At 39.2% G+C, this 60,948-nt stretch overlaps 4 protein-coding genes and 2 long non-coding RNA genes across 13 annotated transcripts; 3 read left to right on the forward strand and 3 right to left on the reverse strand.

Annotated features, from left to right (window-relative positions):
• Positions 1 to 2,852: 2,852 nt before the first annotated feature.
• zc3h12ab (zinc finger CCCH-type containing 12Ab) lies at positions 2,853 to 13,444 on the reverse strand. The gene is made up of 6 exons (XM_042436573.1): positions 13,222 to 13,444; positions 11,427 to 11,946; positions 6,508 to 6,647; positions 5,285 to 5,519; positions 5,023 to 5,123; positions 2,853 to 4,586 (listed from the first exon to the last, which is right to left on the reverse strand). Exons 2-6 carry the CDS (start codon positions 11,909 to 11,911, stop codon positions 3,685 to 3,687), a joined length of 1,863 nt encoding a protein of 620 aa, XP_042292507.1. The 5' UTR covers positions 11,912 to 11,946; positions 13,222 to 13,444; the 3' UTR covers positions 2,853 to 3,684.
• Positions 13,445 to 34,450: 21,006 nt separating this feature from the next.
• LOC121912404 lies at positions 34,451 to 42,428 on the reverse strand. Of its 5 annotated transcripts, none has more exons than XR_006100062.1 (7): positions 42,390 to 42,428; positions 38,955 to 39,075; positions 38,310 to 38,822; positions 37,858 to 37,921; positions 37,289 to 37,384; positions 36,803 to 36,950; positions 34,451 to 36,702 (listed from the first exon to the last, which is right to left on the reverse strand). It is a non-coding gene; the product is annotated as an uncharacterized LOC121912404 (long non-coding RNA). The 5 variants fall into 5 exon arrangements; XR_006100058.1 differs by lacking the exon at positions 42,390 to 42,428 and adding an exon at positions 39,147 to 40,794; XR_006100061.1 differs by lacking the exon at positions 42,390 to 42,428 and having other exon boundaries at positions 38,310 to 38,487; positions 38,658 to 38,822; positions 38,955 to 40,794.
• Positions 42,429 to 43,492: 1,064 nt separating this feature from the next.
• Positions 43,493 to 46,203, forward strand: LOC121912409. 2 transcript variants are annotated; one of them, XM_042434536.1, is made up of 2 exons: positions 43,493 to 46,012; positions 46,076 to 46,203. In XM_042434536.1, the coding sequence occupies exons 1-2, from the start codon at positions 43,580 to 43,582 to the stop codon at positions 46,115 to 46,117; spliced, it is 2,475 nt and encodes an 824-aa protein (XP_042290470.1). In that variant the 5' UTR covers positions 43,493 to 43,579; the 3' UTR covers positions 46,118 to 46,203. The 2 variants fall into 2 exon arrangements, with proteins under 2 accessions (XP_042290470.1, XP_042290471.1); XM_042434537.1 differs by having other exon boundaries at positions 43,493 to 45,214; positions 45,530 to 46,203.
• Positions 46,204 to 46,802: 599 nt separating this feature from the next.
• oscp1a (organic solute carrier partner 1a) lies at positions 46,803 to 57,007 on the forward strand. Of its 2 annotated transcripts, XM_042434538.1 has the most exons (12): positions 46,803 to 46,819; positions 49,834 to 49,945; positions 50,151 to 50,180; positions 50,942 to 51,096; positions 51,907 to 52,074; positions 52,291 to 52,371; positions 52,474 to 52,577; positions 53,509 to 53,637; positions 53,750 to 53,804; positions 55,293 to 55,441; positions 55,526 to 55,586; positions 56,173 to 57,007. In XM_042434538.1, exons 2-12 carry the CDS (start codon positions 49,834 to 49,836, stop codon positions 56,293 to 56,295), a joined length of 1,167 nt encoding a protein of 388 aa, XP_042290472.1. In that variant the 5' UTR covers positions 46,803 to 46,819; the 3' UTR covers positions 56,296 to 57,007. The 2 variants fall into 2 exon arrangements, with proteins under 2 accessions (XP_042290472.1, XP_042290473.1); XM_042434539.1 differs by lacking the exons at positions 46,803 to 46,819; positions 50,151 to 50,180 and having other exon boundaries at positions 49,629 to 49,945.
• On the reverse strand, positions 48,086 to 50,641 carry LOC121912412. Its single transcript, XR_006100065.1, has 3 exons — positions 50,140 to 50,641; positions 49,515 to 49,637; positions 48,086 to 48,256 (listed from the first exon to the last, which is right to left on the reverse strand). It is a non-coding gene; the product is annotated as an uncharacterized LOC121912412 (long non-coding RNA).
• Positions 57,008 to 57,458: 451 nt separating the features above from the next.
• Positions 57,459 to 60,720, forward strand: lsm10 (LSM10, U7 small nuclear RNA associated). 2 transcript variants are annotated; one of them, XM_042435668.1, is made up of 2 exons: positions 57,459 to 57,584; positions 59,262 to 60,720. In XM_042435668.1, exon 2 carries the CDS (start codon positions 59,300 to 59,302, stop codon positions 59,711 to 59,713), a length of 414 nt encoding a protein of 137 aa, XP_042291602.1. In that variant the 5' UTR covers positions 57,459 to 57,584; positions 59,262 to 59,299; the 3' UTR covers positions 59,714 to 60,720. The 2 variants fall into 2 exon arrangements, with proteins under 2 accessions (XP_042291602.1, XP_042291603.1); XM_042435669.1 differs by having other exon boundaries at positions 57,483 to 57,563.
• Positions 60,721 to 60,948: the final 228 nt, after the last annotated feature.

Raw genomic sequence — 60,948 nt, forward strand, 5'->3', positions numbered from 1 at the left:
CTGTATTTTCATTTGTTTCTTTCTTTATTTCCTGTGTGACTCTTTGTCACTTGAGGACCGGTCATGTTTTATTTTATCTCTGTATCTACAGTATGTTGAAACATTTCCTTGTTCCACAACTTCAGTCAGGTGTGTGTGTGTGTGTATTTGATTGTGCTGAATGTGTATTTAGTGCACCATAAGCAAGGAAAGATCAGCACATAAATGGAAAACTGTTTCCGTGAATGAGTCATAATTCTTTGGACCCACTGTGTGAGGGGTTTTTTTTCTCTTTTCCCCAACAGGTTGTTGCCTGTGTGGCTAAATATATCCACTGTGCAACAGTACAATATATAAAGCAATCACTGACCACACTGCTCTTTAACACCTGATTCATGCAAACTCAGTATGTGGTAACAGCGGCTGAGTTAATGGACAATAAATAGTGTGAAAATTAAAACCATGAAAAAGATAAAATTAGCATTTTGTCTGTCAGTCAGTAACCAACTCAAAATTCGATAATCTCATCCTCCTATAACACATCGACCTAATTTAATTAGGAGAACTCAGGCTGCTCCAGTTTCTCAGAACATTTTCTTCTTTGTATCTGTGGAGACGAGACTCGTGGTTTAGCTGCGGTTTATAGGCCATGTATTTCTACTGCAAAAGCAATAATGTGGTTGAGTGTTGAATGACAGGTTATGACGGCTCAAAATGTTTGTTTTAAGCTGCACCACTGAGAACCTATTGACTCTGTATGTTTTCAGACTGCATAGAAGAGATGTTTAAGAGCAACCCAACCTATTTGCATGTACTCTACAGTACTGCATATATACACTGTTCAGCTGATTTGCATATAGTCAGCGGTAGAATAGCACTACATTTACACAAGTACTGTATGGAAGATGTTGAGATACATGTGTTTTATTTGAGTTCTTCCACTTTATATTTCTACTCTACATTTCAGAGGGAAATACTGAACTTTTTACTCCACTATATTTATCTGACACTAGTTACAAATTCATATTTTACATAAAAAACATATAATGACCTTATAAAATGTGATGCACTGTTACAGACATAACTACCAAACAGTATATTTAAGTGTTAAAATTTGGTCCACCTTGCCTGTAAACAGTAAAATGTTACTAACACATTAGTGCATCAGCAATAAGAATCAATTTATATATATAATATACAATAGTTAAACACTCACAGAGGCCGTTTTTCTGCATTATTTTTAATTTCCCTATTTTTACTTATGTGACATTTTCCAGTGCAGGACTTGTAGTTGTAATAGATATATTGCAGTAATGAATACTTCCTCCAGTATTGTATATAGTACATTTTATTTGATTGTACATATTTTATTGTTTATTTTATTGTCAATTGTCCTGTTTTATGTTGTTTTTCTGGGCGCTGCGTGGTGAAACCAAAGATAATTTTCAACAGTGTGGAAAACAAAGTTCCTTTCTTCCTCATTTGAAAATTATTAATACACCTACTACATGCTACATGTTTTATGAACGAAACACTTAAATTACCAAAATATCTGCATCATCATGGCTACATTAGACTGGGCCTTAAGATACTTAATTCATTGTAAATAGTCTTTTTTAATGATACAAATGGAGCTGCAATGAATAGCTGATTGATTAGTCAATCAACAATAAAATAATGTGTTAATAATCAATAATTATTTTTTAAAAATTGATTACTTTTTGCCAAACATTCCCAAGTACCAGCTTCTCATTTGGGCTGATTTGAAGCTTTTCTCTCTTTTATATCGTTGTAAATTGAATATCTTTGGATTTTGAACTGTTGGTCAAACCTCAGGCTTCAGGGAATTGTGATGTGCATTTTTCACTATGATCTGACACTTTATAGCCAAAATAATTAATTAATTAATGGAAAATATAACTGGCAGATTAATCAATATTAAAAATGATCGTTAGTTCCCACCCTATATGCGAAACAAGCCTCTGGCATGGAAACTTACTGCAAGGGTGTGTTTTTCAAAAATAATATCGTTGGGAAGTTGAAGTTGTTGAAGGAAATCCTGCAGGATTTACTTGTCCAGACAAGACTGAGAATGACCCCCAAGTCACACATACACACACACACACACACACACACACACGTACAAAGTGTTTGAAAAAGTAGAGAATGGATCCTCAACTACTCATATATCAGAGTCAACCATGTGTTGTAACTCTCCATGACAGGCAATCACAAATGTTTATTTTATGCTGTAACAGTGACATTTATATCAGTTACTCAACATTGAAATAAAAATAATCCAGTATTGACATGCTCCATCCACCATCAGTCGACTTGCTCTGACGTAAATAATATAAAAGTGGCTATAAATTAAAACACTGACAACCTATTATGAAACTGTTCTCTGCAAGTCTAATGACAATCTTGGATCTGATCCCAAAAAGCTGAACAGTTACGAAACATGTCATTTCTCGTAATTTATGTCATAGAAAAATTACGTTAGACTCTACAAACAGTAAAGCATCCACAGCAAGTAAGTGCACTGGTAGGGCTGTGCAATATGGACAAAGTCAATATTATAATAATGTTAAGAACTTCTGATTGATACAGAAATAAAACAAATAAAAAATAAACAAATCCGGGAATATAAAGCATCATAAAGCTAGTTTTCAGTTTCAAATCTCATCTCTGAGAGATTAATTATTATTTACTATAAGTATTGCCTTTATTAATTGTTCATCACAATAACCTAACATAAATAATAACAATAATAATAATAAATTGAATTTGTACCACACTTTTCATTCATAGTGAATCTCAAAGTGCTACAGTATTAATAGGAGAACATAAAGAAAATAGTAATAAGAGTGAAGATGAAAAGGCCTTCCTGAATAGAAAGGTTTTTAGGCCTTTTTTATAAGAGTCTAGGGTCTGTGCTGCCCTCAGATGCTCAAGACGGCTGTTCCACAAGCGTGGTGCAGCAGAGCAGAAGGCTCCATGTTGCGGAGCTCAAAGCCCAGAGGACCAAGCTGCTGCCAGATCTGAGGGTGTGGGTGGAGGTTTGTGGTGTGATTAGTTCCTGTAGGTGGGGAGGCGCGTGTCCGTTGATGGATTTGTATACGACTAGCAGGAGTTTGTAGTCAATCCTGAAGGAGACAGGGAGCCAGTGCAATGAAAACGCAATTGGTGTTATATGTTGGGTGTTTTCCCCGTGAAGAGCGCATTGCAGTTGTCCAGTTTTGAGGAGATAAAGGAATAGACAAGCATCTGGCAGGGTTAGAGAGGGGCGGAGTTCAGAGATGTTTTGCATAGATTTATGGTTATATCGTTCATATATCATCATGACACAACTGTAGGGTGAACACCTGTGAATTATTGCCCAACCGTTTGCAATAGTTGGAATTTGAATTCATAAATGTAGACAGTGCCAATATGACACATTATATTTTATGGGTGTTAACCCTTTTAATCACATTAAATGTCATTAAAATCCACTTTTTACTGTTACATTTTAAATAAAGATACAATTTGTATCAACTGCATACTGCCTCTTATCTGGTTCACTGAGGCAACTTATAATATAACAGTTCCAAAGTATTAAATACAGTTTATAGCAAGGTGGATACCACAATACAAAAATACACAAACTCATGTTTATCATAGCAGTCTTTCCCTTGAAAGACGTGTTTCAGACTGGCACTGGACTCATCTCATCCTGTTCTGACTCTGCAGCATGAGAATCTCAGCGGCCAACATCTGCGGGTCCATCAGCTGAGGAAACCTGTCCATGGCCATGTCTACCAACTGGACACTGAAGATAGCCAGGAGCTTTTTCCGGACAACTTCTCTCTCCTCCCTGCTGGGTGGGTGCTCCCCCGGCAGGCTGCGAACCGCTGGAGAATGAGCACCAAACGGATCGGACCAGTACAACTGCTGCTGGCAGCTGTAGCTTCTGCTATGCTGGTAATTTGCCGGCTGGCTGTAAGCAGGCATGCTGACTGGGTATGCACCGAAGCTGGCGTAATGAGGCGGGCCGTAGCTGCGGCTGCCCACCGGCCTGATGCTGTGATGCTGGTTGTGATGCTGGAAAGCTGGTGTGGTCCCCAGAGAAGGGGGCCCGTGTGAGCAGCAGCTGCACGGTGCGCTTCTAGGTAGGTAGTACTGTTGCCGTAAACTGTGGGGCTGCTGGCTCCAAGGGGCCTCCTTTGGCTGGCTGTCTATGGAGCCCAACCCCGAGTCTAGCTGCTCCTGAGAGCCACCATGCCGCACAGAGCCCTGGTCAGAAGAAGAGTGTAGGCTGTTCTTCTCCTTTCTAGATGAGGCCCTCTTGCTGGGGCGGTGACTCACCTTCACATGAACTACATTTTCATTTTTATGATCTTTCTTCAAAGAGACGCTCTCGGGTCCCAGAGTCAGTTTCTTTGCCATATCCTCCACCAGCAAGAGGCTCTGGCCCGGTACAGGACTGATGCGAGCTGAAGACTGATTCTGAGCAGTCAAGGGGTGCTTAGCGTTCTCACGAAGCACATCAGCAAGCAAGCGATTGGACTGTTTGGCTCGTTCAGGATGGTGGAATTTACATTTGATCCCGTAGGTGCATTTCTTTCCTGAATAAAGAACAAAACATAAGAATTTAGAAGTGCTGATGATGTAAACATGATATCAGTGGTGCTTTTTGTCAACATGCTCACAATCACAATTCTGATGTTTTCTACTCAAAACCACCTCTGGGAACCATGAATTTCTGTACAAAACTAATGGCAATCCCATAAGCCTCAGCTAATAATTTGTGTTTAATGCTTATTAGCAAATATTAGCTTGCTAATTTGCTAAACTAAGATGGTGGACATGGTAAACATATTCCTGTTAAACATAAGCATCTTATCACTCTGACATTTGCATTTAGCTGAAAGCAGCACAGTGCCTACGTAGCCTCAGAGAGCCATTAATATGGCTTGTTAAGAAAAATAATAAAAGCATGTAATTTGTGTCTTATACCATTGAGAAAAAATACCAGGCAGGACCAGTAATGTGTTCTCTCACCATAAGGACATGGCTGTTTTTTCTGAGTCTTTGGAAACTTCCGCAGGAAGTTCTCCAGGGTTGGTCCATGTCGACCCAGAGGATCATCAGGAGGCATAAACCTGCGTCAGGGTGAAATTCAATTAGTCTGAAAGTGGAACGGACTTTTTCCTTTACAGCTTCACACTTCGTCTTCCCTGCTGACTCATTTGATGATTTATCTGTTTTACATTCCAGGATGAAAGCAGCCAAGGAAGCCCCGTATCAAGACGGCAGAACTCACTTGTCATTGACGAAGGAGTACATCAGCAGCCTCTCTTCGATGAAGCGCTTCCACTCGGGCTTCTCTCCCTGAATGTCGCGGTACATGTCGTTGGACACGATGATGCCGTCAGACTCGTAGCCCAGCTGGACAATGAACCAGTCGTCATTACAAACCACCCGTTTCCCTGCGACACGACGCGAAGGTGTGAACACCAGAATCTTCCTCTTTTCCAGATCTCGCAGGATGTGCTGATCTGTACACCAAACATAAAGTCACATTAGGTCATTGTTAAGTAAATCAAGTGTAGGTGCAATAAATGTCGCACACACCTTACATAATTATCATTTCATTCAGGAAGCTACAGTAACATTTTAATGAGGGTCTTTCCCAGCTGGCAGATTTAACCTAGTTAAACATTAAACAAGGGCTCTAAAAAGTACATCCAGTAACAAAACAGTTTATCTGCTTGAGCAATCTGTTCATCTACATAGAGCAAACACGATCTGGTTAGGGCTGCGCAGAGTGCAGGCCACCACAGTGATAGTTCAAATGGTTATCTTTGGGTATCAAAAACCACTGGAAAAACCCTTCATTTGTAGCTTTTGAATTATAGCTACATAGATGAAAGATGAAGCTCATTTACTTACCATTTGGAAAAAAGAACTGCGGGGGGTATTTCCCATTTTGAGTAATACAGTTCAGTCTGAGAATCAGCAGTTGCATCAGAGCAAACCGTTTTTTCAATGTTGGCTGTCTGTTAAGTCTATGCAAACTGAAAACCATTTCAAATAGGGCTGCTAACTAACAGTTATTTTCATTATAGATTATGCTGCCTATAAGTTTCTCCATTATCGTTTAGTCTATAAATTATCAGCCCATTATAGTGATGGATCACTGCGCTTGCCCTTAAACACTACCCAGAACACAAGTTGGAATATTTTAATGCCTTCTTTAACTGTCTAAACATAGAAAAGCAGCAAGTTATCACCTTTACAAAGCTGTAACCAGTACATTTTTGCATGAAATATGTCTTTACTTTGCTCTTGATCAATTAATCAGCTAATCAGCAGTAATTTCAAACATGATAAAGAAAATGGGCTAAATCTGCTTTTTGAATCGCGATAATGAGCATAATCAGACCGCACAGCGATTAACAACAAGGCCAATGTCATGTGATCAACAGCACCAAGCAAAGAAGGAAGTAAGCGACATTAAAAGAAAGCGGATCCCTGTTTTCATACCTGTAATGGGAACATCTGGCCTCGGCTGCTCCTTCCTCCATGAGGGAACAAACACAGTGATTTGAGTGTGGCCTCTCTCCAGGAAGAAGTTCACAGCCAACTGGATTCCCAGACAAGAGAAAACTTCCTTGTTCCCATGGCTGAATGAATGCATGAATGAAAGGAAAGCAGGAAAAAATTAATGGGAAACTAGAAAACATTCAAACTTGAACCATTAAACAATGTCCCGTCTGTGGCTGAAAGCTTCCTTGAGTCAGTTTGGACCAATGACAGAAGCTCACTTATCAATTTACCCTTTCACAACATTTGTCATGTGAATTTGAGGAATACAAAAGAACAAAGTTGTTTCAGACAGACTGAGGTTGATAGAGTGGTTTAGTCATTGAAAGTATACCTACAGTATAAGGACTGAAACTAACGATTATTTTTAATTTATGCTGATTATTTTCTCAATTCATTGATTAATAGTTCGGTCTACATATCAGAAATTAGTGAAAAAATGTCCATCACAAGTTCTTAAAGCTCAAAGTGATGTTGACAAATTGCTTGATAGTCCAAAATTGTAACATATTACATTATTAATTATTATATAATTTACTGTAATGGAAAAATGAAGAAAACCAGCAAATATTCACATTTGAAAAGCAGAAACTGGTGATTTTCAGGTATTTTTGTTTTTAAAAAATGTAACAATTAATTGATTATCGACCATTAATGAGTACTCAACTAATTATATAAAAGAGAAACAGGAAATTGAGCTTCATATGGAGATTAAGCAGTTAAACAGATGTAAGATCACTCATATTTGTTGAGAATGTCAGAAAGTAACTGTTTCGGTAGATGGTACGTAAAGCGCTACAACAAATACCAGGATAAAAAGGTCCCCATGACTTATCAGGAACTTTATCTCTGTAAATTCCCTGAAGTAAGTGTGACGGGAAACGGCAGATATTTGGTTACAATAGCAAGCAAGCAAGCAAAGTTTATTTATACAGCACCTTTCACAGACACCAGTCACAGCGCTTCACAGTCAAAGAAAATAAAAACAAAATACAGTCAAAATAAATAAAAACCAGATAAAATATACGAGAACAGACAAAATAGACAAATTAAAATATAGAATACCACATACTACCCAAATGCCTGTCTGAACAGATGGGTTTTAGCTGCTTTTTAAAAGAGTCCACAGTATCCAAGGAACTCAACCTTATTGGGAGACTATTCCAGAGTTTAGGGGCTGCCAACTGGAATGCATCTTAAATCTCCCCCGCATCTTAAAATGTGTTTGAGGTACACTTAGAAAGCCCTGGGTGGAGGACCTAAGAGCTCGGTTTGTGGTGTAGGGGTGCAGAACGTCCGTAATACGCTGTGGAGCCTGGCCATGTAGGGCTCTATAAGTGAGCACCAAAATTTTAAAATGAATTCTACAATGAACTGGAAGCCAGTGCAATGAGTCCAATGTTTGTTACAATACTATTAATAGCAAGCGAAGAAAGTGGTAGCGGCCCTGATGCAGGACCGATGGCTTGTAAATTGTTGAAGAAATCTTCTTGATGAAAAAACTGACACATATTGAGACTAAAAGAAGCACAACTGGAAGAAAAATGGGGAAAAAATGGACATTATACATGACTAAACACGGCAACATTTGAACAGAGCTGCAAATAAATTTATCAGCTGGACTTATTTTTGTTGGTTTTTTGATGTTTTTTGTTTTTTTAATGTTTCAAACCTCTTGTCAGTAAAGATTTAAATGAAAAAAAAAAGATTCACATCAACTAATTGTTAAAAAGTTGTTAAAAATAGACCAATAATTTCAGCTCTAACACATACCGACCAGGCTAAAATAGCGTTAGTGAATTTCCCATTATACTAAAATCTGATCAAGTCATATTGTGAAATAGAGGAATCTTAAGTTTTTTTCATCTCCAACCAGTAATCGATTTAGATTTGTTATTATCCACTTATTACCTAGAAAGCTCTATCAGTGTGTAAACAGTATTATCAGAACATCTGATCTGAGAAGCATTCCCACATGTGAAAACATGACACTTTGTCCCTGCATACTTACTGCAGCAGAACTCTGCTGTGAAAACATGACACTAAGTAAAATATGAGTCTTTGAAGCCTTCAGGGGATCTGTCATAGTTAAGGCCAAGGCAAGTGAGAGGACAAGGAAAGACAGCCTATAGGACGGGGATAGAAATGCTGTCAGGCCAGTTACTGTTGAAATGGGGTCTTACTTTATAAGAAGCACTGGTTTTAAAGGAAACAAGAAGGCTTTCGTATACAGTGCTTTCCCTGATTTGCATATTCGAGCAGCCAGTCTACAATGTGTCTGTACGGGCATGCCTGGCTGGGAACGGCTAAAGGATAGAGAGGTGTGTATACTCTGCACACGCACACACACACACTTTATAATATTTTATGACGTCTCACTCTCGCCCCCATATTTTGTCCCATTTAGTGTTCCTCTGCACGTCATACCACGTATGAGAAGACGATGAGGGAAAAGGTTGAGTGTACACAAAAGCAGAGTTACCTAAATCATGGAAAAATCATGGTGATATAAGTGTTTCTGAAAAGCTGAACAGAAAATAACAGTTACTGCTTGTCTTTTAACTCTATGACAACCTCATTGAGTGTCCCCGAATTAGCTAGATAGCTAAATTTCATCAGCAATCCCTGGGCAGGCAAATTTACAAAAGAATTACGGTATCAAAACAAAAGAATTGTGGTATCAAAACAAAAGAATTGCAGTCGGTATTGAAACCACGCATGCTGCCCTTTTCTGCCGACCACATGAAAGTCAACAGTTGGGTGAAGTCGCAATCGTGTTTACAAAACTGGTGTATTATGCTTTTGAGTAAACTTACATTTGTGGGAAACAGTACCTCAGGCGTTGTGCAGTACAAATATAGAGCAATGCAGCCCAAACCAATTTCCAGTCACAAAAATTTGTCATTTAGGTTAAGAAGCTGGGATCTCTGAAAGTATGATCAGATTTCTTATTATCAGCCATGCTAGCAGTATGGGATGTCGGTCTGTGGGTCAGTTAGTCCACCACTTTGGTGACTGAAATATCTCAACAACTATTGGATGCATTGCCCTGAAATTTGGGACAGCCAATCACAGTGCCCAGTAGATGAGTCATAGAGACTTTAGTGATCCCCAGACCTTTCCTTTAGCGCCACCAGCAGGTCAAAGTGTTCAATTATCCAGTGAAATATCCCAACATCTACTGGATGGATTGGCAGAAAATGTTGTACAGACATTCGTGGTTCCCAGAGGATGAACCCTGATGACTTTGGTGATCTCCTGACTTTTCCTCTCGTGTCAAAATATGATTGATATTTGTGGTTTTGAGTAGAATGTCTCAACAAATGGATGGATTGTCATGACATTTTGCACATACATTCATTTTTCCCTCAGGTTGAACCTTAACTTTTCATCTAGCACCATCGTCACGTAAAAATAGTTTATAACTTAACGCGTTAAACTAAGATGGTGAACATGGTACAAAATTATACCTGCCAAACATCAGAATTGCCAATGTGAGCATGTTGACAAAAAGCAACAGTGATATCACGTTTACGTCATCTGGGATGGATGGCAGACATGAGAGAGAGTCTCACATTTACAACTTCTGAGAAACAGTCAAATTATTCTAAAGTTGAGTGAGGGTTAAAAATACTGTGCATTGACAACACTAAATACATTAAATTTGGATTTAACCACCTTGAAAAATGGATTTTGGCAGATAAGAGGCGTTTAGGACTTCCTCAGTTGTAATTACAACTTGGATGTTAGTACTATTGACCAGTCCTAAACTTATACAATAACTCCAATATGACATAAACAAGGCACAGGCACAGAGCTGCTAGAATAACTGTAGAATCCCAGTCATGTAGTACATATTGCTAATAACTTGTATGACTTAAGTTACACACTTACTCGTCTTAAAATCAAATCAATTTAGTTAATTTAAGAAATTAAATGTCAGAAAAGTGCATCAGAAGTTAAATGTTCTACTAATATTTTAGTTGTTGGTTCCCTTTGAATCTTTACACAGAGATATCTTAGTTTATAAAACCCCAATCACAAAAACTTTCACTATATCTTGACGCACTAAAAGCAAAATACAAGCCGTCAGAACGACATGAGGCACTCAAGGTGGAACCTCTCACAGCTGCAGATGAGGCAAATCCGCTTTGGGCGACATACTACCTCACGTACGGAAATTATCTCCAAAACAAACTAAGAGTGAATCATCAGGTGACTCAAGGTGAAATTAAACACTTGAAGTGCTCTTGCTTAATCGTGGTATTACTTTCACTGGTGACGTGCCTACAAGTGCATAATTGTGACTTTTGGCTAAATCTGTAATGTGAAGCCCATCATAATGTAAAAGAGACCTCAGTGTGCCTCCAGATCACACTAAAAGTTAAATAAAAAGTGTGTTATGTAATAGATCATGATAATTACAGTAACTGTAAGATGCAAATAAGTAAAAACAAAGAATGTTCAAGCTTTTCTTAAGCAAACAAAGATGCTTTGCATATTACTCCTCTACCTGTCCTCAAGCAATTAACAGGTGTAGGAGAGGTTAAAGCAGATAAAGATTTTTATAAAGCCTTGCAACCAACCATTATTTTCATTATGGATTAATCTGCTGATTAATTTCTTGTTTGAGCGATGAGTTATTTGGTGTGTAAAACTTATGAACATAGTGAAAAATATCACATATATCACAAGTTCCACAGTTCAAAACCCAAAGATATTCAGTTTATAATGATATAAAACAGAGACAAACAGCAAATCCTCACATATAAGAAACAAGAACTGGTGATTTTTGACATTTTCACTTGAAAAATTACTTCAAAAAAGAAAAAAAGTATTAATTTTGTTCAGTTTCTCACCTCATGGCCACATTGCTCCCATCTATAACGATGGGTCTCAGGACATCTTCTTCCTCGCTGGTCTCCTCTCTGCTTTGGGGAGACGTGACAGTGACAGGCAGCTGCAGGGTGGGACCCAGAGCCTGTATGTCCCCTCTGGGCACCAGCACCGACATCGTCACAGGCCCCTGCCTGGTCGCCTCCGGGCCGGCCCCTATCCTTACCAGCTCCCCTAGAACCTTATCTGTGTCCATGTTGGGGCCGTACTTCCTCTGAACAGCCTGGACCTGCGCTGTGGAGTACCCGAGTTTGTGGAAGAAGTCCAGCTGGGAGTCCAGATGATGGAGGGAAGGATCAGGCTCGTCCGGGGTAACACAACGCCCACTGGGCTCCATTCTCTTGCTGGCAGGGCAGGATGAGTTTTGAACTGTGAGGTTCAGAGAGCTCGCGTTGGGGATTTTACTCCATGGGTGTGCAGCTGGGAAGAAAGTGACATCAGCATTCATCTCTTCCTCCTCGGTGCAGCCCGTTCATGTTCCACCTGTATGGAAAAAATATAATAAATGTTTCTGTGTCCTCTCTAAAAAGACAGAATAGTTTAATATGTGCTGAACATTTTTCATTACTTTTCCTTTGTAGATATGTGAAAATATTTTAGATTCCTTTAGAGATGAAACAAGTAGTTGATTAAATCGATTAGTCATTCAACAATTTTGATTCCAAGGCAATTACTTCTGTTCTGACAGTTAATTTTATATCTTTGGGTTTTTGTAATGTTGGTTGAAGGAAAAGACGTCACCTCAGGCTCAGGGAAACTGTGGTGAACAATTTACAACATTATCTGACATTTTAAAGACCCATTGATGCATTGCTTTATCAAAAAAGTAATCAACAGGATAATCAATAATAAAAATAACTTTTAATGTAACTTTTATCTTTGCCTAAATCAGAATATTACTTATTACAATAACAATTGTGATTAATGATTAAAGAAAATACCAAAAAATTTTTAAAAAAAAGAAAATCTTGATTGATTTATTCCTTGTCATGTCTATAAAACAACAGAAAATGAAGAAAAATGCTTATCGCAGACATTCAAATTGCTTCAGCCAAAAGTCCAAAACATAAATATATTCAGTTTACAATTATATATGTATAAAAAAAAGCAACAAATCCTCACATTTGACAGACTGAATGGGCGTTTTTGTTTGAAAAATGACTGAATAAATCAATCGATTGTCAAAATAATTCCAGATTAATTTTGTTGATTGACTGATTGATACATCAACTAATTCGATTTACAGTCCTGACCATTTTTTGCTTCTTTGTAACATGATCATCTATGAAAATAAACTGTTTACTGCTGCTGAACTTGAGTTGTGACTGTCTACAACAAGTACTTGTTATTCAAACATAACACCGACATGCTGAAACTGGGTAGATTTTATACACAACCAGCTTCAGGTAAGAAAACCTGGGCTTTAGTGAAGTCTAGAAAAAACACAGCAGATAAACATTAGAACATGAGACACTTAAAATTTTGTCTTGGCGATCCCAGTTAACAAGATAATTTGAAAGGAGAGCTGATAGGGGGAAATAAACGATCATAACAGAGATTGTTATGTCACTCTATCGCTATCTGAATGAATAAAATAGGAGTGAAACACCACAATTTCTCATTTTGTGGTGACTCCATAGTGAGCTCCTCACTAACTTCGCTCTAATTTTGGCTGCTTGTGCCACTGAATACAAACAACCCCGCTCCGGCTGTTTCCTCCTCAACTTCAACTTCTTAAAACAAGAGAGATAAACTCACCTGCTCGTCAGACGAGTCTTTTAAAAAACACAAATGTGCGGTTAAATGTGCCCTTTCGCTCAGGTTTTCACATGAAGACTGTCACAGCTGAAACTTGTGGCGACGCGAAGCTTCCTTTAAGCATATGAGCCGGTACGAGGAAGTTGGGTTTTTTCCTTTTCTTGACATCAGCAAATAACCAGCAGGCACCAACGTGGAGGTGAGGCCGAGTCACATGCTGGGATTCCTGTAAAATCTGATTAGTGAAGTGTAGACTGTCACCATCTCCATTTATCTGCTTTCAGTTACGCACAAATAAATATACTGAGAATATAAATACGAGTAAAAGTTCTTGAAAGGCATCCACTCACGAAATTACTCTTCACAGCTTTTAGTAGTCAGTTTAATGTTGCAATTTCTGCATCAAAAATGTCCTGAAGTTCTCCAAATTAATGTATAACATTTGTTCTATCAACTTATCTCAAGAGATAACGCGTCATTTACACCGAACAGTGTCTTTAAAACCATAATATACCCATTATTATATTTATTTTATGCTGTCTGTCAGGGCCGGATTAATCCACTAGGGGGCCCCAGGGCATAAAAGCATCTTTGGGCCCCATATCCTGCCTGTAGCACCTCACCCCACGCTCCCTTTGGCTTTGGCCTCTGACATTTTGTGTATTGTATATTTTGTTTAGCAGATTGTGAATATTTTTCTTAACAACTTAATCATCTAGTTTCCCCATAAAAGGGTCCAGACGCTCCATATCGGGAACCACTTGTATGATTTATCATACAATCATACAAATGAAATTATTGTTGTTCAGTTATTTTAACACAAATTTACAAGCCTTAGCTCATTTACATTTCTTACAGATGTGTGACAAGGCCACAGTCTTTAAAATTACAGCCTCAGTCTTGCAATGTTTTGTATACTTGATCTCTATGAAAGAGAGCAATTTTATTGATCAGTGATGTGGATCAGCTACTGCTTTAGAAGAGAATTAGAAAAAAAAAAAAATAGAAAAATGTAAGAAAAATAATTTGAGTCCCAAACTTGATGTCATTATTTGGAATTCAATTGTGAAAAAAGTCATGGTTCTGATGAAAAACATGCAGTTCTTTAGCTTGAAATTATAATTCTGATAACAAAGTTAGTATTTTTTTATATTCCATTCAAAATTCTGATTAAAGTTAAAATTCTCAGAATTTTGGGGAAAAGTAAGGTGAAGAATCAGCAGTTCTTGACTTTCTTCCTTGATCTTTACATCTGAATTCTGACTTTCTTCTTAAAATTCTGTCTCTTGACTTTAACTTTATTCTCAAAATGACAACCTTTTTTTTTAGAATTCAAACGATGTCTAAAAAAGCTGATAATATAATTCTCTGCTTTTCGTATTGCAACTAAATTGTTGAAGGTATAAAAATGATAGTTTCATAGGCTGTTTTGAAAAAGATGGTAGTTTAGTGTGTGTGTGTGTGTGTGTGTGTGTGTGTGTGTGTGTGTGTGTGCGCGCGCGCGCGCGCGCATGTGCTTCTACACATATATTTATGTTTTTGTGTAAATATGTATCCATGTGTGCTCATATTAGTTTTTATTGTTTTATCCCTGTAATGTTCTATTACTTTATTTGTTCTCAATCTACTTTAGCGCTGGTCCGTCTTAATAATTGTTTTTACTGTCTGGACTTTTCAATTCTGTTTTTTTTTTTTTACCTTATGAAGCACTTTATAACATTTGTTTTGAAAGCAGCTAAATTAATAAATTAATAAAGATGATTAACTATTTCCCAGGGAGTTTTACATGTCACCCATGCCCAATACATTCACATTTTCTAACAATTTATGTGAAAACCAGAGGAAAAGATGACGAATTTAAGCTGTCATATATTTTATTTAAGCTTTCAGGAAAAACAGCACCAATATTATTTTCTCTCGACTGGAATAATTATAATTTTGTGAAAAAAATGGTTACTTATTGATTCAACCTCTGTTACATTTACGCTTTCTCCACTGCAGTGCTGGCTTAAGTTTTATTTTCCTGGGGATGTTAGGGAGAACAACTGGATGTGATGTTGGTGATTGTGGTTCAGAAGTTGGTGATTCTGGTTCAAATGTTGGTGATTCTGGTTCAGGGGCTGGTGATTCTGGTTCAGATGTTGCTGATTCTGGTTCAGAAGTTGGTGATTCTGGTTCAGATGTTGGGGATTCTGGTTCAGATGTTGGGGATTCTGGTTCAGATGTTGGTGAATCTGGTTCAGAAGTTGGTGATTCTGGTTCAGATGTTGGGGATTCTGGTTCAGAAGTTGGTGATTCTGGTTCAGATGTTGATGATTCTGGTTCAGACGTTGGTGATTCTGATTCAGATGTTGGTGAATCTGGTTCAGAAGTTTGTGATTCTGGTTCAGATGTTGGTGATTCTGATTCAGATGTTGGTGAATCTGGTTCAGAAGTTTGTGATTCTGGTTCAGATGTTGCTGATTCTGGTTCAGAAGTTGTTGATTCTGGTTCAGATGTTGATGATTCTGGTTCAGAAGTTGGTGATTCTGGTTCAGATGTTGCTGATTCGGGTTCAGATGTTGGTGATTCTGATTCAGATGTTGATGATTCTGGTTGAGAAGTTGATGATTCTGGTTCAGATGTTGATGATTCTGGTTCAGATGTTGGTGAATCCGGTTCAGATGTTGGTGAATCCGGTTCAGATGTTGGGGATTCTGGTTCAGATGTTGCTGATTCTGGTTCAGACGTTGGTGATTCTGATTCAGATGTTGGTGAATCTGGTTCAGAAGTTGGTGATTCTGGTTCAGATGTTGCTGATTCGGGTTCAGATGTTGCTGATTCTGGTTCAGATGTTGCTGATTCTGGTTCAGAAGTTGGTGATTCTGGTTCAGATGTTGGTGATTCTGGTTCAGATGTTGATGATTCTGGTTCAGACGTTGGTGATTCTGGTTCAGAAGTTGGTGATTCTGGTTCAGATGTTGGTGATTCTGGTTCAGATGTTGATGATTCTGGTTCAGACGTTGGTGATTCTGGTTCAGAAGTTGGTGATTCGGGTTCAGATGTTGATGATTCTGGTTCAGATGTTGCTGATTCTGGTTCAGAAGTTGGTGATTCTGGTTCAGATGTTGGTGATTCTGGTTCAGATGTTGATGATTCTGGTTCAGACGTTGGTGATTCTGGTTCAGAAGTTGGTGATTCGGGTTCAGATGTTGATGATTCTGGTTCAGATGTTGGTGAATCTGGTTCAGAAGTTGGTAATTCTGGTTCAGATGTTGGTGAATCTGGTTCAGATGTTGGTGATTCTGGTTCAGATGTTGGTGAATCCGGTTCAGATGTTGGTGAATCCGGTTCAGAAGTTGGTGATTCGGGTTCAGATGTTGCTGATTCTGGTTCAGAAGTTGGTGATTCTGGTTCAGATGTTGCTGATTCTGGTTCAGATGTTGGTGATTCTGGTTCAGAAGTTGGTGATTCTGGTTCAGATGTTGATGATTCTGGTTCAGATGTTGCTGATTCTGGTTCAGAAGTTGGTGATTCTGGTTCAGAAGTTGGTGATTCTGGTTCAGAGGTGGGTGAATCTGGTTCAGAAGTTGGTGATTCTGGTTCAGAAGTTTGTGATTCTGGTTCGGATGTTGCTGATTCTGGTTCAGAAGTTTGTGATTCTGGTTCAGATGTTGCTGATTCTGGTTCAGACGTTGCTGATTCTGGTTCAGAAGTTGGTGATTCGGGTTCAGAAGTTGGTGATTCTGGTTCAGATGTTGCTGATTCTGGTTCAGAAGTTGGTGATTCTGGTTCAGATGTTGGTGATTCTGATTCAGATGTTGGTGAATCTTGTTCAGAAGTTGGTGATTCTGGTTCAGAGGTGGGTGAATCTGGTTCAGAAGTTGGTGATTCTGGTTCAGAAGTTTGTGATTCTGGTTCGGATGTTGCTGATTCTGGTTCAGAAGTTTGTGATTCTGGTTCAGATGTTGCTGATTCTGGTTCAGACGTTGCTGATTCTGGTTCAGAAGTTGGTGATTCGGGTTCAGAAGTTGGTGATTCTGGTTCAGATGTTGCTGATTCTGGTTCAGAAGTTGGTGATTCTGGTTCAGATGTTGATGATTCTGGTTCAGATGTTGGTGATTCTTGTTCAGAAGTTGGTGATTCTGGTTCAGATGTTGATGATTCTGGTTCAGATGTTGGTGATTCTGATTCAGATGTTGGTGAATCTGGTTCAGATGTTGGTGATTCGGGTTCAGATGTTGGTGATTCTGGTTCAGATGTTGATGATTCTGGTTCAGATGTTGGTGATTCTGGTTCAGAAGTTGGTGATTCTGGTTCAGATGTTGGTGATTCTGGTTCAGATGTTGATGATTCTGGTTCAGATGTGTCTGATTCTGGTTCAGAAGTTGATGATTCTGGTTCAGATGTTGATGATTCTGATTCAGATGTTGATGATTCTGGTTCAGATGTTGGTGATTCTGGTTCAGGGGCTGGTGATTCTGGTTCAGAAGTTGATGATTCTGGTTCAGGGGATGGTGATTCTGGTTCAGATGTTGGTGAATCTGGTTCAGAAGTTGGTGAATCTGGTTCAGAAGTTGGTGATTCTGGTTCAGATGTTGCTGATTCTGGTTCAGATGTTGATGATTCTGGTTCAGATGTTGGTGATTCTGGTTCAGATGTTGGTGATTCTGGTTCAGGGGCTGGTGATTCTGGTTCAGATGTTGGTGATTCTGGTTCAGATGTTGGTGATTCTGGTTCAGATGTTGCTGATTCTGGTTCAGACGTTGGTGATTCTGGTTCAGAAGTTGGTGATTCTGGTTCAGATGTTGCTGATTCTGGTTCAGAAGTTGGTGATTCGGGTTCAGATGTTGGTGATTCTGGTTCAGATGTTGATGATTCTGGTTCAGATGTTGGTGATTCTGGTTCAGGGGCTGGTGATTCTGGTTCAGAAGTTGGTGCATCTGGTTCAGGAGTTGCTGATTCTGGTTCAGATGTTGCTGATTCTGGTTCAGACGTTGCTGATTCTGGTTCAGATGTTGCTGGTTCAGGGGCTGGTGATTCTGGTTCAGATGTTGGTGATTCTGGTTCAGGGGATGGTGATTCTGGTTCAGATGTTGGTGAATCTGGTTCAGAAGTTGGTGAATCTGGTTCAGATGTTGGTGATTCTGGTTCAGATGTTGCTGATTCTGGTTCAGATGTTGATGATTCTGGTTCAGATGTTGGTGATTCTGGTTCAGATGTTGATGATTCTGGTTCAGACGTTGGTGATTCTGGTTCAGAAGTTGGTGATTCTGGTTCAGATGTTGCTGATTCTGGTTCAGATGTTGCTGATTCTGGTTCAGAAGTTGGTGATTCTGGTTCAGAAGTTTGTGATTCTGGTTCGGATGTTGCTGATTCTGGTTCAGAAGTTTGTGATTCTGGTTGAGATGTTGCTGATTCTGGTTCAGACGTTGCTGATTCTGGTTCAGAAGTTGGTGATTCGGGTTCAGAAGTTGGTGATTCTGGTTCAGATGTTGCTGATTCTGGTTCAGAAGTTGGTGATTCTGGTTCAGATGTTGATGATTCTGGTTCAGATGTTGGTGATTCTTGTTCAGAAGTTGGTGATTCTGGTTCAGATGTTGATGATTCTTGTTCAGATGTTGGTGAATCTGGTTCAGATGTTGGTGATTCGGGTTCAGATGTTGGTGATTCTGGTTCAGATGTTGATGATTCTGGTTCAGATGTTGGTGATTCTGGTTCAGAAGATGGTGATTCTGGTTCAGATGTTGGTGATTCTGGTTCAGATGTTGATGATTCTGGTTCAGATGTGTCTGATTCTGGTTCAGAAGTTGGTGAATCTGGTTCAGAAGTTGATGATTCTGATTCAGATGTTGATGATTCTGGTTCAGATGTTGGTGATTCTGGTTCAGGGGCTGGTGATTCTGGTTCAGAAGTTGATGATTCTGGTTCAGGGGATGGTGATTCTGGTTCAGATGTTGGTGAATCTGGTTCAGAAGTTGGTGAATCTGGTTCAGAAGTTGGTGATTCTGGTTCAGATGTTGCTAATTCTGGTTCAGATGTTGATGATTCTGGTTCAGATGTTGGTGATTCTGGTTCAGATGTTGATGATTCTGGTTCAGATGTTGGTGATTCTGGTTCAGAAGTTGGTGATTCTGGTTCAGATGTTGGTGATTCTGGTTCAGATGTTGCTGATTCTGGTTCAGACGTTGGTGATTCTGGTTCAGAAGTTGGTGATTCTGGTTCAGATGTTGCTGATTCTGGTTCAGAAGTTGGTGATTCGGGTTCAGATGTTGGTGATTCTGGTTCAGATGTTGATGATTCTGGTTCAGATGTTGGTGATTCTGGTTCAGGGGCTGGTGATTCTGGTTCAGAAGTTGGTGCATCTGGTTCAGGAGTTGCTGATTCTGGTTCAGATGTTGCTGATTCTGGTTCAGACGTTGCTGATTCTGGTTCAGATGTTGCTGGTTCAGGGGCTGGTGATTCTGGTTCAGATGTTGGTGATTCTGGTTCAGGGGATGGTGATTCTGGTTCAGATGTTGGTGAATCTGGTTCAGAAGTTGGTGAATCTGGTTCAGATGTTGCTGATTCTGGTTCAGATGTTGCTGATTCTGGTTCAGATGTTGATGATTCTGGTTCAGATGTTGGTGATTCTGGTTCAGATGTTGATGATTCTGGTTCAGACGTTGGTGATTCTGGTTCAGAAGTTGGTGATTCTGGTTCAGATGTTGCTGATTCTGGTTCAGACGTTGGTGATTCTGGTTCAGACGTTGTTGATTCTGGTTGAGATGTTGCTGATTCTGGTTCAGAAGTTGGTGATTCTGGTTCAGATGTTGATGATTCTGGTTCAGATGTTGGTGATTCTGGTTCAGATGTTGATGATTCTGGTTCAGACGTTGGTGATTCTGGTTCAGGGGCTGGTGATTCTGGTTCAGAAGTTGATGATTCTGGTTCAGGGGATGGTGATTCTGGTTCAGATGTTGGTGAATCTGGTTCAGAAGTTGGTGAATCTGGTTCAGAAGTTGGTGATTCTGGTTCAGATGTTGCTAATTCTGGTTCAGATGTTGATGATTCTGGTTCAGATGTTGGTGATTCTGGTTCAGATGTTGATGATTCTGGTTCAGACGTTGGTGATTCTGGTTCAGAAGTTGGTGATTCTGGTTCAGATGTTGGTGATTCTGGTTCAGATGTTGCTGATTCTGGTTCAGACGTTGGTGATTCTGGTTCAGAAGTTGGTGATTCTGGTTCAGATGTTGCTGATTCTGGTTCAGAAGTTGGTGATTCGGGTTCAGATGTTGGTGATTCTGGTTCAGATGTTGATGATTCTGGTTCAGATGTTGGTGATTCTGGTTCAGGGGCTGGTGATTCTGGTTCAGAAGTTGGTGCATCTGGTTCAGGAGTTGCTGATTCTGGTTCAGATGTTGCTGATTCTGGTTCAGACGTTGCTGATTCTGGTTCAGATGTTGCTGGTTCAGGGGCTGGTGATTCTGGTTCAGATGTTGGTGATTCTGGTTCAGGGGATGGTGATTCTGGTTCAGATGTTGGTGAATCTGGTTCAGAAGTTGGTGAATCTGGTTCAGATGTTGGTGATTCTGGTTCAGATGTTGCTGATTCTGGTTCAGATGTTGATGATTCTGGTTCAGATGTTGGTGATTCTGGTTCAGATGTTGATGATTCTGGTTCAGACGTTGGTGATTCTGGTTCAGAAGTTGGTGATTCTGGTTCAGATGTTGCTGATTCTGGTTCAGACGTTGGTGATTCTGGTTCAGACGTTGTTGATTCTGGTTGAGATGTTGCTGATTCTGGTTCAGAAGTTGGTGATTCTGGTTCAGATGTTGATGATTCTGGTTCAGATGTTGGTGATTCTGGTTCAGATGTTGATGATTCTGGTTCAGACGTTGGTGATTCTGGTTCAGAAGTTGGTGATTCTGGTTCAGATGTTGATGATTCTGGTTCAGATGTTGGTGATTCTGGTTCAGATGTTGATGATTCTGGTTCAGACGTTGGTGATTCTGGTTCAGAAGTTGGTGATTCTGGTTCAGATGTCGGTGATTCTGGTTCAGATGTTGATGATTCTGGTTCAGATGTTGCTGATTCTGGTTCAGAAGTTGGTGATTCTGGTTCAGATGTTGATGATTCTGGTTCAGACGTTGCTGATTCTGGTTCAGAAGTTGGTGATTCAGGTTCAGATGTGTCTGATTCTGGTTCAGAAGTTGATGATTCTGGTTCAGATGTTGCTGATTCTGGTTCAGATGTTGATGATTCTGGTTCAGAAGTTGGTGATTCTGGTTCAGGGGCTGGTGATTCTGGTTCAGATGTTGGTGAATCTGGTTCAGAAGTTGGTGATTCTGGTTCAGATGTTGATGATTCTGGTTCAGATGTTGGTGATTCTGGTTCAGATGTTGCTGATTCTGGTTCAGATGTTGCTGATTCTGGTTCAGACGTTGGTGATTCTGGTTCAGGGGCTGGTGATTCTGGTTCAGAAGTTGGTGCATCTGGTTCAGGAGTTGGTGATTCTGGTTCAGATGTTGCTGATTCTGGTTCAGACGTTGCTGATTCTGGTTCAGATGTTGCTGGTTCAGGAGCTGGTGATTCTGGTACAGATGTTGGTGATTCTGGTTCAGGGGCTGGTGATTCTGGTTCAGAAGTTGGTGCATCTGGTTCAGGAGTTGCTGATTCTGGTTCAGAAGAGGGTGAATCTGGTTCAGAAGTTGGTGATTCTGGTTCAGATGTTGGTGATTCGGGTTCAGATGTTGGTGATTCTGGTTCAGAAGTTGGTGATTCTGGTTCAGATGTTGGTGATTCTGGTTCAGATGTTGATGATTCTGGTTCAGACGTTGATGATTCTGGTTCAGACGTTGGTGATTCTGGTTCAGAAGTTGGTGATTCTGGTTCAGATGTTGGTGATTCTGGTTCAGATGTTGGTGATTCTGGTTCAGAAGTGGGTGAATCTGGTTCAGAAGTTGGTGATTCTGGTTCAGATGTTGGTGATTCTGGTTCAGATGTTGCTGATTCTGGTTCAGATGTTGGTGATTCTGGTTCAGGGGCTGGTGATTCTGGTTCAGAAGTTGGTGCATCTGGTTCAGGAGTTGGTGATTCTGGTTCAGATGTTGCTGATTCTGGTTCAGATGTTGGTGATTCTGGTTCAGATGTTGGTGATTCTGGTTCAGGGGCTGGTGATTCTGGTTCAGAAGTTGGCGCATCTGGTTCAGGAGTTGGTGATTCTGGTTCAGATGTTGGTGAATCCGGTTCAGATGTTGGTGAATCCGGTTCAGAAGTTGGTGATTCGGGTTCAGATGTTGCTGATTCTGGTTCAGAAGTTGGTGATTCTGGTTCAGATGTTGGTGATTCTGGTTCAGATGTTGCTGATTCTGGTTCAGACGTTGATGATTCTGGTTCAGACGTTGGTGATTCTGGTTCAGAAGTCGGTGATTCTGGTTCAGATGTTGCTGATTCTGGTTCAGAAGTTGGTGATTCGGGTTCAGATGTTGGTGATTCTGGTTCAGATGTTGATGATTCTGGTTCAGATGTTGGTGATTCTGGTTCAGGGGCTGGTGATTCTGGTTCAGAAGTTGGTGATTCTGGTTCAGGAGTTGGTGATTCTGGTTCAGATGTTGATGATTCTGGTTCAGACGTTGCTGATTCTGGTTCAGATGTTGCTGATTCTGGTTCAGAAGTTGGTGATTCTGGTTCAGATGTTGATGATTCTGGTTCAGGGGCTGGTGATTCTGGTTCAGATGTTGGTGATTCTGGTTCAGGGGCTGGTGATTCTGGTTCAGAAGTTGGTGATTCTGGTTCAGAAGTGGGTGAATCTGGTTCAGAAGTTGGTGATTCTGGTTCAGATGTTGGTGATTCGGGTTCAGATGTTGGTGATTCTGGTTCAGAAGTTGGTGATTCTGGTTCAGATGTTGCTGATTCTGGTTCAGATGTTGGTGATTCTGGTTCAGATGTTGATGATTCTGGTTCAGACGTTGATGATTCTGGTTCAGACGTTGGTGATTCTGGTTCAGAAGTTGGTGATTCTGGTTCAGATGTTGGTGATTCTGGTTCAGATGTTGGTGATTCTGGTTCAGAAGTGGGTGAATCTGGTTCAGAAGTTGGTGATTCTGGTTCAGATGTTGCTGATTCCGGTTCAGATGTTGGTGATTCTGGTTCAGACGTTGCTGATTCTGGTTCAGATGTTGGTGATTCTGGTTCAGATGTTGATGATTCTGGTTCAGACGTTGCTGATTCTGGTTCAGATGTTGCTGATTCTGGTTCAGAAGTTGGTGATTCTGGTTCAGATGTTGATGATTCTGGTTCAGATGTTGGTGATTCTGGTTCAGAAGTTGGTGATTCTGGTTCAGATGTTGATGATTCTGGTTCAGACGTTGCTGATTCTGGTTCAGAAGTTGGTGATTCTGGTTCAGATGTTGCTGATTCTGGTTCAGAAGTTGGTGATTCTGGTTCAGAAGTTGGTGATTCTGGTTCAGATGTTGATGATTCTGGTTCAGGTGTTGGTGATTCTGGTTCAGGGGCTGGTGATTCTGGTTCAGAAGTTGGTGCATCTGGTTCAGAAGTTGGTGATTCTGGTTCAGAAGTGGGTGAATCTGGTTCAGAAGTTGATGATTCTGGTTCATGGGATGGTGATTCTGGTTCAGATGTTGATGATTCTGGTTCAGATGTTGATGATTCTGGTTCAGACGTTGGTGATTCTGGTTCAGAAGTTGCTGATTCTGGTTCAGATGTTGGTGATTCTGGTTCAGATGTTGATGATTCTGGTTCAGATGTCGCTGATTCTGGTTCAGATGTCGGTGATTCTGGTTCAGATGTTGATGATTCTGGTTCAGATGTCGGTGATTCTGGTTCAGATGTTGATGATTCTGGTTCAGACGTTGATGATTCTGGTTCAGACGTTGGTGATTCTGGTTCAGAAGTTGGTGATACTGGTTCAGAAGTGGGTGAATCTGGTTCAGAAGTTGGTGATTCTGGTTCAGATGTTGGTGATTCTGGTTCAGATGTTGGTGATTCTGGTTCAGATGTTGATGATTCTGGTTCAGACGTTGGTGATTCTGGTTCAGACGTTGGTGATTCTGATTCAGATGTTGGTGAATCTGGTTCAGAAGTTGGTGCATCTGGTTCAGGAGTTGGTGATTCTGGTTCAGATGTTGGTGATTCGGGTTCAGGGGCTGGTGATTCTGGTTCAGAAGTTGGTGCATCTGGTTCAGGAGTTGGTGATTCTGGTTCAGAAGTTGGTGATTCTGGTTCAGATGTGCCTGATTCTGGTTCAGAAGTTGATGATTCTGGTTCAGATGTTGCTGATTCTGGTTCAGACGTTGGTGATTCTGGTTCAGAAGTTGGTGCATCTGGTACAGAAGTTGGTGATTCTGGTTCAGAAGTGCGTGAATCTGGTTCAGAAGTTGATGATTCTGGTTCAGAAGTTGGTGATTCTGGTTCAGAAGTTGGTGAATCTGGTTCAGATGTTGCTGATTCTGGTTCAGATGTTGATGATTCTGATTCAGATGTTGGTGATTCTGGTTCAGGGGCTGGTGATTCCGGTTCAGAAGTTGGTGATTCTGGTTCAGATGTTGCTGATTCTGGTTCAGACGTTGGTGATTCTGGTTCAGATGTTGGTGAATCCGGTTCAGATGTTGGTGAATCCGGTTCAGATGTTGGGGATTCTGGTTCAGATGTTGCTGATTCTGGTTCAGAAGTTTGTGATTCTGGTTCAGATGTTGGTGATTCTGGTTCAGATGTTGCTGGTTCAGGGGCTGGTGATTCTGGTTCAGATGTTGATGATTCTGGTTCAGATGTTGGTGATTGTGGTTCAGATGTTGATGGTTCTGGTTCAGGGGCTGGCGATTCTGGTTCAGATGTTGGTGATTCTGGTTCAGGGGCTGGTGATTCTGGTTCAGAAGTTGGTGAATATGGTTCAGACGTTGATGATTCTGGTTCAGACGTTGGTGATTCTGGTTCAGAAGTTGGTGATTCTGGTTCAGATGTTGGTGATTCGGGTTCAGATGTTGGTGATTCTGGTTCAGATGTTGGTGATTCTGGTTCAGGGGCTGGTGATTCTGGTTCAGAAGTTGGTGCATCTGGTTCAGGAGTTGGTGATTCTGGTTCAGAAGTGGGTGAATCTGGTTCAGAAGTTGGTGATTCTGGTTCAGATGTTGGTGATTCTGGTTGAGATGTTGATGATTCTGGTTCAGACGTTGGTGATTCTGGTTCAGAAGTTGGTGATTCTGGTTCAGATGTCAGTGATTCTGGTTGAGATGTTGATGATTCTGGTTCAGATGTTGGTGATTCTGGTTCAGAAGTTGGTGATTCTGGTTCAGATGTTGATGATTCTGGTTCAGACGTTGCTGATTCTGGTTCAGAAGTTGGTGATTCAGGTTCAGATGTGTCTGATTCTGGTTCAGAAGTTGATGATTCTGGTTCAGATGTTGCTGATTCTGGTTCAGATGTTGATGATTCTGGTTCAGAAGTTGGTGATTCTGGTTCAGGGGCTGGTGATTCTGATTCAGATGTTGGTGAATCTGGTTCAGATGTTGATGATTCTGGTTCAGATGTTGGTGATTCTGGTTCATATGTTGCTGATTCTGGTTCAGATGTTGCTGATTCTGGTTCAGACGTTGGTGATTCTGGTTCCGAAGTTGGTGATTCTGGTTCAGATGTTGCTGGTTCTGGTTCAGAAGTTGGTGATTCTGGTTCAGATGTTGCTGATTCTGGTTCAGATGTTGATGATTCTGGTTCAGATGTTGCTGATTCTGGTTCAGATGTTGCTGATTCCGGTTCAGGAGTTGGTGATTCTGGTTCAGAAGTGGGTGAATATGGTTCAGAAGTTGGTGATTCTGGTTCAGATGTTGGTGATTCGGGTTCAGATGTTGGTGATTCTGGTTCAGATGTTGATGATTCTGGTTCAGATGTTGCTGATTCTGGTTCAGAAGTTGGTGATTCTGGTTCAGATGTTGCTGATTCTGGTTCAGGGGCTGGTGATTCTGGTACAGATGTTGGTGATTCTGGTTCAGAAGTTGGTGATTCTGGTTCAGATGTTGATGATTCTGGTTCAGACGTTGCTGATTCTGGTTCAGATGTTGATGTTTCTGGTTCAGATGTCGGTGATTCTGGTTCAGATGTTGCTGATTCTGGTTCAGGGGCTGGTGATTCTGGTTCAGATGTTGATGATTCTGGTTCAGATGTGGGTGATTCTGGTTCAGAAGTTGGTGCATCTGGTTCAGATGGTGGTGATTCTGGTTCAGGGGCTGGTGATTGTGGTTCAGGTGTTGGTAATTCTTGTCCACGTGTTGGTGAATGTGTTTCAGGAGTTGGCGATTTTGTTTCGCAATCTGGTGGTTTTGGTTCAGATTTTGGTGAGTTTAGGTCAGTTCCAGATTGTGGTTCATGAGTTGGTGATTCTGGTCCAGGTGTTGTTAATCCTGGTTCAGGAGTTTGTGATTGTTGTCCAGTTGTTGGTGATTTGGGTCCAGATGTTGGTGATTCTGGTGCTGGTCCAGGTCCACAGCTGCATGGTTTGGTCTGAATGATGTTCTCAATCATTTCAGCACTTGGGAAGTTGAAGCTCAGGACACCAAAGCATCCCTGGTTTAAGGGATTTTTATTATATTGTTCCACAATGTTATTAAACTTCTTGTTAACTCTTTGAGCCAACCTTTTAGGACTCTCCCAAAATGATGCTTTGCTGTCAGTCAGCACAATGTGATGATTACAGAGGCGTGACTTCATATTCTGTATTGTGGCTCCAGTATTCTTCAGCATGTCATCTCCAAAAAAAGATTCATGATTTTCTGGTCCAGAACGGAACGTGTCACTCTCAAGAAAAACAATCTTGCCCCTCACCTGTTCCATATTTGGTACGGACGACTCAGTCCATATTTTATGTTTGTACTTTTGAATCAATTTCTTTATTCGTTGTTCAACTTCTGATCTGAAAAACCAATGTAGTGTCACTTTTAAAAGCACAGTCTCACTTTCATTGTCCTTTAAGAAGTTGAAAATGATCTTGAGGACATCATCAAATCTCATGTCTTTCCATAACAACCAGTGACTATTGCGGATATTAACATCATTTTTGAAAAATAAAAAAAACCCGGTATGCACATCAAAGTACCGCAGTCCCACTTCAAGTTGCTTATCCAAGGTCCAAACTTGATATGTAAGAAGTGGTCCTCCATATAATGATAAGCTCTTGTGTGTTCCAGGAATGGAAATAGCAGAGATTGGAGTGTCATCAGGTATAGCCTTCATCCAGTTTAGGTTATAAAATCTTGCATCTAGGGCCGGGTCATCATTGAAACCTGTCCCTGCACCTGAACAGATGGTTACTCTGGGAGGGTGGAGACATGATAGTTGTTTTAACGTTCCTTGAGAAATTACAACATTGTAAAAAAAAATGATTCAGTCAGTAAACCATACTAAGTGATGTATATTCTTATTAGGCAGAATAGGACAGTGGTGAAAAGTAACTAAGTACATTTACTCAACTACTGTACTTAAGCCCAATTTTTAGGTACTTGTACTTTACTTGAGTATTTCCATTTGATGCTACTTTATACTTCTACTCCACAACTTTTCAGAGGGAAATATTGTACGTTTTACTTTAGTTACTAGTTACTTGTCAGATGAATATTTGACACAATGGATAATATAACAAGCTTTTAATATACAACATATTGTTAAAGTGTGGAGTCGGGGTCACATTTCAGAAGTCTGTAAGTTGTTAACAGCTCCATCAAATAGTGACTTTTCCCTCTAAACTTCTCATATGGTTTTATTCCAATAAATGTTCACATGATCTATCTGGGGGCTATTTTTATACTTTTACTTGAGTAAAGGATACAAACACTTCCTCCACCACTGGAATAGGCAGATACAGTGAGAAAAGAAAATGCAACACAGTTATCTTAGGTTCAACTTACATAGAGAGAAGCCACAGGTAATGATGGATCCCCATAATTGGTTTGTTGATAGATCTATGGTCCAGTAAACTCAATCAGCATTTGTGTAGCTGTCTTTCCCAGATGTGTTTGTATTTTTGTCCCAACTGTCAGTTTGCAAAATGAAACCCTGAAAAGCTTTAACTGTGAACATGACGATGACACATAGGCAATTGTCTCCCTTGGAGTGAGCTGCTGTAACAGTGTGCATAATGATTTGACTTTCATTTGCATGCTTCTACTCTCTAATCTTTCATTTGGAGAGAGACAAAAGAGACAAAGAAGTGTTGGCATCGTCAAAGTGGAGAACAGATCATGTCGTGACAGTTTAGTTAGTAAAATATGGCTTCAGGGGTAGTCGTGGAGAGGAAAGAGTCAATTCAGCTGGCTATTATTTTCAAATACTGTGTGTACAATTCATCAATTTTCTGAATAAAATTATAATGTTAGATTTGTAAGGGCTGCTACTAATATTTCAACAAATCAGTATAGGCAATGTCAGTGGAGGCAGCTACACAATATGTCAAAAGATGTGTGGACACATTTTGGAGCTGTTGTCTTTGTTTGGACTAAGCTCCACTCTAATCTTAAAGCTACACCATACAGTGATATTTTAGAAAATAATAGCTTCCATGTTTGTGGAGGCTTGTGGAAGACCTTTTCTGTTTCAACATGACAATGACCACATGCACAAAGCAAAGCCCATGAAGACATTTTTCCTCGACTGATGTTGAAGAACAGAGGCCTGCTCTCAACCCTGTCCAAGACTTTCAAGATGAACTGGAGCCAGGCCCAAAATCATTGCCTTCATGAATGCTGTTGTGGCTAAATGGGATCAAATCTCTGCAGCCAGGTGTTAAAATGAATAAAGAAATAGAGTAGAAGCTGTTATTGCAACATTTTGAATAAGATGTTTAACAATCACATGTGAGTGTAATTATTTAGGTATTGATGATGAATTTTTGGCTTTATTGGATGGACCTTTGGAGTGTTTGACAAGATACAAACATGATTATTAAGTTTCTGAATGATTGTAAACAGGCATATAAAGCACTGACATTGCTCTACAAGGTTTGTTTTATGTTTTCTTTTTACAGGCATTGAACATACACACATACTGCAGCAGTTTACCTTTATGTGGTTGGTTGGTTGGGCTGTGCTACCACGTCATTCTTATCTCGGCCAATAAGCTTGTGCCCGGCCACTGCTGATCCTCTTCCTGACCACCTGTTGCATATTAGTGAGAAAGGTTATCTGCAGAAGCACAATCAGATAAGCATTAATATAATAATAATAATAATTTTATTTATAGAGTACTTTTCAAGCAATAAGCACAAAGTGCTTTCCAAAGGGGAGGAAATTCAAAACATAACAACATTGGGAGCAATTGCAAGAGTTAAATTAATGAAACACAAATATACATACACCAACATAGCCATTCTACAAAAATATGTTTTAAGATGAGATTTAAAGGCAGTGACAGAGTCAACTGATTTGATGCTTAGTGGGAGGCTGTTCCAGAGCCGAGGAGCCAGTGGTGCAAAGGTTCGATCGCCCTTTGTTTTTAACCTGGACACTGGAATAGTTAGAAGACCCAGACTGGCAGACCTGAGGGCCCCGTTTGGACAGTACGGTGTAGAGAGCTCTGTTATATTCTCTGGTGGCCTTTTATGTGATTAAGAGCACTTTAAAAAGGATCCTAAAAGAGACTGGAAGCCAGTGCAGTGAAGGCAAGATTGGTGTGATGTGAGAGAATCACTTTGTTTTGGTCAATAGTCTAGCTGCTGAATTTTGAACAATTTGGAGCTGTTTCATAGCTCAATTGGTCAGGCATGTAAACAAAGCACTACGGTAATCAAGGTGGGAGGATATAAGAGCATGTATTAGCTTTTACAGATTCTGGAAATTTAGTTGCAGTGGGAAGCAACATACAATATAGTAGGTTCTGATGGTTAATACCACCACTTTAAATTTAGGGTCCTTGGTCTTGTAACAGTGGAGATTCTTTGAGGATATTTGAGACTTGAGACATAAATTATATCTGATGGTAGCACAGAACGTTTGGGATATTTATATATTTCATGTTCAATCCGGGAGTAATCCTAACAGGAATGCTGGAGGCTGTGAGTTAAGGTGTGTTTATTATACGCCAGTGGGTGGAGCTAGTGAGCGAGAAGGAGAGTGTCAGAGGGAGCAGAGAAGAGTTCTGTTCAGTGACCGGTGTTGTGTCCAGGTGTGCTGCAGGAATAATTTGTCATGTGCAGTGGAGGACTCAGGCTGTCTCAGGGGCACGAGCAAAAAATTATAAAAGGCACCTGATACATTCAATAGGCCCTCACTTCACAATGTTTTTCTCCCATACAGTGCACCCTATAGGGCAACTTTTCTCATTGAAAGGGCACCCAATTCTGTACTTAAGCATGTTAGACTTAGGGGAACCTTAAATTGCACTTTTTCCTTTTTTTTGTTGTTAACTAGAAGGGCACCCATACAGAACATCCAGCTCACCCCATTACAACAGCATCATAAAAGGGCAGATCATATTTTCTCATTATTGGGGGGTACTTTACAGGACACTATCACATTTTCTTCCACAGAAAGGGCACCACGAGGATGCTTCATTCCAGATTATCACGTATAGAGGCACTCTATCCTAATTTACCCATAAGTAGTCAGTCATTACAGAACTTTTATCATACTGTGGGACACCTTGGAGGGCACTTTATCATACTGTGGGGGCACCTTATAGGGCATTTTATAATAATGTGGGGGGCACCTTAGAGGGCATTTTATCATACTGTGGGGGCACCTTAGAGGACACTTTCGCAGTTTTTTTTCTTCTTTTTTTTGTCCTCAGGGGTTGTCCCCACTGACCCCACCCCTCAAGTCCACCAGTGATCATATGCGTGTGGTGGTGGAGATGGCGTGGAGAATGTTTGCAGCTAGGTCACGGGTGCCCTGTGGACTGGATTACCATCTCTGTTAAAAGCAACCAGAAAAGATTAAAATGATCAATTAAAACTATGTTGTGTAGGGAGCATTCTGACTGTAGCCATGTGTGGAGACTAAGCAGCCTGCTAAAATGCCCCACACCTCGACAGAAAGAGGGGATCAGCCCAGACACTAAAAATGATTTTTTTGCAGTCCATGAGTAATTTAAAAAGTCTGTTAAAATTGTGTTTTAGTATTTCAGACTGTTGATAGGGGGTATAATTGTGACCTACATGGATAATAACATTTTTGGCCTGAGGATGTTTACTTAAAAGAGGTGGAATCTGTTGGATCATGTCCAAAACCTTGGCACCAGGGAAGCAATAACATGGACCATTCTGCTACCAGTGTCAATTGACATCAGGAACAATCAGAAATGTCTTTAAAATGACAAAGCTTAAAGCCTACTTCTGCACCACCATTTGCTAGTAGTAGTAGGAGTTAATCCCATCTTTGTCTTTGCAAGATGTCTGTGAAAACTCATGTCTGTGAGAACTGAGATCCTTTACAAGAGAGAGGTAGATAGCTTGAGAACTGACGGGCTTGGTAGGTGTGTACCTGTGTAGCTCTCACTCATCCTTCCCTCTGACAAGCTTTAGCTGTCAAACGTCAGCTTATAGCCTGAAACATGTGCATCTCATATTTCCTGTGCATAACACCCCAAAGACAGTGACAAGTTTGTTTTCTTTCTTTTCTGTCTTGGGAATCCAACCTCGGCTGCAGGAGTGTGGTTAGAGAATGACAGAAAAAGAGGTACCCATGCCACACTTCAGAATAATATTGTTTAGTCAGCTCTTTTTGCCCCTGTAGTGTCTTGATAGCTGCAATTTTTACAAAACTGATGTAGGTCAGTTGTGAGATGCAACAGACATTTTTGGAATACTTAAAGCCAAAGTCCAGCAACTACATCGGTCTAAATTAAGACTGGAATCTTACATTTTAGCATCTGCTTTAAAAATTATTGTTATGCTATAGAAATGTGTAATTTCCATGAAAACAACATGTAAAGCAGCATGTAAAGGTAACTAGCTTTAGTAACATTAATCACTGCCATCTCAGCTTTTGACTAGTGGAATTCATGTGATTTGCTGTGATCGAGCTACCTTTAAATAACATATTTAAATGTATTAAAATGTAAATTATTGATTGTTTTTAATATACTGTAAATTTTAAAGGATGGGTTCACAATGTTTCAAGTCTGTCTTAAAACACACACACAGAGAGAGAGAGCAGTGGTTCTCAAAATGTGGTCCAGGGACCCCCAGGGGTCCTTCAGGGGGTCCCTGGCAAATTAGGGGAATCATTTATTTTCACTGTAATTCCACCCATAAGTAACACAATGACAGAATGTATGACTATTTTGGTCATGGGTTTCATACACAGGCAAAGATCTTATTAGATGGGGGACAAAATCTTATCAAATGGGGATCCTTGGTCTAATTTGTGTCAATTTAGAGGTCCTGGATGTGAAAAAGTTTAAAAACCACTGCATTAGAAGATCCCTTCTTAGTGCACTTACAATGTAAGTGATGGAGGCCAAAAAACACAGTCCTCTTTCGGTGCAAAAATGTATTTTAAAGTTTATCTGAAGCTAATATGAAGCTTCAGCCGTCCAAATGAGTCAAATCAAGCAGATATCCTTCAACGTTAGTCTTTTTAGTGCCAAAGTCCCTCTTTTTGTTATTATACTTCCACAGGGAAGTACTGTCTGAAGAAACAAAAAGAGGGAATTTGATGCTAGTTTCATTTTTTTAGAGACTCAGTAATTTCCTAAAACAGCTGGGCACTTCAGTTTTCAGCAAATGCTACTCAAACAGGAGTGAATAGTGTATTTCTTGAGGAATATATATCTGCAGATTTAGTTATTGGACAATGGATCTGTGTGACAGATTAATAAGATACTGTAAATCACAGACAATACTTGTTTGGGGGATCAATTCAGTGGCGATTTAAGTCTTTTAATGGGATTTGTTGACAGTAGTAAAAATTTTGAATATGCCCAAACTTTAAGTCTGACCCCAAGTCTAGAGGTCTTTTATTAGATGCAATTGAGAAGGATCTTGTGGGTAAACTTATCAGTTTAGGAAGCGACAGGTAGTTTTATTTGATGGTCCTCAAGTTCAATGTTTATTTTATTTTGTTTTTCCTCATGTAGCTCTATGAGCTGATGGTCATGGCTTTCAAGTATCAAGTCTTCCTTTGTCCACGCCCAAAAGACTTGCTGCTCATCTCGTACAATCACATAGATACCATCAGAGAATTTGTGAAAGACACTCCTGTGGTTGTGAACCAAGTGGATGAGACACATAGGAAGATCATTGAGGTAGATAACAGTTGTAAACCAGTCTTGTACTGGATCATTCCATTACTGAATACTTTGGGTTTGAAGTTACATTTTTTAAATTCCACTACATGTCTATGTGTTAATTTTGCAGTCCGTACAATAAATTAGTCTATACTGTCTAAATTCCAGCTGTCAGTGTTTAGCGTCTGTATGTACATCCTGTGTGACCTGTTTTTCTCTTGATGTAGGCATACTCATTGTTGTCAGAAGGTGAATTCCAGTTTCTCAGACAAACACTGCTCATATTTCTTTCAAAACATGCATGTTCACGTGAGTCCTTGTGTCATTTTATCTCATCAGTCCATACGAGTGAGACAAACTTATAAAAAACCTTTTTTTCCTCAATCAGAATTTTTTATTCTCTCATTTAGGTGTCATTTTTCCTCAAAAATCAGATCCCAACTGACATTTTTCCCTGTTGACCTTTCATGAAATTTTCATTTCCAGGAAAGGTGTAATTATTAATATCAACAACTGCTGCTTTCAATTTAGATTTTCCAGTTACAAGGCCCTGTTATTGTGCATGATGGCTCAAGCTGGATATGGCATGCAATATAGAAATTAAGGTGGTACTATTTTTTTTGACTGGTACTGTATGTGTGTGTGTGGTATGTATGAATGCTTATTGGTGCACCTAAATGGAGTACAGTCCTCATCAGTGATACCTGTGTTCTTCCTGTTGTGACGTCAAAAAGTCTGCTGTTAAAACGGCATGAAACTGAAACTATTACATAAATATGTAAACACAATCCCAGTGGTAGAGTACAAAGAAGTACATTTACCCTAGTAGAGGTAAACCATAATCTATATTCAATCCATGAGGTGATAGTGTTCTCAGACAGTGGATCCAAAAGTGTTCCCCCCTGGAAAGTAAAACAAGTTACCTCCTCTTGGGTGCTGTGATACCTTCTCAGTATATCTTAGAGAGGAAATAGGATTATTAAATTCAACAAAATGTGCTGCTACTGGATAATAGCAGAATTAAATGACACTAAACACATAATGAGGATTTTAGCTGCATTTTAATTGTACAAAGTTTATGATATCCCCAGAGTGACAGCTGCCAGTGTGGATAATTTTACACTCTGATTCTATCACTAGCAGCTCAGAATAACATGAGACAACTATGTGATGATAACTGGAAATAAAAACAAAAGATTGTCTTTTATTAGAAAATCCAGACACATCCAGCTCCCATGATTATAAATGCAACATCAGTCATTATCTGCTTGTCCACTCTTTGCTTCGGCAGCAGAAACAGTCTGGCATTACTTTCAAGTTTTTTTATGTGACATATTCAGAATGGCTTTGCAACTAAATAGCAAAACATACTCACTCTATACTTAAGTCATATACAATAATAACTACATGTATTTTAAGCCTTAGTCAACTTTTAATGTGTGGAAATTGTTTCCGCGTCTTCTTATTCTGTTGTATGATTACAGGCTGTCGTTTATATTGCATTTCGTTGAATATGACTTTTTGCTGTCCCTAAAACAGAAGTTTTCTGCAGGTACTTGGTATCATTGTTTCATCTCATATCATATGAAGTACTTCATTCATGGTTCTGATGAAGTCACTCGTAATTAACAACCCTGCCTCTCTCTCGCTCTCAGAGCTTTTACACTTAAAGTTCAACCCACTTATCAAAACAATAGAAGATAACACGAACACACGGATGAATCTACCAGTCTCATTTATTGGAAGAATATCAATCAACAAGATGACAATACTACCCAAAATAAATTACCTTTTCTCAGTGATCCCAGTACGTCTACCTCTCACATGGTTCAATTCTCTAGATTCAACAATAACAAAATTTTGCTGGAAAAACAAAAAACTTAAAATTAAACTGACTTTCAAACACCAAAAAAATATTGGAGGTCTTGATGTACAACACTTTTTCAACTACTTCCTGGCCAATTAATTACAAATTATAACCAAATAGATCCATCCCACAGAACAATGCTCTCCCTGGATAGACATTGAAACAGCACCTCCATAAAACACCACAACTGCTTTAAGAATGACATTACAGCTACAACTCTGACAGCACTTAACACACACACCTTGTAAATACACACCAATATGGAAAAATCTGGATTTCCTTCTAGACAAAAAAAAAACAAAACACTGAATTTGACCACTTGGAAAGACAAAGATATCACACAACTTCAAAACATAATCCAAAACTCAACTTTCATTCCTTTCGAAGAACTGACTCACAAGTACAGAATAGACCACAAATCCTTTTTTCAGTATCTACAACTCCAATCAGTCATAAGATCAACTTAAAACAAGGCAACATTCAACCGTCTGCACCAGCAGAAGAAATAATAACAAGTACTACTAACACCTTATAAAACCCTCTCCAGATTGTACAAACTTCTCAACACTGGCCTGACAATATCTCTCCCTACCACAAAATGGGAGAAAGGTCTATCCGTATCACTAGACAACGATACATACTCATACAGTACAAGATCAACCATAGATCGCACATCACACTCAAAAAAATGCACAAATGGGCCTCTCAGATTCACTCTGCCCTCCTTAGACGACTACATCTACGCAATTTGGCACTGCCTGGTTTCCGCTCTCACCATCGCTGTGCTTGTTAGACGAATTATCATCAGCTACAATCCCCAACCACAGTATAAAAACAGTACTCATCGCTCTCACTGTCGCCAAGAAGACCATCCTCCTCAACTGGAAAAGCAGAGAAAATCTAAATATCTCTGTATGGAAACACATAACCATGGAAAAACTAACCGCATCTATTAACCATAAAATACATCAGTTCCAGAAAGCACGGGCGCCAATCCTCACTACATTACTTCCTGAATGACAGACGAAGCACAACACACACACATCTACAACGCTTGTTTTTATCATCATCATTATTTTTTTTCTTTCCCTAACAAACATGTTCCATATTATAAGTACTAAACATTTGATTTTTTCTTTTCTTCTGTTACTGCTGAATGTCCTCAATGCATGTTATGTCTTGTTGCATGAATCCTGTCATGTCATTGTATTATGCTCTGTCTTGTATCACCGGTTTTGTCTCATCTCACTAAAAAAAAAAAAAAAAAAAAAAGAACAACCCCGCCTCTTTCACAGGAACGCACTTCGTAGTACAGGCCCCAGGTCCACTGATCCAGATCTCCTCATGTTGGCACAGAGTTATAGACGTATCCATTCGCTGTGATCGCAGAGAACCTTTTGTTTCAGATCAGGCTGGGCGTCTAGTGACTGTAAAGAAAATATGTACAACCCAGTGAGATTACCAGAACTCATCAGTGCAGATCAGCTGAGGAAAAAGCCTGATGCTGAACTGAAACTATGTTCTCACCCAGTGTGCTATCCTCATCCTGGAGCCATCAGACCTGGAGGATTAGAGGCCTGAGTGAAGGCCACTGCTGAGGGGTCAGAGGTGATGATGAAAAGGCTGCTTTTTCTGTAGCTCCAGCTGCAGCTACTTCATCCTGCTGTCTGTGACTCTGTTTTTACCAAGAAAAAATATAAGCACAGATATAAAATCTATCAAATCATTCACAAACATATCTATCAGTCCTGCTGCTCCACACTGGATTTACTGAAGCTGCAGACTGTTATCAGAACACAGGAGACAGACAGGATGAGGAGGTAAGGTCTAAGTATGAGAGATTTTAAATGAAAATAACACATTTCGGTGTAAAAGGTCAATAACTTCTCAGTGTAACGTTAATCACTATAATAATTCAATAAAATCTCAGTGTGCACGTGTATTCCAAAACAGTCTGTCTTGTCTTGTGTCAGTATCAGTCTTTAAAGAGTCCATGGATTTTTTAGCACTGACCTGAGTCCCTCTGTGGGGGGGCATATTTCAGGGTATCTGCTATACAGGTTTCGACTTTGTCTTCTGCAGTGTCTCGGGGTGGTTCTTGCAGCAGGCCTTAGGAAAGACAAAGACGACAGGAACTAGAAATGGCTAAATTCTTGCTTCAGCTCGAAAAAGTTGAGGTATTTTAAGCAGTACTTCATGTAGCTGAATTAGTACTTAAAGTTCTTGAGGCAGTAGTTGAAGTAGCTTAAGCAGTATTTGAAATACTTGAAACAGCAGTGGCTGATCACCTATTTATTAATCATCAAGTGCTGAAAATGCTAACAATGTAAGTGGCTTATCAGCTTACAAGCAAAATGCACTGTTAGCATTTTTTGCACTTGTGGATTAATCAGGGAAGTGGAAGTTATCAGCCTAAATGTGTGCAGTGAAAACTTCTACCTTTGGATTATCATTTAGATTGGGCTATTGGCTTATAGCCCAATCCAAAATAAATGCAAATCTGAATAAACCTTATATATATATTTTTTTTACCAGTCAAACACTTCCTTTCACTTTAATAGAATTAAAATATCTAATCTCACCTGTAAATGGGTACCGTCTCATCCAAGTCACTGTAGTAGGATGGCTGCTGGTTAAAGATGTTCTCTAAAAAAAAACAAAAAAACGTCATTATTAAAGTTAACTGAGTTTTCACTTCATATTTTAACCTAATGGAGACAATTCTCATCACAATACTTTACAGTGACAAGAATTATTGATAAGATTTAGAGAAACAGCCCACCTATCATTTCATGGAGCAGCTGGCTGTTGCCTTTTCCAAACAACACACACAGATCCAAAATTTTGAGAATGTCAAAAAGGAAGTTCTCATAACGAACTTCAAACACAGCCGGGTTGAGGAAGCACACACAACGCAACAGGTGATCATGTTTATCAAGGCTTTGTTATTTGGAATTGGCAAAATACAGAAAAATACCAAGCAGCTTTTGCCATTTGGAGCATCACTTGACTGATATCCGGTGTCTCGTCTTACCTTTTGATTCTTTATGTGTGGCCATCCTGAGGAAGGTCAAAAAGAGCGTCCTGTGGACAGAAGAGCGCTGCATTTTGGCCACCGCAAAGGAGGGGGGCAGGGAGGCGAGGTCAAGGCCGTGAGGAGCATGATGCAGGTACAAGTCTAGTCACCTCTGCAAGGACTCATCAAACACCACCTGGTGGAAAAGATGGACCACAGCAGAAAAGGGAAGACCATAACAGGCTCCTGGCTGCTGATCTACAATGTATTTACATTTTTCCAGCTTTGGTAGACTATTGTAGAGGAATGAAAAGAGAGGAAAAAACAACGTCTCTGCAACATTTTCACAAGTTGACAGTCCCTCACCTCCTGACACCAAAACTTGTCATGAGGCAATGTGTGCAGCCACTCCAGGTCCTCTGTGACGAATTTGGCATGTTCCAAAAACTCCTCCACCTCAGCAGGAGAGCTGTCTTCTGGCAGGGGCTTATGAGCCACAAAATACCGCTCCTCCTCCTACATTTCCTGGTGCTACTGTGGAAACCACGGGGTTTGATTCTAATAAACTGGTCCTCATGAAAAGTAACTCAGGCTATTCCTGGAGCACCACAGGCTGCTGATGATGTGTACTTCTCTATAACAACATGAGCAGAGCTGACTCACCAGTGTAGGCAGGGTGCGCTCCTTTCCCAGCGGGCCAGACTCAGTCACCTGCTGCTCCTCCGGTGGCACTGGAGCATAGGCCTTGGGGTCTCCTTCTAAAATTATTTCTGAAAGAAACATACTAACAAAAAGACATTTAAAATAACATTAACGTTACACCTAGCTTAAAGGGATAAAAGAACAGTCTTTTACCTTTCATCCGGCTCCACAGCTGAAACAGCTGAATAAATGTCAGGAACAAACTTATTGAAGGTCAGCAGATGAATATCGGCTCGAGGAAAGAAAAGTCTTGCGACTTTTATTCACCACAAACATAAAAAGACACGAATATCTCATATTTTGGCTAAAGTTTTCAGCGAAGTCATAATTTGAATCTCTGCTTCTGCAGTCTTCAATTCCCGAGGAATCAACGAGCGGAAATACGGACAGCGCCAATCTGCCATTGCAATTTATATTGTGGTCGGAGGGGGAATTACACCCTGGTATACAGGCCACAACGGGACCCTTCTCCATATTTCTGCCACTCTTGTGCATCCATGAGTAATTAGTTTGTGGTGTGTTGATTAGGCACACAAATACAACATGTAAGGCATAATATATACTGAAATAATGATGGCTTTTTAACGAGGGAGCCCTCTACAAGATCAGGTAATAATGTAGGCGTCTCCTTATGGCCTTCCTCTTTTCAGTTTATTAGGTTATTTAGGGGTGCATACAGTGTTAACAAACACATTTTCACTTAATTAAATTACAACAAACTAAGCATTTGGGCCCCACAGTTAAGTTACAGGCCAGCGGTTCACAACTTTCTCAGCTCGTAACCACATAAAAAAAGAAGGAATGTCAATTTGTGACGTCTACTCACAGGTCTTAGTGTAGACATGAGTTGTGAGCAGTTCAACCAAAAGGTGATTTTTTTTTCCATTCTCTGTTTGATTTGAAGGGTTTTTAGAGAAATGAAGAGGTGAAAGAATCTGTTTCACAAGAAGAAAGCAAAAATTTGAGAAAAGTCAGAATATTTTTTGTAGCAGGTTGTGTATATTTTTCTTACTCCTTTAATCATCTAGTGTTCCAACAAAAGGGTCCTGAACCCACATTGGGAACCACTTGTATGATTAATCATAGAATAAAATGTTATTGTTGATCAATTATTTTAACACAGATTTACAAGCCCCAGTTGGTTTACATTTCTTACAGATGTGTGACAAGGCCACAAAATTACAGCCTCACTCTTGAAATGTTTTGTATACTGTATCTCTCTAAAAGAGAGTAATTTTATTGATCAGTGATATGGATCTGTTACTGCTTTAGAAGAGGATTAGAAAGAATTAGAAAAATGTGAGACAATAATTTCAGTCCCAAACTTGATGTCACTATTTGGAATAAAATTGTGAAAAAAGGTCATGATTTTGAGGAAAAACATGCAGTTATTTAGCTTTAAATCATAATTCTGCTAATAAAGTTAGTAATGTTTTTATATAACATTCAAAATTCTGATTAAAGTACAATTCTCAAAATTCAATTGGAACATAAACCTTAACATTTTGGTGAAAAGTAAGGTGAAGCAGCAGTTCTTGACTTTCTTCCTTGATCTTTACATCTGAATTCTGACTTTGTTCTTAAAATTCTGTCTCTTGACTTTAACTTCATTCTCAAAATGACAGCCTTTTTTTTTTTAGAATTCAAACTATTTCTAAAAAAGCTGATAATTTAATTCTCTGCTTTTTGTATTGCAACTACATTGTTGAAGCTATAAAAATTATAATATTGTAGACTGTTCTGAAAAAGATGGTAGTTTAGTGTGTGTGTGTGTGTGTGTGTGTGTGTGTGTGTGTGTGTGTGTGTGCTTCTACACATCAGTGTAGAAAAAAATTGGGGAGGACAGGAGGAAAACCAACATGGAATCTTACAACAAACCGCATCAAACTATATCATTGTCCCACCTGATGAAATTGGAGGGGTGGGGGGAAATTTTATATGACAATAAAACAATTTGCTTGAGTGGTGTAAAGGCTGCTTCTTTAAAGACATTTAGCATACACATATTGTCTCTAAACAAAGAAGTGCTCATTTTAGCCATGGAGTGGATCAAATGTGTCATTTTACCAACAAAGTGAAATTCAAATTTATAGTATTATTCTATTGTGACAACAAATTTATGTCCTCATCAAAAACAGACAAGATATCACATGATTTACACATGTTTCCTATATATTTTCTTAGTATACAGAAATATATAAAGTAGCACAAAGCTTATAATGTGATACAGGTTCAGATCAGTGCTGAATACTAGAAAGATTGAACACTAAAAACATTCACAGATCTAAAAGTGTAGGTTCACATCAGAAAGTATTAATGCATGTATGAAATACATGACTTACACACTCTTATCTATGTGTACGATATACAAAATATAGTCTACAAAGCTAACATGTTAACACTAGGGGTGTTAACATGAACACAAAACTCACGGTTCTGATCGTATCACGGATTTGAGTCACGGATCAGATCATTATTAGGATCAGCAAAAAAAAAAGGGGGGAGACAAATAAAACGTTGTTTTCTATTTATCTGTAACACACTTACAGCCAGAAACAGCAAGGAACTTTTGCCCATGGTCTTAAATGAAAACAACATTTAAGATGTCCAATGTTTAAATAAAATAAAATATATAGAATATTCAATGCTCAGTTATTGCAATATGAGGTATGAAACCTTCCTCTTTTAAACAGTGAATGAAACAGCCTCTGTCCACATCATCAAAACTTGATGATACCAAACATTCACAGCTAACGTCAGTTAGCAGCTAGATGCTAATTAGCTGCTCAGCTGCAGCACATTAAACAGCAGGTAAACATAACTCAAATGTCACTTTGGAACCGTTAGATGCTGGTTTGATCGTTGCTCTTCAAGATCCCTGTTAATGTTAGCGACATGCTGTCTGCCCATGACTTGTACTTACAGCAGTTTGTTTACTTTGTTTTAAATGAGACATTAAATTTTGCAGTTAATCTGCAGTTCATATGCCTGCCGAACTGTGGTGGGCGATCCGTATGGATCATGGATCAACTACAATCCGTTACACCACTAGTTAACACTTGTTATTCTAGTTACTTTAAGCTTATTACTCAGTACAGGCTCAGCTTAAAAACGAACTAAAGAAACTGTCAGAAAGCAAGCAGCCAGACCTCCTGCACTCATTCACTAATCACACATCAACAGGTGACTGAACAACCACTCAATTAAAAACGAATGAATGAGTCCACTGTTACTTCAACAAGCAAACTAACGTTACCCACAACACATTATATGATCTCTGCTGCATTCTTGTTAAGGAGATAAATTCACACAGCAGCCACACAGAGAGACATTTAACCGTCAGAGATGAAATTAGCAACCAAAGAGACAGAGAGAGAGAAGCTGTATCTGACTCACGTAATCTGACGTCTTCTTCTTTCTTTCATGGAGATGAAGTATCCATGTTATAACATCCATTTGTGACTGTTGGTCATCTTGTTTATTAGTTAACAAGAACTTTATGGCTGCTGCTTAACCAGTCTGATATCATTAGCAACAATGACAAACAAGCTAACTCTCCTGGTTGTTTCTCCGGTTGCTTCTCTCTCCAGCCTCCCCGGCAGCATCCTGCTGCTGCTGCGCTGCCCAGTCCAGATCATTTCTCCCGCTAGCTCAACAACAGTCCTTAACAGTCCTTCCATGGATGTATACAGAGTCCTTCAGGCTGCTACAACAAGCCAGCTGTTGCATTGGCTATCGCAAGGAGCTATCTACTGCTGCTATTCTGCCTTACAGTGGAGAGAATTGAAGATGAAATCTGGAAACTATCATTGGACCAACTCGATGTCAATATTGCATTCTGGTTGTTGATTGGTAAGGAAGGACAGCCCCCCCCTTGGAGCGTCATTTTACGTGTCACGGCCAATCACAGATTAGCATGAAAAAAAATGAAATACATTAAGTCCAATGTAAGAGATTCCACCCTGCGGAGGACAGCAGGCACCTGTCCTCCTCTGTCCCCCACTCCACCTCCACCAATTGCGCAAAAAATAGAGGAGGATCAACCTCCTCTGCCTCGACAGACCAGCCTACACTGCTACACATATATTTATGTTTTTGTGTAGATATGTATCCATGTGTGCTCATATTTGTTTTTATTTCATCTCTGTAATGTTCTATTACCTTTTTTGCTAAATAAATATACATGATATACATAAATAAACATGATTATTTATCTATTTCCTGAGAAGTTTTACATGTCATCCATGCCCAATACATTCATGTTTTCTAACAATTCATCTGAAAACCAGAGAAAAAGATGATGAATTTAAGCTTTCATATGTTTTATTTAGGCTTTCAGGAAAAACAGGATCAACATTTTTTTCTCTCCAGTAAAATATTTGTAGTTTTGTGAAAAAAAGGTTACTCTTTGATTTAACCTCTGTGACATTTACGCATTCCCCACTGCGGTTCTGGCTCAGGCTCTATTTCATCAGGGATCTGAGGGGGACCAACTGGATGTGGCTCAAGTTCTGGTTCAGGAGGTGGTGATTCTGGTTTAGGTGCTGGTGATTTTGATTCAGGAGTTGGTGATTCTGGTTCAGGTGATGGTGGCTCTGATTCAGGAGTTGGTGACTGTGGTTCAGGCGTTGGTGATTGTGGTTCAGGTGTTGGTGATTGTGGTTCAGAAGTTTTTGATTCTGGATCAGGTGTTGGTGAGTTTGGTTCAGGAGTTGGTGATTGTGGTTCAGATGTTGGTGATTGTTGATCAGGAGTTGGTGATTGTGGTTCAGGAGTTGGTGATTGTGGTTCAGTTGTTGGTGACTTTGGTTCAGGTGATGGTGACTCTGATTCAGGAGTTGGTGACTGTGGTTCAGGCGTTGGTGATTGTGGTTCAGAAGTTTTTGATTCTGGATCAGGCGTTGGTGAGTTTGGTTCAGGAGTTGGTGATTGTGGCTCAGATGTTGGTGATTGTGGATCAGGAGTTGGTGATTGTGGTTCAGGAGTTTTTGATTCTGGATCAGGTGTTGGTGAGTTTTGTTCAGGAGTTGGTGATTGTGGTTCAGATGTTGGTGATTGTGGTTCAGAAGTTTTTGATTCTGGATCAGGTGTTGGTGAGTTTTGTTCAGGAGTTGGTGATTGTGGTTCAGATGTTGGTGATTGTGGTTCAGAAGTTTTTGATTCTGGATCAGGTGTTGGTGAGTTTGGTTCAGGAATTGGTGATTGTGGCCCAGATGTTGGTGATTGTGGCTCCAGAGTTTTTGATTCTGGATCAGGTGTTGGTGAGTTTGGTTCAGGACTTGGTGATTGTGGTTCAGATGTTGGTGATTGTGGTTCAGAAGTTTTTGATTCTGGATCAGGTGTTGGTGAGTTTGGTTCAGGCGTTGGTGATTGTGGTTCAGATGTTGGTGATTGTGGTTCAGAAGTTTTTGATTCTGGATCAGGTGTTGGTGAGTTTTGTTCAGGAGTTGGTGATTGTGGTTCAGATGTTGGTGATTGTGGTTCCAGAGTTTTTGATTCTGGATCAGGTGTTGGTGAGTTTGGTTCAGGACTTGGTGATTTTGGTTCAGGAGTTGGTGATTGTGGTTCAGAAGTTTTTGATTCTGGATCAGGTGTTGGTGAGTTTGGTTCAGGAGTTAGTGATTGTGGTTCAGATGTTGGTGATTGTGGATCAGATGTTGGTGATTTTTGTTCAGGAGTTTTTGACTCTGGTTCAGGTGGTGGTGATTTTGATTCAGGAGTTGATGATTCTGGTTCAGGAGTTTTTGATTCTGGTTCAGGTGGCGGTGATTTGGGTTCAGGAGTTGATGATTCTGGTTCAGGAGTTTTTGATTCTGGTTCAGGTGGTGGTGATTTTGATTCAGGAGTTGATGATTCTGGTTCAGGTGGCGGTGATTTTGATTCAGGAGTTTTTGATTCTGGTTCAGGTGTTGGTGATTTTGGTTCAGGAGTTGATGATTCTGGTTCAGGAGTTTTTGATTCTGGATCAGGTGTTGGTGAGTTTTGTTCAGGAGTTGGTGATTGTGGTTCAGATGTTGGTGATTGTGGTTCAGATGTTGGTGATTGTGGTTCAGATGTTGGTGATTTTTGTTCAGGAGTTTTTGATTCTGGTTCAGGTGGTGGTGATTTTGGTTCAGGAGTTGATGATTCTGGTTCAGGAGTTTTTGATTCTGGTTCAGGTGGTGGTGATTTTGGTTCAGGAGTTGATGATTCTGGTTCAGGAGTTTTTGATTCTGGTTCAGGTGGCGGTGATTTTGATTCGGGAGTTGATGATTCTGGTTCAGGAGTTTTTGATTCTGGTTCAGGTGGCGGTGATTTTTGTTCAGGAGTTGATGATTCTGGTTCAGGAGTTTTTGATTCTTGTTCAGGTGGTGGTGATTTTGATTCAGGAGTTGATGATTCTGGTTCAGGAGTTTTTGATTCTGGTTCAGGTGGTGGTGATTTTGGTTCAGGAGTTGATGATTCTGGTTCAGGAGTTTTTGATTCTGGTTCAGGTGGTGGTGATTTTGGTTCAGGAGTTGATGATTCTGGTTCAGGAGTTTTTGATTCTGGTTCAGGTGTTTTTGATTCTGGTTCAGGTGGTGGTGATTTTTGTTCAGGAGTTGATGATTGTGGTTCAGGAGTTTTTGATTCTGGTTCAAGAGTTTTTGATTCTGGTTCAGGACTTGGTGATTTTTGTTCAGGAGTTGATGATTCTGGTTCAGGAGTTTTTGACTCTGGTTCAGGTGGCGGTGATTTTGGTTCAGGAGTTGATGATTTTGGTTCAGGAGTTTTTGATTCTGGTTCAGGTGGCGGTGATTTTGGTTCAGGAGTTGATGATTCTGGTTCAGGAGTTTTTGATTCTGGTTCAGGTGGCGGTGATTTTTGTTCAGGAGTTGATGATTCTGGTTCAGGAGTTTTTGATTCTGGTTCAGGTGGCGGTGATTTTTGTTCAGGAGTTGATGATTCTGGTTCAGGAGTTTTTGATTCTGGTTCAGGTGGCGGTGATTTTTGTTCAGGAGTTGATGATTCTGGTTCAGGAGTTTTTGATTCTGGTTCAGGTGGCGGTGATTTTTGTTCAGGAGTTGATGATTCTGGTTCAGGAGTTTTTGATTCTGGTTCAGATGCGGATCCAAGTCCACAGCTGCACGATTTTATCTGAATGATGTTCTTAATCATTTCAGCACTTGGGAAGTTGAAGCTCAGGATACCAAAGCAGTCCTGGTTTGAGGGGTCTCTCTTATATTCCTCGATAAAGTCAATAAACTTCTTGTTAATTGTTCTGGCCAACTTTTTAGGCCTCCAAACATCTGCAGGGACAGTCAGCACAATGTCACGACAGACGCGTGACTTCATATCCTTTAATTTGGCTTCAATATTGTTTAGCTTGTCACCTTTGAAAAAATTAGATTCATGACTTTTTAGTCCAGCATGAAACGTGTCACTCTGGAGAAAAACAATCTTGCCCCTCGCCTGTTTCATATTTGGTATGGACGACTCAGTCCATATTCTGTGTTTGTACTTTTGAAGCAATACCTTTATACGTTGTTCAACTTCTGCCTCCCTTATCAGCCCATGTATTGTCACTTTTAAAAGTACAGTCTCACTTTTACTGTCATCTAAGAAGTTAAAAATGATCTTGAGGGCATCAACAAATCTCATGTTTTCCTGAAATATCTTGGCACTCTCACCGATATTAATATCTTTTAGGAAAGATGAGAAAATCCCAGTATGCACATCAAAAAACCGCAGCCCCACTTTCAGTTGCTTATCCAAGGTCCAAATCTGATATGTTTTAAAAGGTCCATATAGTGATAAGCTCTTGTGTGTTCCAGGAATGGAAATAGCAGAGATTGGAGTGTCATCAGGTATAGATTCCATCCAGTTTAGGTTATAAGAGCTTGCAGCTAGGGCCGGGTGATCATTGAAACCTGTCCCTGCACCTGAACAAGTGGTTACACTGGGAGGGGGGAGACATGATACTTGTTTTAATGTTTCTTGAGAAATTATAACAAAAACAAAAACAACAAAAAACAACAAATAACAGGAAAAAAGGAATCCTTGCTTTTATTCTTATTAGGCAGAATAGGCCAGTGGTGGAAAGTAACTATGTACATTTACTCAAGTACTGTACTGAAGTACAATTTTGAGGTATTTGCACTTTACTTGAGTATTTCCATTTGATGTTACTTTATACTTCCACTCCACTACATTTCAGAGGGAAATTTAGTACTTTCTATTCCACTACATTTGTTTGACAGCTTTGGTTACTTTTAAGATGAAGTTTTAACACAATGGATAATATAACAAGCTTTTGAAATACAACACTTTGTTAAAGATGAAACCAGTGGTTTCCAACCTTTTTGAATTTCAAAATTTAAAAAGCAATCTTATAAAAAGCAGTGTGTAGTCGGGGTCACATTTCAGATGTCTGTGAGTTGTTAACAGCTCCACCAAATAGTGATTTTTCCCTCTAAACTTCTTACATGGTTTTATTTCAATAAATGTTTAAATGATCCAATATTTCACCAAAAATCAAAGATTAGAGAAAGATTTGTGTATCAGAACTTTGTTTTTTTCGTCTTTCCTCTCACTCATCTCACAACCCCTCAGATTTATTTGGTGACCCTTTGGAGGGGCCCAACCCCTAGGTTGGGAACCCCTGGACTAAACTGCTAACTGTATATAGTGTAGTTCAAACTAGCTCCACCCCCAGAAGCTACAACAGTAACATGCTGCTTACACACTGATGCTTCAGTATTAATAATCTAATGATGTCATATATAATAATATATCAATAAGAGGGCCCAAATGAGTACTATTACTTTAATACTTTAACTACATTTTGCTGCTAATACTTATGTACTTTTAGTCAAGTAGGACTTCTCATGCAGGACTTTTACTTGTAATGGAGTATTTTTACATTGCATTGCATGACATTTTACATGAGTACTTTTACTTTAATACTTTAACTACATTTTGCTGCTAATACTTATGTACTTTTAGTCAAGTAGGACTTCTCATGCAGGACTTTTACTTGTAATGGAGTATCAATTTTTACATTGCTGTATTGATACTTTTACTTAAGTAAAGGATATGAACACTTCTTCCACCACTGGAATAGGCAGATACAGTAAGAAAAGAAAACACAACACAATTATCAATATGAGGTTCAACTTACATAGAGAGAAGCCACAGGTAATGATGGATCTCCATAATTGTTTGTTGGTTGATTTATGGTCCAGTAAACTCAATCAGCATTTGTGTGGCTGTCTTTCCCAGATGTGTTTGTATTTTTGTCTCAACTGTAAGTTTGGAAAATACACGCAAAAGCTTTAACTGTGAACATGACGGTGACACATAGGCAATTGTCTCCCCTGGAGTGAGCTGCTGTAACAGTGTGCATAATGATTTGACTTTCATTTGCATATTTTTTCTCTCTAATCTTTTATTTGGAGAGTGAAAGTGGAGAACAGATCATATCAAGACAGTTTAGTTAGTAAAATATGGCCTCAGGGGTAGTCGTGGAGAGGAAGGAGTCAATTCAGCTGGCTATTATTTTCAAATACTGTGTGTACAATTCATCCATTTTCTGAATAAAATTATAATGTGAGATTTTTAAAGGCTGCTACTAATATTTCAACAAATCAGTATAGGCAATGTCAGTGGAGGCAGCTACACAATATGCCAGAAAATGTGTGGACACATATTTTGGAGCTGTTGTCTTTGTTTGGACTAAGCTCTACTCTAATCTTAAAGCTACACCATACAGTGATATTTTAGAAAATAATAGTTTCCATGTTTGTGGAGGCTTGGGGAAGACCTTTTCTGTTTCAACATGATAATGACCACATGCACAAAGCAAAGTCCATGAAGACATTTTACCCAGATTGGTGTTGAAGAACAGAGGCCTGCTCTCAACCCTGTCCAAGACTTTCAAGATGAACTGGAGCCAGGCCCAAAATCATTGCCCAACCTCACGAATGCTGTTGTGGCTGAATGGGATCAAATCTCTGCAGCCAGATTTTTTTTAAAAAATAGGGTAGAGGGTGTTATAGCAGCATTCAGAATAAGATGTTTAACAATCACATATTAGTGTAATATTTAGGTATCGATAGTTTCCTAAGGTCCATATAATTTTGGCTTTTTGGATGGACCTTTTGAGTGTATGTTTAATAAAATATAAACATGATTATTGAGTTTCTGAATAATTGTAAATAGACTTATAAAACATTGCCCTCATGAATGCTGTTGTGGCTAAATGGGATCAAATCTCTGCAGCCAGGTGTTAAAATGAATAAAGAAATAGAGTAGAAGCTGTTATTGCAACATTTTGAATAAGATGTTTAACAATCACATGTGAGTGTAATTATTTAGGTATTGATGATGAATTTTTGGCTTTATTGGATGGACCTTTGGAGTGTTTGACAAGAGACAAACATGATTATTAAGTTTCTGAATGATTGTAAACAGGCATATAAAACACTGACATTGCTCTATAGGGTTTGTTTTGTGTTTTCTTTTTACAAGTATTGAACATACACGCATACTGTAGCAGTTTACCTTTATGTGGTTGGTTGGTTGGGCTGTGCTACCACGTCATTCTTATCCTGGCCAATAAGCTTGTGCCCGGCCAGTGCTGATCCTCTTCCTCACCACCTGTTGCATCTTAGTGAGAAAGGTTATCTGCAGAATCATGATCAGATAAGCATTAACATGGACCATTCTGTTACCAGTGGCAATTCACAACAGGAACAATCAGATAATGTCTTTGAAATGACAAGAGTGACTCTCATCTGCAAGGGGCTCAACTGCTTCTAAAGCCTACTTCTGCGCCAGCTTTTGCTACAGTAGGAGTTAATCCTGTCTTTGTCTTTGCAAGATGTCTGTGAGAACTCTCCCCCTGGTTTTCATTAATCTTGGTGGAGAGATGCTTTACATACTGGACCAACGCCTGCGAGCTCACAACACTTCAGAGGACAATTCAGAGAAAGGTAGATAGCTTGAGAACTGACAGGCCTGGTAGGTGTGTACATGTGTAGCTCCCACTCATCCTTCCCCCTGACAAGCTTTAGCTGTCAAATGTCAGCTTATAGACTGAAACATGTGCATCTCATATTTCTTGTGCAAAACACCCCAAAGACAGTGACAAATTTGTTTTCTTTCTTTGCTGTTTTGGAAAACCTACCTCGGCTGCAGGAGTGTGGTCAGAGAATGACAGAAAAAGAGGTACCCATGCCACACTTCAGAATAATATTGTTTAGTCAGCTCTTTTTGCCCCTGTAGTGTCTTGATAGCTGCAATTTCTATAAAACTGATGTAGGACAGTTGTGAGATGCAATAGTAATTTTTGGAATATTCAAAGCCAAAGCTCAGCAACTACATTGGTCTTAATTAAGACTGGAATCTTACATTTTAGCATCTGCTTTACCCTTATAAAAAATATTATTATGCTATAGAAATGTATAATTTCCACGAAAACAGCATATAAAACTGTAGTAGAGAGACAGACAACAATTAAGGCAGCTAAAGCAGGGAAGATTCAGTATTTCAAGTGCAAGCTAGCTGGGGAGTTAGCCATGGCTAGCCTTACTGATTTTTCTATAATTGTAAAATATCCATTTTGATGAAGCAACATATTAGTAATGCAGTTATTGTAGCAAAATGAATTACTATCTAAATATCTAATGTCTGTCTATCTAAATCCAATCATGATGAAAAAACTCCTGCTAAAGGTAGCTAGCTTTAGTCACGTTAATCACTGCCATCTCAGCTTTTGACTCTAGTGGAATTCATGTGATTTGCTGTGATTGAACTACCTTTAAATAACATATTTAAATGTATTAAGTCTGTCTTAAAACAACTGTCAGGTACCCAAATTAGCACTAAAACAAGGGTTTCTGTGCTATTTCATTCCATGTGAAATATTCAGTGGCAAATTCTTGGCATGATTAACCACCTCTCTGTTTCTGTCCCCTCCCCATTTACAGTAATGAATGACATTGTTGGGACCATGTTTAGTAAAGCCTTTATGGATGAACTTCTCAAACCTCAGCAGCTGTATTCTCACAGGACATTGAAAACAGTGCTAACCCGGTTAGCACACGCCTCCATCATGAGGCTGAACCCAGCTAGTATGGACAAGGTATGTACACTAGAAAAAGCTTGATTTTTAAGTTCTTATAGGGGCAAATCTCAGTCAAGTCTTCACAGGCAAACTGGAAGTCAGTTACAAGTCTTTTAGTTATTTGAATGCTGACCAATAAGTGATGCAACATTTTAATCCACAGGCCAAATAATTAACTATTCTAGGTGTGTGGCCATTTTTTATGTGAATTTACTAGGTTTAAACTTGTGATTTTCATTGTTTTGCTCTCAAGTCTACAGTGGAGTCAAGTCTCAAGTCTTTGTAAATCATGAAGCTGGTGATATTCTATATTTTTGTTATTGACAACAAATCCCAGCCCCAAGCCCATTCGCTCCCACTGAAGACTTAAATCTTTAAAAATGGGTCATGAATATTTAGTTTAATTGTTTTAAAGGCTCAGTAATTTCCTAAAACAGCTGGGCACTTCAGTTTTTAGCAAACGTTACTCAAACAGGAGTGATAAGTGTATTTCTTGAGGAATATATATCTGCAGATTTAGTTATTGGACAACAATGGATATCTGTGACAGATTAATAAGATACTGTAAATCAGGTTTGGCTGCACAGACAATGCATGTTAGGGGAATCAATTCAGTGACGGTTTAGGTCTTTTAATGGGATTTGTTGACAGTAGTAAAAATTTTGAATATGCCCAAACTTTAAGTCTGACTCCAAGTCTAGAGCTCTTTTATTAGATGCAATTGAGAAGGATCTTGTGGGTAAAATTATCAGTTTAGGAAGTGACAGGTAGTTTTATTTGATGGTCCTCAAGTTCAATGTTTCTTTTATTTTGTTTTTCCTCATGTAGCTCTATGAGCTGATGGTCATGGCTTTCAAGTATCAAGTCTTCCTTTGTCCACGCCCAAAAGACTTGCTGCTCATCTCGTACAATCACATAGATACCATCAGAGAACTTGTGAAAGACACTCCTGTGGTTGTGAACCAAGTGGATGAGACACATAGGAAGATCATTGAGGTAGATAACAGTTGTAAACCAGTCTTGTACTGGATCATTCCATTACTGAATACTTTTGGTTTGAAGTTACATTTTTTAAATTCCACTACACCTTTGTTACATATAATTTCTGCAAACAGTCTTTACAATAAATTAGTCTATACTGTCTAAATTCCAGCTGTCAGTTTTTAGCGTCTGTATGTACATCCTGTGTGACCTGTTTTTCTCTTGATGTAGGCATACTCATTGTTGTCAGAGGGTGAATTCCAGCTTCTCAGACAAACACTGCTCATATTTTTTCAAGACATGCATATCCGCGTGAGTCCTTGTGTCATTTTATCTAATCATTCCATACAAGTGAGATGAAAATATAAAAAAAACTTTTTTTTCTCAATCAGAATTTTTTATTCTCTCATTTAGGTGTCGCTTTTTCTCAAAAATCAAGTACAGAATCCCAACGGACGTTTTGCCCTGTCGACCTCAGGACCAGTGCCTCGTGGGATAGATGTTCCAGGGCTAATTAGGTACTGTAGGTATAATTATGTCTTGCACATATGATGACATACAGATTGCTGTCAATAGACTTAACATGATTTATGCAACTTTATTTAAAGCCAAGATCAAGTTTAAAGGACCGGTTCACAATTTTTCAAGTCTGTCTAAAGCAACAGTTAGGTGCCCAAATGAACATTGAGAAATAGGTTTTTCTTGCCATAATCATTCCTCCTGTTCATACTGACCTTTAGAGGATCCCTTCATAATGCACTTGGGGGACAAAATCCACGGTTTATCTGAAGATAATATGAAGCCTCAGCTGTCCAAATTAGTCAAATCAAGTAGATATCTTGCTTTAGTGCCAAAGTCCCTCTTTTTCTTACAATACTTCCACTGCAGCTCAACAAGGAAACACAAAGAGGGAATTTGATGCTAAAAAGACTGTAAATGTGGCAGATATCCACTGGATATGACTAACTCAGACTGCTGAAGCCTCACAGATAAACTTTTAAACACATTTTTACATAAAATCACTGTGTGGACACACTGTGGATTTTGGCCCTCATCACTTACATTGAAAGCACATTTGAAGGGGATCTTTTAATAGCCAGTATGAACAAGAGAAATAATTACAGTTAGGAAAACCTCTTTCAGTGTTCTTATGGGCCCCTGACTGTTGTTTTAAGACACATTTGAAAAATTGTGAACCTATCCTTTAACACAAACTGAAATAAGTTTTATTGTTTTATAATGGCTGTTAAAATGGTTGTTCGGTGTCATTTGCACACAGCAAGCCAGATTTGGCTGCTTACATGTGTGGTGCAACTGCAAACGCTCTGCTGACAAGCTGACATATCTTAATTTGCAATATTCTGGCATTTAGTCTCATATATATTCTGTCTGCGTGTAAGAAATATCTCAATATTCCAGAGTATCATCATCTGCTTCCTGTTTCCACAGGGCATTTGACAGTAAGGGAAGAGAAGTGAGACGAAGTGAGTTCCCCACAGGAGGAAGTTACACCAGTCCCATCAGACAGGGATCCTTTGAGCTTCATGGAGACAGAGTCATCAAACTGGGCATGAACATGTAATGCACCTTTATCCTTTATGTCTTACACATACAGTTCTGTGGCCTGTGCATGTGGATAGCCCTCCACTTGTGAGTGACACTGCTGTGTTTTGTATTTCATGAATTAAAGGTACACTGTGAACCATCCAGAGGAAACGCACACATCCAAGGCTCCTTCTGTCAAGGTAATAATGGGGCTTTTTCATGGCGTTTTCATAGCAGGAAAAAGACAGGTGTAATTATTAACATCAACAACTGCTGCTTTCAGTTTAGATTTTCCAGCTATAAGGCCCTGCTATTGTGAATGATGGCTCACTGGAACACCTTTTTCTTTTAAATTGGTACACCACTTTTTGGTACAATTCAATTCATATACAGTATGTTAATAGAGGTGACTTAAACAATGGTAGAACATGCTGACATTGAGATAAAACAGTTACATGACAATGTAAAGTTAATAATACATGTGTTTATAAACAGAAAGGAAGAGGCTGCAAGCTGGATTTGGCATGTGATATAGGAAATAAGGTGGTATATACACACTTTCTCATTTAAGTGAATGGGAAGGTGTGTCCATACTTTTGACAGGTACTGTATGGGTGTGTATGTCATTATTAGTGTTTACACAGTGTGTATATATCATTGTGTGTGTGTGGTATGTATGAATGCTTAATGGTGCATTTAAATGGAGCACAGTCCTTGTAAATGTCATTAGTGACACCTGTGTTCTTCCTGTTGTAACATTTCAAAATGTCCACTGTTGAAACGGCATGAAACTGAAACTATTACACAAATATGTAAACACAATCCCAGTAGTAGAATACAAAGAAGTACATTTACACAAGTACTGCACTTAAATAAAGTTGTACTTTTTACATGAGCACATTTATTTGACAGATATAGTTGCTGGTGTCTTTGCAGATAACGGCAATGCCTGAATGATGCCATACTTGCACTATTACTCCTTTTACATTACTTAAATAACTCCCATCACTGTTTCATTGTTGCATTGTATATAAACATCTCATCACACTTTATCGGAAATACAGCATATAAGCATTTATTGAACTGTATGGTGTATTTGTCTAATGTATACACATAATTCTCAGATCTACTTTGCATTACAATATACAATATTTTATCTTTTACAATGTTCTACTTTTGCTTTTTGTTCTTTTATAATGTCCCTGTTATAATGGAACTAAGCATTGTACTGCACAAGTTTTTTGTCCACCTGCCAAATGTCTAGTGAATGTTCACATTTTACCAGCCACTTCAATTCTTTTAAATCTTTGATTGCGATTTATATACAAAACATATGATTAGCTTATAAAATACAATGTATTGTTATAGATTCAACTACTTTCCAATCCTATATTTAAGTGAAGGATGTGAATACTGTTTCCACCACTGCGTAATGCATTAAACACAGTACAGTCTAGGTTTGAGGTCTGTTTTCTGTTCATGTATTACTATAACCTTTTTACATGTTTTCTTCATGCAGAGAAGGGTTTCTGGCACAACTTCCGAAAAAGTCTAAAGAGGTCCAAAAAAAAGAACCTTTAAATGTTCTGTGCGTAGATGTGCTGACTCTGATGAAGGCCACACTAAAGTTCTTCTTTTTACTACAAGTGTTGCTGGAGTTTTGACCTCTTCGAACCTCTCTCTTGCAGCAGAAAGATGACACTCCCAACCTGCTGGCCAAGGAGGAGCTGAACCTGTTGGCCCGTCTGATGGGCAGCGTGAAGGCCGAGAACATGCCTGACACTGAAACCGGCTTTCGGATCAACCTGTTTACTACAGACCAAGAGGAGGACGAGGCGTGAGTGTTTATTTTTCCATCTGTCATTACTTTTAGTTAACTTAAATTCCATTCCAACAAACATGGCTTTCTTTTGTTTAACAGAGGGACTTCAGGTGGGGCTGAGGAGTCCTTGTACGGAGTGATAAATATTCAGGCGATGCAGGTAAGTGCTGATGTTATGACAGTAGGAAAAAAGTGTTGCACACTCTGGCTCCATAAACATTTCTCTTTTATTTAGATGGCATTTCAGCCTTCAGGCTTTAAGATCAACAATAATAACAGGGCACAGCCACTGGTATGTTATGTAGGCTACACCCTAGTAACACATCTGATAGTGATTAAACAGTCACGTTCCAAACTTTGTACCTATCCATCAGCACCTCACTACAACCCTTGATGTGCGTTTACTTTTCCACTTTACAAGGTGTTGATGTTATGCCATAGTTTTTAGTTATGCAACCTGTTAAGTCTGTAAGCATATTCTAAACCTGATACAGGACCTGCGGCAAGCTAAAAACACTATAATCATGGATGCAGCAAAGAAGCTATACACACCTCATTATTAATTCATTTTAAGTGTTAAGTTATTTGAGAATAAAGTCATAACATTAATTCACACTTTTCTGAAAATGTGACACATTTTTTCTTAATGGATTGTAGTTCACCAACAATTAACAATCCTTTTCATAACATTACTGATCTGTTATTTAAGAACATTTGAAGAGCTGTCCTGTTTTTGTTCGATTCAGGATGAACAGGCTGCGACTGAGTTGGCGCAAATCGCCGGACTGTTTACGGAACGAGAAGAGCAGCCTGAAAATCCGAGCAGCAACAAAGGAGACGAACTGCTGGCCATGATGGACGACCTCTGAGTCTGTTGTTAGGTTTCAGAAATGAGTGAGATGAGTCAGAAATGCAGGTATTCATTGTTTCAACTTTATGGCCAAACTGACTAATGCCAGAGTCTTGTATCTCAGGTTAAATCACATTATTTGTCACTATTAATATCACTTTATCTGTCACTGTGAGCTTCTGTACAATCTGTAAAATATGCAGTTAATGTATTCTGTTCTACAAATTAAATTAATTAATTAAATTATTTAATATTCCTTTTTTTCTTCTGCTATCCCATTTTTTAAACAGTTAGGCTTTTTCTTTCCTTGCACACATTGACTTGGGATCGGGAGTTTTAGTGAAATACAGTGGATAAGTAATCAGGTTTCCCATCCATTTTAATGCACTGTAAATATGTTGTAAAATAGTATATTTAAAAACAATAGTGCATGGTAATCAGTATGACAGATGTAGGACTTTATTCATCCCTTTGACTGTATGTACTGTATTTTTTAATTCTATTTTAATGTACTGCATATCTGTTTTTATGCTGCTTGTATAGATATGTTTGATACAGTTATTTGATCAATTTTATATTATACTTTTGACCCATATGTAATTATTCTTGTAATATTTTCCTTAATTAATTTAGTCTTAAATGGTTTTGTAACCTCTGTGTTCTATGTGCTGCTGCTCTGTTGGCCAGGACACTCCTGTTAGAGATTTTCAATCTCAGAGGTTGTTGGTTAAATAAAGTAGGGCTGCAACTAATGATTATTTTCATTATTGATTAATCTGCTGATTATTTTCTTGACTAATCAATTGGTCGTTTTATCTATAAAATGTCAGAAAATAATGAAAATACCCATTATAATATCCCAGAGTCAAAGGTTACATCTTTAAATGTCTCATTTTGTCTAAACAACAGTCCACAACCCAAATATATTCAGTTTACTATCATTTATGACAAAGAAAAGCAGTTGGACACAGTCTTGTCAAATGGAGAGTGTGTGTCTTATTTGGCATCTACAATATTGACTGATTCTACACATTTATATACTATATTTGAGGAAATGTCTGTACTGAACTTTCTCCTGTGTATTAGTTTGTTTCGTGGAGCAGCTGCCAGCAGCCTACAGGGGCGCTGTTGTTGTCCTGTGTTGAAGAATATCTGTGACGCACAGACGCAAAGTGAAACGTCATCACGCTGTATTTCCTGGCGACGTCTTCGTGCGGGAAAAGTTTTGTTGACATCCGTGCTTTTGATCTCCTCCCGCGAAGGTTTTGTGTGGGTTTTTCACATGAAGTAAGGTTTTAATTAATGCAGGTAAATATAACACACACAACATCTTAAGTTAACAGTATAATATGGGCTCTTCAAGGCTTTTTTTTTAATGGTCGTAGTTTTGTACGTGGTTCGCAGCTGAAGCTAACAGTGAATCTGACTTCTAAACGTTATCAGCAAGACACACAAATATCACAATAATCATACAAATAACTGTGATTTTTGAGATGAGAGTGGATAAATTAAATGAGTTACAATCTCTGTGATATCCCTCACAATGAAGCCTGTGCCAGTATCTCATTTTTCATACTGATATTAGCTTAAATCTGTATGTTTTTGTAAGAAATGGAGAAACTGCTAAGTTAACATTATATTGTTGTTTTTTGAGCGTAAGTTACATGTTTACTTTTACAGCTAAGTTAAGTTGCTGCCAATCAGCCAAATATCAGTGGTAAAAATATATTTGGGCTGATTCAGATGCTGCTTGTTAAAGCTAGTTTTGACAGATATCAATAGTGACAGAATGTCAGATTATTGCAGATATTTTGATTTTTGTGTTGTATTTCTGCTTGGAAAACTCATGAAACATGGCCAGTAGGTAGATAACATAAAGTTTCTACTGCCAGACATTTTTAGGGTTGAAACTAACGATTATTTTCATTATCAGTTAAACTGTGGGTTAATTTCTATCTATCTTACTATCTTACTATCAGAGAGGACTAAAGAAACCAGAAAATATTAACATTTTAGAGGCTGGAATCAGAGAACTTTGGACATTTCCCTCTAAAAAATTAATTTTTTAGATTTCGATTAATCAATTATCAAATAGCTGGCAATTAATTTTCTGTCAATGAATAAATCGACTATGTTGCAGCTCTAGACATTTTTGATCAAAGTTTTTTCCAGGTTCTTTTTGGAGGGACAGTACTCAAAAACACTGACACTCTCTATGTAATACATTGTTTTGCCAATTCTCAAGACCATCTTTCACTCCTCAGAGTCTTGAACTGAAACCCTCAAAATTTGAATTTAAAAGGACCTAATAATCAGGCATCTGTGAGATCACAATAGGACTCTAAATTAATGCTTTATCGAAGGCAGGGGCATGTTAACATATGGCTGTGCACTCAGTTGCCAGTTTATTAGGCACATCAGCTAAAAGGTCAACTTTATTGCAGGGCTGTTGATAATGATGGTCATCTAGAGCTGAGGTTGAATATACTTAACCAAAGAATTGTAATTTAAAATGTAAATCTCTTCATGTGGTATGAGACATAATGGTTCTTGTCACTTTGTTTAAAGTGATTTGATTGGCTGTAGTTCCTGTTGCTGCTTGCTTTTGATTCGCTGAAGGCCTCTTGATTGTTTTTGTTACTCTAATGGTGGAACATGACTGTTTAATCACTATCAGATGTGTTACCAGGATGTTGCCTATATAACATACCAGTGTCTGTGTCCTATTCTTGTTGATCTTGAAGAGGGCCTGCAAGCCAAAATGTTGTCTAAATGAGAGAGAAATGCATACAGAGCATACATGCATACAGAGTTTGTGACTTTTCCATTGTATAATTTTTTTAATGACCTAAAACTATTCCTTGCAACATTTACAATGTTGGAAATATAATGAAAACACTCTATAACACAGGCTCTAACTTGTTTTGATTATTTCTATCTGGTAATGAATTGCATGGCATTAACTGACCTTTAACCTGCCTGCAGGTATCGCTGACCTCCAAAGATCCTCTTCAACAGAGTTCATGGAGTCAGAGGGGACTGAATCCCCACCGTCGGGCTCGGGCCCAGCTGAATCTTTTAGCTCTATTCGGGAGCGCACCATCGCAGAGAACAGCATGGTGGTGCTGCTGCAGGGCCTGCAGGGGGAGGTGACCACGGTGGACCTGAAGAACGAGAGCACGGCGAGGGGCCGTGTGGTCAACGTGGACGCCTTCATGAACATACGTCTGGCGGAGGTGCTGTACCGCGACCGGCGGGGGCAGCTCACCCAGCTACAGGACCTGTTCATCACCGGTAGGAATGTCCGCTACGTTCACATTCCAGACCACATGGACATAATGAAGACTATACAGGGCCAGCTGGCCAAGATCCACCGGGTCCGCAACTTTGCCAGCGAAGGGGGCGGCAGGAAAGAGTATGCCAGGAAGACAAAATAACTTTTTGTTCTTTAGAAGGATACAAAACTCTGTTGGGTTGAACTTAAATGTTTAGACCAGTCCAAAAATACTTGCTGAATGTGTTGAGGTTACGGAGCGTTTATCGGACAAGGCAAACGATTTGAAGACATCATTAGGAAATTGTAGTAGGAATTTTTCTGTATTCTGACATTTTATAGAACAAATGATAAATTAATCAGTCAGGAAAATAATAGTCAGATTAATTGATAATGAAAGTAATCATTACTTGCAGCCCTAAAGCCCTAAAGGTTTGGGAATCCCAACACCTCCTAAAATAAATGTGAGAAGTCACAAGATGATTTAAAAAAAAATCTGTTACACAAATATGTTATTTTTCTGACTTCTTGCTCTTTTTTTTATTTTGAAATATTGGATACTTTCATCTCTTCAAGCTGCTCACAACTCATGTCAGAACTCGGTCATATTGTATACGCGTGATGAGGGGTCTCAAGTTGTTTCATTTTATGGGGTCACAAAGCTGAAAAAGTTGTGACTATAACCCGACAGATACTAGATTTTTGAAGCCTATATCAAGTTTAAAAATCAGATAATGCTATATCGACCGATAATCTTTTTTTTTTTTTTGGTCATACATATTTTTTGCAACATTTTTAATGAGGACCCCTTAACATTGTGACCAAGATATGCGCTCAGTGTGTCGTTTTACAGTTTAAACTTGTCTGCGCTCTCTGGTGAACAAACTCTAATGGAGACGCTTTCTAAATGACCTCAAACATATCTGTACTTACTTATCAGCCGACATATATTATACTTAAAACTTATTTATCAGTCAGACTTTAGTTGTGAACCACTGGACCAGCTGATGAGTTGAACACTGTCTTTGTGTTTTTTTGGTAAATGGGTTTGTGATCTGTAATTGATATTAAATAACAGCAGTGAACGGCCGTCTTCATCCTCTTTTGATGAAGTAAGAACAATTTTTTGAAATGCATACAATAATTGTAAATAAAGATGCTTACAAGTAAGTCATTGTCCTGCCAACTCTCTGCTGCAGCACTTAAGAACTTACTTAAGGTTAAATAGAACATTATACAATCAATAGTCAGAGCAGGTGTGGCTCAGGGTGTCAGCTGTTTTCTCTCGGGCATGGGCGTTGAAGAATCCTGGCACTCACCACAACTCCCATCTGTTTGTCTGTGAAACCTGCCCAGATTTAATAACTGCCCATACGCAGGAAAACATTAGTCATGATC

Source organism: Thunnus maccoyii, chromosome 15 (genome assembly GCF_910596095.1).
Source record: "Thunnus maccoyii chromosome 15, fThuMac1.1, whole genome shotgun sequence".
In the NCBI taxonomy this organism is placed as follows: Eukaryota; Metazoa; Chordata; class Actinopteri; order Scombriformes; family Scombridae; genus Thunnus; species Thunnus maccoyii.

Coding starts and splice junctions, on each gene's coding strand:
- zc3h12ab (XM_042436573.1), bottom strand. CDS start 11,911: ATGAATGCTGATGTCACTTTCTTCCCAGCTGCACACCCATGGAGTAAA. Junction 6,648..11,426: donor GGGAGCAATGTGGCCATGAG/GTGAGAAACTGA, acceptor GCATTCATTCAG/CCATGGGAACAAGGAAGTTT. Junction 4,587..5,022: donor AAAACAGCCATGTCCTTATG/GTGAGAGAACAC, acceptor TTCTTTATTCAG/GAAAGAAATGCACCTACGGG.
- LOC121912409 (XM_042434536.1), top strand. CDS start 43,580: ATGGTGGCTCTGATTCAGGAGTTGGTGACTGTGGTTCAGGCGTTGGTG. Junction 46,013..46,075: donor AGTTTTTGATTCTGGTTCAG/GTGGCGGTGATT, acceptor ATTCTGGTTCAG/ATGCGGATCCAAGTCCACAG.
- oscp1a (XM_042434538.1), top strand. CDS start 49,834: ATGTCTGTGAGAACTCTCCCCCTGGTTTTCATTAATCTTGGTGGAGAG. Junction 52,075..52,290: donor CACATAGGAAGATCATTGAG/GTAGATAACAGT, acceptor CTCTTGATGTAG/GCATACTCATTGTTGTCAGA. Junction 52,372..52,473: donor TTCAAGACATGCATATCCGC/GTGAGTCCTTGT, acceptor TCTCTCATTTAG/GTGTCGCTTTTTCTCAAAAA.
- lsm10 (XM_042435668.1), top strand. CDS start 59,300: ATGGAGTCAGAGGGGACTGAATCCCCACCGTCGGGCTCGGGCCCAGCT.